The 71,505-nt window shown below is 46.1% G+C and overlaps 4 protein-coding genes across 4 annotated transcripts; 3 read left to right on the top strand and 1 right to left on the bottom strand.

Moving 5' to 3' along the window:
* The first annotated feature begins 37,859 nt into the window (after nt 1-37,859).
* On the top strand, nt 37,860-41,928 carry LOC109737923 (phosphoenolpyruvate/phosphate translocator 1, chloroplastic). The gene is made up of 9 exons (XM_020297042.4): nt 37,860-38,378; nt 39,595-39,717; nt 39,804-39,956; nt 40,064-40,149; nt 40,372-40,456; nt 40,879-40,998; nt 41,083-41,151; nt 41,415-41,544; nt 41,618-41,928. Exons 1-9 carry the CDS (start codon nt 38,016-38,018, stop codon nt 41,692-41,694), a joined length of 1,206 nt encoding a protein of 401 aa, XP_020152631.1. The 5' UTR covers nt 37,860-38,015; the 3' UTR covers nt 41,695-41,928.
* A 2,675-nt stretch (nt 41,929-44,603) lies between these two features.
* On the bottom strand, nt 44,604-45,358 carry LOC109737924 (uncharacterized). The gene has a single exon (XM_020297043.2). It carries the CDS (start codon nt 45,356-45,358, stop codon nt 44,720-44,722), a length of 639 nt encoding a protein of 212 aa, XP_020152632.1. The 3' UTR covers nt 44,604-44,719.
* A 3,807-nt stretch (nt 45,359-49,165) lies between these two features.
* LOC109737922 (ubiquitin-conjugating enzyme E2 variant 1C) lies at nt 49,166-52,616 on the top strand. The gene is made up of 4 exons (XM_020297041.4): nt 49,166-49,429; nt 51,710-51,849; nt 51,976-52,101; nt 52,208-52,616. The coding sequence occupies exons 1-4, from the start codon at nt 49,390-49,392 to the stop codon at nt 52,346-52,348; spliced, it is 447 nt and encodes a 148-aa protein (XP_020152630.1). The 5' UTR covers nt 49,166-49,389; the 3' UTR covers nt 52,349-52,616.
* A 1,600-nt stretch (nt 52,617-54,216) lies between these two features.
* LOC109737921 (uncharacterized) lies at nt 54,217-57,260 on the top strand. Its single transcript, XM_020297039.4, has 3 exons — nt 54,217-54,664; nt 54,794-54,831; nt 56,819-57,260. Exons 1-3 carry the CDS (start codon nt 54,489-54,491, stop codon nt 57,049-57,051), a joined length of 447 nt encoding a protein of 148 aa, XP_020152628.1. The 5' UTR covers nt 54,217-54,488; the 3' UTR covers nt 57,052-57,260.
* Nucleotides 57,261-71,505: the final 14,245 nt, after the last annotated feature.

Genomic DNA, 71,505 nt, shown 5'->3' with positions numbered 1-71,505 from the left:
CTGTTGTCGCACGCTCTTCCTCCCTCCTCCATTTGCCTTCACTCTTCCTTCTGCCATAGTTCGATCGTCTTCTCCATGGAGGGAACAAGCCGGAAACGACCCCGTTATTCTTGCCCCGATCAGAAAGATGACGTGGTGGGGGAACTCATTGATCGGTGCGACGTCATCAGCTCGGCTAGCATGGCAGGTTCGTTCAAGCCCATTCTCGACTCAACTAATAACATCATTACAAGGAACCCAAGTGTCCAGGAGCGGTTTGATCTCCCTTATCTTCTTCGCTATAAGCCTGTTCGCATGGGCGCGGACGACGGAGGCCTCGCCTTGTGCAAGTTGATGCCGCTTGATAATGATACGTGTGATGTCAAGATGCCATCGCTTAAGGGTAAGTCTTGGGCTGGCACAAATGGAGATTGGGTTGTTTATATTGGGTACAATTGCGACTGGGAACTTGTGAATGTGTACACTCGTCAGCGAATTCCACTTCCAAAAATCTCCGAGTGCCCTGAGGTTGAGCACACAGATGATCTACGTACGTCCAAATACGATCATGGTGACTGTCGTCTACTGAAGATAGCAATTTGTCGAGTTCCCAACCGCTCTTGGAATTACAAGAACTATCAAGTTGTTGCTATCTTCGACAAGCTTGTTGCCGTCCTTCGTGGTTCGACTGGATGGATATTGCTCAAAAATCAGTTTCTATACACGGATGTGTACTGTGATGCAATTGAATACGAGGATCTTGTGTTTGCTGCCACCACTTGTGGCACTGTTTTTGCATGGGATCCTCGTAGTTTCGGTACGTTTGTCTTCCACCGTAATTATAATTGTTTCATCCACATGCATGCGGGTTAGCAAGTTTCCCTTTACTAATTAACCTTCTTCTTGTGTTTCCAAGGTCCTGTGAACATTCCACCACCTATACTTGAAAAAAATTATAAGCAAGGGGGAGATGACGATGGTGATGATCACGAGCATGAGGAGGAGCAGAACTTATATACTCAGTGGCGCCTGGCAACTAATTTTGATGGATCACCTCTTCTTGTCTGTATACAGTGCACTGAGATTGTTACTACTGAGGGAGCACGTATTGTCTCCCATGGTCGCCCTCTCCGGACCTATTCCAACGCCCGTTGCAGGGTATTCGGGATGGATACTAGTGTGCATAGCGCCAACACCTTCTCCCTGGTACAGTATTGATAGTCTTGGAGAAAACTCGCTCTTCCTTGGACCAAACTATCCAATGATGGTTAAAGGCAATCCAGCTGCTGTTGACACAACGTTACTACCATTTATGAGAAGCAACTGTATCTATACCTCGGACATTTCGGTGGTTCCCTACCCTGGTCCTGATATATGCCGCTTCAGCCTGGATGATCAGTCCTGCGTTGCTCTCGATATTGACAATAGTTGGCCCTTCCCAGAGCATCTATGGTTCAAAGCAAGCGTTTCCAACGTCGAGGATTGGTTGAGTTGAAGTTCATTTCATTGCTTGTTATTTGTTGTGTGATGAAAACTTTAGTATTTGCTAGAATGTTTTGTTGGAAATAATCTATAATCCAACATGTATCCTCGTTGTCGTTGTGTGTTGATGACTTGTTGTATTTAATGAATGGTACATTTCAGTTGCGAATGCATGTCATAGACTCAGTTTATGAATGGTTTTCGAGTCACTTCTTGGAGTGTGAGTACCGTAGTAGTATAGCCAGCATCCGGTTAGTATATGAAGTTGCCACATCACATAGAGCCAACCTAATATTGGAGTATGCTAGCCCTACACCGGCGCGCCGCTTCAAATGGCGGAGGAAGTGAGAGGTCGCGTCACCTTGTGTCCAGATCTGAGATGCCACGTGTACCAGATGAATGACTCCAAGTTCGACCACCGTGATGTTAGGTGCGAGCCCAGGAACACTGTTGGAGAGACCCCCCCCCCCCTCATAATTTTCCTACATTGGTCGTTTGATTCATAGGATAGAATGCTATAGGATTTTTTTCCTATGTAATCATCTTTTAATTGGAAATCTAGCATCCACTCCAACTTTTGTTTCACTTCCTTTGTTCCTACGAAGAGAGTACTTGCTCTAAATGATGTGCCGCTGCAAGAGCCGCCTATATTTATTAACCATGCTCTAAAAAGGTGGATCAGCTTTGGCTATAGTAGTACTGTACTAGGTTAGTAGGTGACCTTGCGCTTGGCTCTTCTCTTCCGGAAGTCGAACAATAATGATGATACTACAGTAGTACTTCTGGCAATCTGACACCAAATGAACTGCTGCACGTCCACCGCTTGTAAGCAAAAGTTTCTCCTCGTGCTGCGAGCCACCGCGCACGCGTTGGCGAGGGAGAAGGCGTAGTAAGCAAGCTTCCCATCGTTCTGCGAGTTGACGGGACACATCAAAGTTATTTATTAGTACTCTCTTCAAAAAGGGCCGACCATGTCCATGGCTACCATCCCGTGCTCTGTCATTGAGTACGTGCACTATTCACATATCTTTTTTTCATCGTTGATTTTTTGGTACATGGAAATACATCACCAAAATTTTGACTAGAAAAGCAAGACCAAAGAAAACAAGAACCACAAGAATACATTTTAGAAGATATCCAACTTCCATAACTGCTCCTGTAAGTTGGATTAGTGCCTTCTCGATGCATTCATTGTTGATCTGCGGAGGCTCGATCTTGCGTGCTTCTTTCTTCTTCGAGTGTAAAGAAGTAGATGTGTCTAGCCTCTATTCTATCAACAAGTGCACTAGTCTCATCTCTAGCCTCTATGCTAGCTAAAAGTGCTAGAACATCTACTAAATTGTGCTCTATCAATATATCATTGTACTCTTCTTCCCAATACCAAAACTTGCATCCATTCTACACAATAAAATTTTAAGTTAGCACAACTAGTCTAATCCGAGAGCACAACCGAAGATTTGGTCTAGTTCTTCCTCCTTTTGCCGACACGTGGGACATCCAGCATCCAGGTCGTGTCATGTAAGAAAATAGAGTGGTAGGTGAAGCCACGTGATGTGCATCTTGGGTTAAACTGTAAATAGAATCTTACTACTCTTGAGTAACTCCAAAAGCGGCCATCGAAGATCTTTATTGGATTTGTTTTTCATCACCAGCACGTCGAGGTGAAAGATGTGCAGGTTCAGTGGGTCCTCTTGCATTTTCACTGACATGTGGGACCGCATATGAGCAAACAGACGATGGGCTCCGCGCGTCTGCTGGCTGGCTGAGAAGAGAGATAGAGGAGGGCCGAGCACGGACTCCAGGAAATTTGTTCTACGTACTCGATATAGTGGAGTAACCAGCACCTCGATATAGTGGGGTGGCATGGGCCATAACTAGCATTCATGTCTAGAAGTACAGCACACGCCACCCACACGAGTCCCATCCGACACCAATTTTCTTGGAGTCCGTGCTAGCTACAGCCATCTCTTCTCCCTCATGTTTTCTCAGCCATCGCGCGGTGGGCGGGGTGGGGGTTTACCGATAGTCGGTTTGCTCAACTGCGGTCCCACTTGTAAGTGAAAATGCAACACAGCACGCATTCCCCCTTGAGCGGCATGCTGGACAAACCGTGTGGGGGTGCGACGCGAACACGACAGGCTTTTCCTTTTGAACTTGTAACTTGTAAAATTTGGTTCTGCTCCATGGGGCGACCGATAGATAGAAATAACGATTTTCCCTAGAGTAATGAGAAGTTTGGTTCTGGCACGGTTCATGCATGGAGTACGTAGGAAAATTATGAAGTTGATGCGAAAGGTAAGATAATTACTAGTAGTACCATATACTACTACATGGATTTGATGGAAAGATAAAGATACATACGGATCCATCAACGACATCCTCACGCCCTAGTGCACCGGGTCACCAACCGACGTGTGAGGAGCAGCGGCGTTGGCGGCAAGCTCAACGTGCTTCTAAACAATGTCGTCCAAGGTTGCCCTGCAGTCCAAGAAGGCCAGTGTCCTATCGTCCTCCTCTTGCATGTAGTAGTCCTTGTGGACGATTTGCGCGTAGACGTGGGTGATTATGTCGATGGTGTGTTGCTGCGCCAGGCGCTGCGCGGCAAGCACGACCTCGAGGCGGACATTCTCCGGCGCGACGGCGGGCAGTCGCAGGGCCACCAGTGCGTCGAAGAGGTTGTCACCATAGAGGCTGTTGAGGGTGGCAGGCATCGCAGAGCCTGGGCGCGGGGGCTGGAGGCGTACGTCAAGGTCGTCCGCGAGCTTCTTGACGACGGTGAACTTGTCGAGGAAGCCGACGAGGACCTCGTCGAACAAGGAGGCAAAGCTGTCGTCCAAGCGGCCCCTCGCCTTGGCGGCCTCAAGCACTACCTGGAGACATTCCTCGGTGCCAGGATGCAGGCCGGCATCGTGGACCATCTGGCACAGCCGGCTGATTCTCGCGCTCATCGCCTCCATGGGTCTAGCTTCTAGTCAACTAATCTTGTGATTGGAGTGATCACTCTTGCCCTTAGGTGCATAGGTGCGTAGGATTTCGTAGATTGGACTGGCGGGAGCCTTTATATGAGAAGTGCAGACTGCGTTGAATTCACGTCCGTGTTGGCCATCTACTCCTCGCCCCTCTACTGCACCTGCCTTTGGCTGTATGACAGGTTGGCCAGCCACCCGTTGGACCCACGTGTCATACACCCAAAGGCAGGTGCAGTAAGAAGACGGCGAGTCCTTTTGTACAATTTCCGAAAGGACGTGTAGGCCAGGGCGCCTCTTCGTGTACCGTGGCAAACTGGCAACCGTCCACCAACTCTTCGCCTTTCCCTCTCGATTTGGAACTGCTGTTGCACGGTTGATCGTATTTGAACGTACGTAGATCATCTGTGTGCTCAACCTCAGGGCACTCTACACCGTCGAGGCGTAGACGTGGATGTGCAGGTCGACGGTTTCTTGCATGGCGAGGCGCTACACAGCGAGCGCGGCCTCGAGGTGCACATTCTTCGTCGCGACCTCCGGCACCTGCAGGGCCACCAGGGCTTGAAAGAGTTTGTCACCATGGAGGCCGATGAGGGTGGCAGGCAATGAGGAGCCTGGGCGCGCGGGCTGGAGCAGTACGGCAAGGTCGTCCGCGCGCTTCTTGATGGCGGTGAACTTGCGGATGGAGTTGACCATCATGTCGTCCATGCGAGAGGCGAAGCCGGCGTCGGTGAGGGCTTACGATGCCTGCGGTCGCCAGCACCGTCTGGAAATGCTGCGCGGTGCGGGGCCGCAGGCCGGCGCCTTGGATGATTTGGCACAGCCGACTGCCGCTCGCGTCCATCGCCTCCATAGGTGCTTGTGGCTTCTGGTCACTTGGTCTTGGATTGGAGTGAGCAGTGTTGCGCAGAGACTTGGGAGTAGATGGATTGGAGTGGTGGGGCGCCTTTATTATATGAGAGTCCAAACTCTGTTCCATTCACATCGTGTTCGCTTTATTCTGCTTCTCCAATTAATTCTCTCTGCATGTAATTGAGGATGCATCATTGACCGTTCAACGTCTCCGGAACCGCTACCCTCTCCCTCCTTGGCATTCAAGCACCTATGGACCCGTCGACGACGAGGTGCCTATGGTGACTTCGTAAATTTCAAGATGATAGTGCCGTGCGTGTGTGCGTTCATAGGGGTGAGTGTATGCGCGTGTATATGAGCGCTTGCGTCTGTACTGTGTAAAAAAACGTAAATGCATGTCAAAAAGAGACTAGTCAGTATACTCAATATTGTGCACCTCGGAGAGGAAAACGATAGAACTAGTGCGTATTTATTTACGGTGCAGATTCACTCATTTTGCTCCATATGTACTCCGTCTCGGTGTAGTCTAGTCACTTGTTGAAATCTCTAGAAGGGCAAATACTCCTTTCTGGTTTACATGGCTATACTAGCAAGTAGTTGTACGTACTAGTACAATAGTGGGCTCACATAGAAATTTTGTCTCATGCAAGAGCATGGCTATATGCGTGCTCCAATGTTCACAACTGCAACGTTCAGTTTGCGCTTGGCTCTTCGCCTCTTCGAGAAGACGAACAATGATGTTACTACTACTGCTTCTACAGTGTCGAATCCACTACTGCATGTCCGTCCACCGCGAGCGGGACGGATAGCTTGTTGTAGAAGTACTACTAAGCAAAAGCATGTCCTCGTTTGCGAGCAACCGCGCGCATGGGTGAGGGAGAAGGCGTGTAGTAAAATCAAGCTTCTCCTCGTTGTACGAGTTGACGCGACACATCATAGCACTGGCCCCACATGCTTGCCTCTAAACTTGGCTGAAAGACCCGCAGTGTACAATATATTTGCTGTAACCTCTAACATTTACCCACCACAAATTAAAATTTATGTGGCCGTATGCATCGTTCTGATGCAGAGGCCGGGGAGTCCCCTCTTTTCAGAAAAAAAAACAAATTAAAATATATATTCCTGTCTTGACCAGATGAGCGTGCAAACAACAATCACCAGGGTGTCAGGTAGGGCTAGAAGACTATTTTATTTTTTTAAAAAAACTTCGAGACGGCCACATAGCATGGAGCCGACCCCAACGATTTTAAGCTTACAGGCACGGTACACGCTATCCTAGACTACTCTACACATGAAACTTCCACACGAGCGTCCGGGCTGCGCTTGGCTCTTCGCCTCTTCGGGAAGTCGAACAATGATGGAGTACTACTGCACTGGAGGAGTACTACAGTACGCTTCTGGCCATCTGACACCGATTGAACTGTTGCATGTCCACCGCGTGCGGGAGGGAGAGCGTGTAGCGAAAGCTTCTCCTAGTCTTGCCAGCCACCACGCTCATGGGCGAGGGAGGGACGCTCCTGCCTTTGCGTGTATGACAGGTGGGCCCGACAGGTGTGTGGCCAACCTGTCATACAGCCAAAGGCAGGTGCAGTTAAGTCCACGAGGGAGAGGATAATCAAACTTCTCATTGATGTACGAGTTGACGCGACACATCAAAGCACTGCACTCGATATATTTCAATAATTTGCGTTTACCGATGCATTAATTACAACGCATGCATGCATGCCGTGACTCTCCTTTTGATACTTGCATGTGTTGATTTAATGCACCTTGAAGTAGTATAAAATATGTGACGGTAAAGCTTTGTAATACCCCGACCCAAGTCGAGAGATGGTTGTGCACGAGGAGGGCGAGATCATGCAGACCGAATAGGACCCGACGATGGAGCTCTCTAAGGTCTCGATGGACCTCACCGTGCTCCACTGCCCCTTGTGCCTCCGCCCCTTAACGCCTCCAGTGTATGAGGTTCGAATACACCTCGTCCGTTCGGCTGATTAAGCAAGGTGCAGGTTTCTTGATTGATGTGTTGTTCGATTGATTTCTGCAGTGCAAGGGAGGGCACCTGGCCTGCGGGGACTACCGCATCCTTATATATTCATCAGTCTTGCTATAAGTCGCAGTAGATGCTATATAGGTCTGTTGGATCTTACATCAAGATCCGTGCTTTCAGATTTTCTTTTTTCTCTCTTAAATCTCAGTCGAGTGAGACATAGCCACGCCATTAAACAGAGGCTCGGGCGCCATTAATGGATACCTTGGGAGAGAGGTGGACGGCAGATGGAGGTCAAAGGGCTCTCCTCCCGATAAGCACGCGTAGGGGTCTGATCGCACGCCTCTCGTACTCAAATAGCTACCCTGCACGGGGCCTCCTAGCTAATAAAAAATGGGGACGCGTGGCGGCACGTAAATGGTACTAGTAAGTAGAACGCCCATGGTTTCAATAATACTTGTGTTTCCGATTGTAACGTGACAACACTTGTTCCAAAATGACTTTATTGATTGTTAATGTGTGCGCCTTCCCAAATCGGACTGCAAATTTACCACAGCATGTTGGTGCCATGTCATGGCACCAAGCCAAGTTTCATTATTTTCATGCGTGTTTTGGATTTACAGGAATTAAAAAACTAAGTTTCTCAATGTTTCCAACCCAGCAACGACGCCCAGAATTTTGAATTTCATTCCCATTTCTTGCATGGAACCTAGAAATTTACCCGAGGACACACATGTGATTTTTCAACCAACTTTGGTGCACTGGAACATGTGCTTGTATTTCAAATTTGAATTATGCACACAAAGGTGACACGTTCCCTCCCAGAACCACGAGCCTTCTTGAGAGAAGCTCCGATTTGCAAGAAGCTTATACCAAAATTTGTTCCTATTCGGCCAATTTTTTTACCACGACATGGTACTACCATGACATGACACCATGCCAAGTTTCATGATTTTAAAACCAAGTTTCTCAATGTTCTCGACCGAGCCACGATGCCCAGATGTTTGAATTTTATTCCCATTTTTTGCATGGGACCTACTCCCTCCTTCCATCTATATAGGGCCTAATGTGTTTTTCAAGACAGCCTTTGACTATTGACAAGATTAATAGCACATGAGATGTATACTATGAAAATTATATTATTGGAAGCTCCTTTGACATACAAATTTGAAGGTATGATTTGTGTAAGTTGCATGTCATATATTATTGCTCTAACGTTTGGTCAAAGTTAGCCTCGAAAAACGCATTAGGACCTATATAGATGGAAGGAGGGAGTAGAAATTCACCCGAGGACGCAAATGTGATTTTTCAACCAACTTTGGTGCACGGGAGCATGTGCTTGTAGTTCAAATTTGAATTATGCACATTAAATGACCAAAAACTCAATTAATGTGTAAATAAGGCCAAACGAAGCCGGAATAATTCCAAAATTTAACAGGGCACTCATGTAGTTCTATGTTGCCTTTGTAAATAAACTCAAGGGGGACAACGTATATCGTTTCGCACTCAAAGGTGGCATGTTCCCTCTCAGAACCACGAGCCTTCTTGAGAGAAGCTTCGGTTTGCAAGAAGCTTATACCAAAATCTGTTCCTATTCGGCCAATTTTTTTACCACAACATGGTAGTACCATGACATGACATCCATGCCAAGTTTCATGATTTTCAGACGTGTTTTGGATTTACAAGAATTTTAAAACCAAGTTTCTCAATGTTCTCGGCCGAGCCACGATGCCCAGATGTTTTAATTTTATTCTCATTTCTTGCATGGTACCTAGAAATTCACCCGAGGACACAAATGTGATTTTTCAACCAACTTTGGTGCACGAGAGCATGCGCTTGTAGTTCAAATTTGACTTATGCACATTAAATGACCAGAAACTCAATTAATGTATAAAAACGACAAACGAACCCGGAATAATTCCAAAATTTAACAGGGCACTAATGTAGTTCTATGTTGCCTTTGTTAAGAAACTCAAGGGGGGGGCAGCGTATATCGTTTCACACTCAAAGGTGGCACGTTCCCTCTTAGAACCACGAGCTTCCAAATCGGCCCAATTTTTTACCACAACATGTTAGTGCCATGACATGACACCATGCCAAGTTTCATGATTTCCAGGCGAGTTTTGGATTTACATGAATTTAAAATCAAAGTTTCTCGATGTTCTCGGCCGAGTCATGATGCCCAGATGTTTGAGTTTCATTCTCATTTCTTCCATGGGACCTAGAAATTCAACCAAGGACACACATGTGATTTTTCAACCCACTTTCATGCACCGAAGCATGTGCATGCAATTCATATTTAGATTATGCACATTAAAAGTCCAGAAACTCAATTAATGTATTAAGGGAGATCGATCGGCATCCATGCATATGTGCAGGAGAGGAATAAGGTTGGGAGAGAGACAGAGCTAGAGTGTTGGAGGGGTGGTAGTGGAGTTGCTTCTAACAAATGGTGGGATAGGCTTGCTAGACAAACGGAGGGCACGCCCGCAATATCAATAAGAGAGGAGATGGCTGCTTGTTGTCTGTGCACGTGCGTGTGAGAGACGGGTCGGGAGGCATGCACGAATGACGAGGGGGGATGATGTGGCTGTGGTAAGCAGACGTAACTACATAGGAAGATCAATCGCCCTTTGTTAGAGAAAGGAGAGACATAACTTGTGAGGTACGTCGATCGATGGGGGGGTAGTTAAAGTCGATCTAGGTATATGTTGGGAGATCGATCGGTATACACGCATGTGTGTGTTAGAAGCAAATGAGGCACGAGGAGAAGGATAGAGAGAGAGGGATGCATGTAGGAGGTGGTACGAGAGGCACACTATATCGAGGGGGGAGGAGTGTGCGAGTACGAGAACGATGAAAAGAGTGGTGGGAGTGAAGCATGGACGGTGACAAGAGAAGAGGGGAAGCTTGTGTTTGTGCTAGGCACACCTGGCTAGAGAGGCATATCGATCGATGTGTGCCGTAAAGAAGGAGCTGGGGGGCCTACACACACCGTGGGTGAACGACCTAAAGTGAAAAGACGAATTTGCGCGATGGAGCTAGAGAATGTTGAGGGAGGGTGAGAGGGATGCGGGCATGTGCATGCACAAGAGAAAGTTAGCGCTAGCTACAAAGATAAGAGGGTTGTGTGGGTGTAAAAGACGAATAGAGATCATATATACTTCATTATAAAAAGCGAATTCGGACAGTTGAAGAATTTATCATAGTGTTTCAAACCGACGCATGTGTGAATATATATAATGGTGATACACATGGTGTGGTTATGAACATGCTATACTACATTTAATATATTTTATCTCTACTCTTATAAAAAACGGAGTTGTTGATGATGGTGTGCCTGCCATCCTGCATTATAGGCCGTCCGATTTATATCTGGCGGATAGCAAGGAAACTATGATGATTGAAGTTGGCAACAATCATGATTGTAGATTCTTATTGAAATAGAGAAACGAATTCAAATTTAGTTCGAATTGCAGCGGTAGTATAGACATTTGGAATGCACTAAAATGTTGGTATGAGTAGGTTACATGCATTATACAGCAAGCGAAAAAATTTAATCGGACATAACATGGACTCATACTCCCTCCTTCCATCTATATAGGGCGTAATGAGATTTTTAAGACCGCCATTGACTATTGACAAGATTAATAGTACATGACATGCACAATGTGAAAATTATATCATTGAAAGAACCTTTCATAGACGAATTTAACGGTGTGCTTTGTGTAAGTTGCATGTCATATATCATTGCTCTAATATTTGGTCAAAGTTAGCATCAAAAAACGCATTAGGCCCTATATAGATGGAAGGAGGGAGTAGCTTTGAATAGCATTTGTATAGTAAAACGGGTCAAGACTCTCTCTTTGTGTGGTGTGAATAGTTTTATTTTTTTCGTTTTCTTTTTGGTTGAGGGAAGTGCGAATTGATTTGGTACGTACAAGTACAATATTACTACACGTTAGGCTTGTCCCTAAAATTCAACCCGCATCTTGTTATATCCCGAAAATTCAGATATCGTGCTCCCAAAACTGGCGCCTTCACAACGCGCGCCTTGCTATCCCGAAATTACAACGCGCGCGAAAACTCCCTCCAGCTGCCAAATCCCGACACGTGAAATCCCCCTTCTAACCCTGAGCCGAAAGGGCCGCTAGTTCAAATCGGTGGGGGGTACTTTTGTAACACACCCTACATTTTGGACAAGCGCGTCCCTAAGTCATGCTTCACCCCCTCCCATCGCTCCCTTTTCGCCATTCGAAATCCCAGGCCGCCATAACCTCTCCGCTCCAGCTGTGAAACCCCACCCTCCTCCGTCCGCCACGTCACCGCTGCCCAGCCGGAGCCTCTTCCCCGACGACGTCGTCCACCGCAACAGCTCGACGTCCCTCGTCCACCTCCCCAGATGAGGATCTGTCGTCCATCTCGCCGTCCCGCCGGTTCAGCCGCCCCGTCCTCCACCTCCAAGGAGCTGCTCCGACGATCGCCTCGTCTATCGCGGCTGCTCCATCCCCACAGCGCCACCTTAACCTGCTCCACCGGAACCGCAGCATCCTCACCGACTCCTCGGACGAAGCCGAGGCCTACTCGGCGCCACCAAAGAGGTTGTACACTCATCGCATCGCACCTTCTCCTTAACTCGACCTCCCGGCGCCGACGGTGCTCCATCCCGCACCCCCATGGAGCGGCTACCTTGAAGCCGGCGCCACGGGCGACATCTCCACGGCGGCTCTCCCCCAGTGCGAGGCCCCTTCGGCGGCGGCGTCCATACCAGCCGGATCTGCTGCTGCTGCTCCGGCTCTCGCTCGATCGCTCGCTCGCCCAGCTGCTGCTAATGCTCTCCCCCTCGCTCGTGCTGCTGCTCTGCTCCGATTAAGCCACACTTCAGTCGACTGAATCGACTTTTGGGTCAGTCGATTTTCAGGGGTTGGGGGGCTCGCCGGAGTTAAGGAAGAACCACCCGCAGCGGGGACGGGGGCTCGCCGGAGAGGTACCCCACTATCTATCTTAGGGTTCAGGGTGGGGCGGGGGGCCTAGAGGGCTGGCCGAGGCGGCGGTGGCGTGTTGTTTCGGGGCGGCGAGGCGGCGCTCGGGCCGGCGGTTCGGCCGGTGGTGGCTGGCGGCTCAGGGGGGTGCAGGTTGAAGATGAACTGCAGGCCCTCCCTAAACTACATGTCAAGTGCCTCTCTGCTACCATTGCGTTCAGTTTCGACAGTAGCATTCAGATTCCACAGTAAATTTCAGTTTCGACAGTTAAGTTCAGAGTCAACAGTTTTTACCTCATCTGTTGTAGTCAGGTGGTTTTTGGTGATGTTAATTTTACATCCATTTTACATCATCTATTCGAGATGCTATTAGAATCCCACTTGAGATTGACGATGTCTGTCTTGTGCTGCTTCAGCCTTGACGTCTTACGGCTCACCGGAGCTGCTCCAACGACAGAACGATCCATCACAACAGAGCAGTGCCCTGGACGCCGTCTATAGATTCCTCAGATCTTCCTCCACACCTCCAACAGCCACCTCTGCCTCAACTGCTTCAGCGACCAACCCAATGATGTTGAGGTCGACACAGCTACGGCAAAGAGGTTGTACACTTGTTGCTTCACTTATTACTATACATTCACGTCGATCCATTAGGGCTATTTTGGTTCAACGGAAAAACGTCGATCCACTGGTTGTTACCATCACTCTAAATTTCTGCATGCTCTCCTTACATAATCTCACCATATTTTTTTCGTATGCATGTCAGATATTGTACACAATCAGTTGAACATGTAGAGAAAAAGAGAAGAGTTTTGCGTGGCAATACAATGTCATGCAGACATCACTCCATGGTGGGTTCAATGGCAAACCCTCCCCACCCCTCTCCACATTGTAATCCAGAGGAAGATATCTGTTCTGAGGCGGATTCAGATACCGCTGACCACTCCTATTTACCCCCCAAGGTGTTTGCTCTACCTTGGCATGATGATGTTAGTCATATCATGCATATGTTGCCTTGCAGTGCCTACTTTTGACATCATATATCATCTGCTTAGTTTAGACATGTTCTGTAATGCCACCTGTTTAGTTTCTATATCATATATGGGAATTATGCAGTCTCATGTCTTTTAGCCAGCCATAGTATATGTGAAATGTGCATGCCATCCTGTTTAACCAGGCATCATATATTTGAATGATATCTTGCCCATCCTTTTCTTCATTACATTTCCATTTGTCGACAATGTTTGTACATTAAACTACTCTTCCTATGAATCAGCCATTTGGGTGGGAGATGGAAAAATCTGGAGTGAAAACAAGGCCTTCAGAGCAGACAGTGCTACCTGTCGAAGCAGATCTCTTGTTGGGTCCCGATAGCTCCTCAGAGATGGATTCAAAGACAGATGACCAGTCCTATTCCCCCACTGAGGTGTATGCTCTAACTTGGCACGGTTATACTGCTCATATCATGCATACGGTGTCTTGCATTGCATAGTTTAGACATCATATACACAATATTCAACACCATTTTCTTAGTTCAGACATCATATCGAATGCCCTCTGTTTAGCATACAAATCACATATGTGAATTAAATGATGTGATCCTGATTACTGAGATAACATGTAGGTGAATTATGTCATGCGATCCTGTTTAGTTATTCATCATATCTTTGAATTATGTTATGCTATGCTATCCAGTTTAGATAGACATCATATATGTGAAATTATGTCATGCTATCCGTTTTAGTTAAACAATATACATGTCAACTATTTCATGCCCCCTTTTTTCCACACTATCTATTGCATCTGTCTCTCATACAATGCCTGTACATTCAACTATGTTTCCTGTTTATCAGCCATTTGAATTGGAGCGGGTGATGCCAGTATCTAGCGGACTAAAAACACAGTCTTCAAATAAAACAGTGCTACCTCTTGGTGGAGATAGCACCCCGGTTGTACATGCACAAGAACCAGCCCTACCACACATAACCCAAACTCTCGCAGATTGTACCCCTACTGCGATGGACAGAGAACCAGCTTCACCCAATCTAACCCCAACCCCAGCCGATAGTAACCCAGTTCCTGTTGACACATCACCATCTCCACCACAGAGCTCCCAAACAAGAGCAGTTAGTAAGGCAGCTCCAGTGCCCAAAGGGCCAGTACTATCACGGCGAACCCCAACTCCACCAGTTAGTACGCCTATTCCTGTGGAGGAAGCACAACCAGCTAGTCGTAGTTTAGCATCTATCGCATTTGATGTTGTTAAATCGTATGTGCGTATCTTCCCATCTTGGAAATATTATACTGAATATGAAGGAAAATGCCAGTTGCAGGTGTTTGTCCAGGAGTTATGTGTAAGTAATGTTATTCATGGCAATTACTTTGCTTCGTCCCATACATCCTACCTCCATGATGGTTATAATACAGCAAATTTTCCCATTTTTCTCTATAGAGAAGGACCGATTTAGAAACTCAGGATGAGGTAACCTGTGCTAATACCTCTGCTATCTTCAAGAATGCTTGGTGGCAGTATCGGAATTACCTGAAGAAAACGTACTTCACCGGCAAAGAAACTCATCAAATTCCCTTATGTTCTCCTGAGACACATTTACTGGACGATGACTGGGAACGCCTTGTTCTGTACTGGTCCCGAACCAAGAATGTGGTAAGGTCTATGAGCTCATTTTCTATTTTTAAGTATTATATTCTCGCGTCTTACTGTACTTTGTTCATGTAGAACAAGTGCCTAAACCTGAAGAACAATTGTTCTAATTTAAGATTCCATTGCTATCATAGTTCAAAAAAGCGCTAGGCGTTAATTGTGCGTTTTGCCACCGCCTTGCGCTTTACTGACCAAAGCGCATGCTTATGCGCAGTTATGCACAGATTATGCGTAGTCATGCGCAATGCGTTTTGCCAACGCCTAGAGCTTAGGCGCGCTTAAGCGCTCGCTTAGGCGCGCCTTTTTTAACTATGATTGCTTTGCTCTTGTATCACTGTATGTACTCATGCAAACTTATTTTTAAATTGAAGGATCCAATCGAAACTCCAATGGCACAGCAGGTATGTTCACGCATGTTTCTTTAACAGGTTTGCTCTTATCAATAGCTCTGTTGATTTCAATTTCAATTATGTATACAGTTGACTTTCATATCATGCACATTACTAGCATCACAACAAAGCCAATAGTGTTGTTGCACATGTAGACCCGTGGTACCCATCTGAAATCTTGTTGTGCCGTGTAGTTTCCCACGCTTTGTATTCTTTCACTGCTGCTTTGTCTTGAACTGATATGATTTGAACCGTGTCTCTATTGATTTGGCAAGACAATGCAGTGACCATAGGACATAGATATATGTTTGTTTGATGCTTTTATTATGTACTAGTACTTGGCAATAGAAGACTTGGTAGTTTAATCCTGTCCACCTTACTAATGAACTGGTTCACCGAAATGAGTTTCATATACTAGTACATGCTAAACTTGTTATGTGTCTGCTTGTTTCTTCTTTTAGAATGCTGGCAGAATATTGGGGAAGAGTGCCTTATTAAGCAATGGTAAAGGAAATAATGTAGATAAGGTTCAGGATAGTGACACATCCTTGTTGGTCTCCAACAAAGCTGATAAAACAGCTAAGGAAGACTATCTTGAAGACAGCGAGACAACCCCAAAGTCCTGTCTTGGTTTAGTGTTCGAGTTACTGGCCACTACCGCTTGCACAAGCTATTCAAACTCACTGTCTGAATCAGTTCGGTTTCTTGAGTCTCAACTACAAGCTGAAAGACATCGATCAGTTGTGCTGCGACAAGAAGCGGAAGGACTGCGGAAGTCCCTGGAGCATTCAGATGCATTGGTGCAACAGCAAGCGTTGGAGGATTTTAGCGCCAAACAGGACAAAGCTAATCAGCTTGCTAAGCTTATTTGCAGCATGGTGGATACCCAAGATAACGTTTCTTGAGCTCTTCTGAAGTTGTTTCAGTTATGCTCTTGTTTTGCTGTCGCGTTTATTTGCACTGGTGGCCAATTTTGACGGCTAGTGTATGTAATGTGCTGCTTTGTTCCCTATATTTGCACTGGTGGTGAACTTTGATGCCCAGTGGATGTAATATGTGTAATAGCGGTAATAGGCTAGCGTTAATTGCTTGCTTATTTATTTCCTTATTGTCTTGTTTAGTTGTTTGCTTGTAGTCACTGCAGTTCTTTTTCTGTTTTTTTCTAGTGGCCACAATAGCCTATTTTTGGTAACTAGGCCAAAATAATCATGGCAACACACGGACTGTTGTAACCATGGGCCTCCTGCAGGCCGTATGATCCATGGGCCTTTGTCCGGCCGTAGGATCCATCGGCCTTCTATACGGGCCTTAGGGTCCATGGGCCTTCTACGGGCCGTAGGGTCCATGGGCCTTCTTCGGGCCGTACGATCCATGGGCCTTCTACGGGCCGTACTATCCATCGGCCTCATACGGGCCGTAGGATCCATGGGCCTTCTACGGGGCGTATCATCATTTCGCCAATCATGGGTCGTACTATTCGTGGACCATAACGGGTCGTTAATAGGCCGTATTTGATAACTCTATGAAAACAGCCCAACGGGTTTTTTTTGACATGAAAACGGCCCAACGTATTAACGGTCCGCAAACGGGCCGACTGTAACGACGGGCTGAATTTGGCCCACAAGCAGAAAATGACAGTAACGGGCCATATGTAACCGAATGCTGCAAATGATCCCAAGAATCAATGGGCCCTGAGAAGGCCGAAAGATAACTTGGGCTGGAAACGGCCCAATGGAATAACGGGCCGTTAATGGGTATAAAGTGATACACTATTCATTACGGGCCAGTTTCACCACGGGCCGTTAATGGGCCAGGAGTTAGAAAGGTCCTCATATGGGCCGAAAGAAGTCATGGGCCACACATGGGCCGGAAGTTAAACGGGCTGAATCATATTGGAAGGCCCAGATGACGCTACTGGGCCTAATTCGGATAGGGCGTAACGGGCCCTGGGTTAGCGGGCTGTAAATGGGCTATATGCGAACAGGCCGTTAACAGGCTTTCTGTGGGCCGGCCCGCCACCTTTTGACCAAGTCAAACAGGCCGGCCTTTTCACAGGAATGGGCCTCTGTTGGGCCGTGCCACGTGTCGCCGTATCATAGGCGCCTTCGGTCCAATGAGCGGATGACATCTGTCCCAACGGTGAGCCGACACGTGTTTCCTCCAGCCAATGATGGTTTTACATGCGGAAAATCCCCATTGGTTGGGGCTGTTAACGGGTTATTGGATCCAAAACCCGACCCGATAGCTTAACGGCGTTCCGTTACGGTGGATGCCACGTGTCGGTCACCCTTGACGAAAGCACTTCTGTGACGCGCGATTTATCGTCATGGAAGTGGACACTTCCGTGATGATAATTTTGGTAATGTCATGGAACACTTCTACGACAGCACAGGTATGACTATCTTGATTCTGTCATAAATTTCTCATGGATGTACATGCATGACAAAAAACGCGACCTACTGTGACAAACACGTATCATCACGGAAGTGTATTTTTTTGTAGTGCTTGCCCACGTCTGGCTCAGGTTGAGGTTGCTGAAGGATCGTGGCGTGACCGCGCCGATGGTGGTGCAGGAATTCGTCAAGCGCCGGGTTGCTCCGCTTCAGCGCCATTCTCGCCCAATGTGGACCTTGCTCCACAGCCAGGACCACATGAGGTTTCAGGAGCTTGGGCTCCTTCTCGGGACGCGGCAGACAGTGCTCAAGGTCCTGACGGGTGTCCCTTTGCCGGCCGAACTGCCTGGGAAGAATTGCTTACTGTACCGCTGCAAGAACAAGGATAAATTTGCAAAGAACGTGCCTCCTTTTCACGAGTGGGGGCCGCGGCCGATCGGCCTGTAGGGGCCTCATGAGAACCCCGTCGTTGTGGTTCCCTTCCTTGCCCCTGGTGATGAGCTCGCCCCAAGCGACGGTGCAGGTGGGCGAGCTCCGGCGGAGGCCGGTGGCTTGAGTGCTGAGGACCACGTGCCGAGTGGGGATCCTGGGGCATCGTCCTCAGGAGCCTGCCACCCCCCTCCTGAGGCGTCGGTTGCTGAGGAGACGCGGCATGCGACTCCTGAGGCCAAGGCTCCAGGAGCCTCGGGAGGTCGTGGTGAAACGGTGCCCGGCTGTTTGCCGCAACCAGGCACCCCTGAAGATATCCTTCTGAGATCTTCTTCGGCCCCGCTGCGCACCAGCTGTCACGTCCAGCGTTTCGGTCGTCTTTGTGTGGACTTCGAGGAGCTCCGCAAGAGGAAAGGATCCCCCAGCGGCAGCAACATCTTTGGACCGCTGAAGCGGAGGAAGTACATCGCCGTTGACGTGTAAGTATCGTATCGTTGTGGCTCCTTGTGTGCTGTTTTTCATCTTCTGACGTCAGTTCTTCAGGGCTCCTTCCGTCGAGGCGGCTGCGCCTCCTGAGAAACGGCCTCCTCCTTCCTTGACTCCCCCATCGGCCTTGAGCGTTCCTGGTCTGCTTACCGCCCCTGGAGCAGGGTCGGTTGGGGGAGCATCTCCGCCTTCGTGGCGCGCTGAGCCCGCGGCTTTGTCACTCCTCCCCCACGGTCTGGCGTGGAGCCTGGTGGGCGTACCCAGGACCCCTCCTTTGCTCATAGACGGCAGCTGGTTGGCTTCGATCTTCAGCTCCTCTTCATGCAGCGTGCCCCGATCAGCTCGGGCTTCTCGCGAGGACGGGTTGACGTCGGGTGCGGCGTCAGCCCCCAGCCCCTTGCCGGGAGGTGATGCGCCACTTGGCGCCCCGCCCGCTGCCCCGAAGGTGGAGGACGAGGTGGGCCGAGTGTTCGAGCTCGAGCGCGGGTGGAGCGTAGTTCGTCACGAGCTTTTCCAGGAGGCGATGGGCGCGATGAGTCGACTGGGTGAAGAGCTCACTGGTGTTGACTCGTGCCTTGAGGCTGAAGGTCTCCGGCTGGTGGAGGAGCAGCGCAAGCTGAAGGGGGCCATCAACCTCGGCCGCTATCAGCGCGACCTTGAGAATGCGAAGGTCGAGGCGTCCCTCAAGATTGCCCATGAAGCCCGCTCGCGAGCCTTGGAAGAGGCTCGTGAGGCTGACTGTCGTCGCGAGGGTGCGGAGGAGCGCGCGTGGGAGCTCCAGGCCTGGAGCGCGTCCCTTGAGCAGCAGGTGGAGGCGCGCAGGGCTGCTCTTGCATCGCTGAGGGGGACGCCCGCGGAGGATGAGGAGGTCCGAAAGCGCGGCGAGGCGCTGGCCCTGGAAGCCGTGGAGCGCAGCCTCGAGCTCGAGCGACTGGAGACGAGGGAGCGTCAAGTTGCTCAAGCAGAAGATGCCGTTGGGGCTCGCGAGGCCAGAGTCGAGGAGGAGGTCAATCGCCGGGTGCCCGAGGTTCACGCAGACCTGGAGGGTAGGTACAACCTGAAGCTGAAGCTTGCGGGTACGGAGGATGCGGGCAGGGCCGCTGCCCTCAGGCCCAGGTTGGATGAGGCTGAGAGGCGCGCGGAAGCCACGTCCGCCGCCCTGGTTATGGCGCAGGCGGACTTGGCCTCCGCCCGCGCCGAGCTGCATTCCCTTCGAAGGCGGGTTGATGACGCTGAGGCCGTCGCACGACAAAACATGGAGGAAGTGCTCCAGCGATGAACGCCGGAGCGAGAGCATGCCCCTATGCTTCAGGATCTCCGGAACAGGGCCAATATCGCCCTGGGCCATGTTTGCGACGTGGAGGCGCCGGCCCCTCACTCGAATGATTATGCCAGCCACCTGACCTTCTTCACCGAGGTGGTGACGCGCCTGGAGGCTCGATCTACCAGAGCTCGCCAGCTTGTGGAGGAAAGGGGTCGTGGCCTGCTCGAGCGCGCTTTCTCCTGTGTCTTCAGCCACCTCCTGAATGCCGACCCCAACTTTGATTTCGACGCCGCCATCGCCCCCATACCCACGGCTGCCCGGGTCGACCTAGCGCATTGGGTTGAGGACAATGTGGACCCGTTGGTCAGGGCCTTCACTTCTGAGGATGACGCGGTGGTGGTCATTGCAGACGAAGGCGACGTGGTTGACGACGGCGATGGGGGCGTCGCCGACGGTGGCGTCGATGCCGATGAAGACGACGATGACGCGAGTGACGCATCCGCGGGTGACGCAGCGAGCGACATTTCTGGCTGATCCCTTGTTCTCCTGTCACTTCATCCTGCACACAAACTCGTGCGTGGCCCTTAGAAAACTTGTAAGAGCATTTTGAGATGGGGAGCCCCTCATGTAAGCAAACTGCAGTTTTTACTTTCCTATGCAACGCGAGTTTGTGTCCTCACGGACTCGTGAATCCAGGTGCGAGTTTTCTGTCATGGTTTACCGTAGTCAGTGTTGGCTTGAGCTGGGTCGCAAGACGTCGAGTTTCTGAGAATCCTGCGGAGCTTGTCGCCCCATCAGAAGGGGCCCCACGAGAGGTGAGCTCCAGTTGCAGTGCTAACGTGCGCTTGGCGTGCGCGTGCTTTGCGCAGTCCCGCTCGCGAGGAGCTCGTGAGGGGAAGGCGACGGACATGAGTCCCAGACAAAACGAGATCCAGAAGGCAAGAAATTGCTCGAACGAGAAAAGGCTCCCCCCACGCGCATTGATAAAAACTCGGTTTCAACTCAAATCCAGATCCAGAAGCAAAGCTACAGAAAGAGAGATCCAAAGCAAAAGGTCGCGTCCGGCACCTAGTCTAGTCTTCTGGTCTTCAAGTCTTCTCACCAGCACGGAGCTAAGTGCTGCCACTAGGCGTGGGAGGGAGCCCCAGGGCCTGAGGCCGGCACCCCTGAGACTCCGGGGCGTGTACAGCCCCAACTCATTATTACGTGAGAGTGTCACGGGCGACGAGCTTCACAGGCACTGGGCCTTCTTCACAGGTACCGGCCTTGCTTCATATCGCCAGACGAGGGCCCCGCCTTGCGCCACTCTTGACCTCCTTTGAGCCGACCGGTCACCGGAACGACTCAAAGGAGGGAAAGAGGACGCCAGCGGTGCCCCCGGCGACCACAGGTCCTCTGCCGGGGGAAGGGTTGTCGAGGCCTCCCCGGCAGAGGGCCTACCTCCGGGTGTCGCCAGGCGTCGCACGCCGAGGGGAGGGGCCTTGCTCCTGGCTCCCTCCCGGCGGCCCCCAGCGTGTCTCCCTTGTTGGAACGGGTGCCGCCGTGCCAGGGTCGTTGATCGACGCTGCAACCTGATTCATCTGCAGCCCATGGTTAGCATAAGCCTGTTCTGAGAGATTAGCGTACCCTGTAGTTGTCGTTGCCGGCGTGATCGTTGTGGTTCTCCATTGGTCCTTGGAAGGCTTCGGCTCCTAGCGCCCCCTCTCCCCAATCTTCTCCAATGAATGAGCCGAGGTCGTCCTCTGGTGCGTACCCTTGATCCATCATGCAGGGCACGTAGGCTTCCGGGGCCGTCACCCCGAACACCTCACCATGGTGCCCCACGCTCCATGTTGCTTGGCCCAGGGCGGCGTCCTAAGGATGGTAGCATGGCATCCGGCTGGGACCATGAAGGGCGACGCTTGCGCTCGTGCTTGTCGCGGGCGCCATGGGGGAGTCGGAGCCCCCTACGCCACCGGCCGTGCTGATGTTGATGAAGCCCCCGGGCGTAGTTAATGGCACACGGATGTGGTGAGGTTCACCGCGCGGCCCTGCAGTGGCCTGAGGAGGAAGTCGATAGCAGAAGGGTGGTGCTCCCGGCGCCGCTGCATCCAGCAGCTCGGCAACACGCTCCAGCAGCGTATCCCGGCCGCTCTCCATCAGCCTGCATCGCAGCAGCTCCCTTGCCACCGTGAGTGCCGCACGCATGTTTGCTTGCTCCCGCCGTGAGTGCGGCGCCGTTGCTGCGGCATGACTCGCCGCTCTTGCCGTGGCTAGTACTTGCTGCGGGGTGAGGGTGGATGACGCCGGTCCGCGCCCGGCGGAGTTTGGCGGCGCTCGCGCCGTCTGGAGTGCGGGGTCGAGATCTTCATGGGCAGGCGGCGCTGCCCGGGCTGGCCAGGCTGCCCAGCGATCGGAGCTGGCCCTTGAGTCGCCAGACATCGTGGCTGTGGAGCGTCGGCGAGCTGGTTGGTGGAGAAGAAGCTCCGGCGCACCCCTACCTGGCATGCCAAATGTCGGATGTGGGGTTCCGGCAAACCCTTAAGGTTCGAACACTGGGGTGCACGCGAAGTCTTTCCCTCCTACCGATCTACGCTCTAGCTCGCTAAGATCTCGCGGACGAACTCGCGACGCAGAAAGACACGAGGTTTATACTGGCTCAGGCCATCGTTGTGGTGTAATACCCTACTCCAGTGTGGTGGTGGTGGATTGCCTCTTGGGCTGATGATGAACAGTACAAGGGAAGAACGGCCTCCTGAGGTTGAGGTGTTCTTGTGCTTGTGTAGTTGAGGATGATCTGAATCAGCTCGAGATCAGTTGCCTCGTACTGTGGTGGCCAGACCTATTTATAGAGGCCCTGGTCCTCTTCCCAAATATCGAGCGGGAAGGGAGCCAACAACGGCGGGCAAATTTGAAGGGGGACAGCTAGTACAAGCTATCCTGACAAAAGCGGTCTTCGCCTGCGAAAAGCTCTGGTGGTGACACCGTCTTGGGCTCCACGATGACCTCCGTCTTGCCGTCCTCCTGGTCTTGGTCTCGTTGCACCAATGTAGCAACCTTTGCCTGATGCCTCGGTGCTCTTCGCCTGCGCTGGCCTCCTTAGCACCAAAGAGGAAATAAGGACGCTGCGCGCGCTGGCGCCCGCCTGGTGTCATTCATCATGGCTCACATCACGAGAGCCTCGTGAGGTTTTGCCCTGCCTTGATATCTCCGCTCCTCGTGAGCCTGCCTGGCTAGGCCACTCCAGAGGAGGTCTTGCGTCGTCCGCCTCGCGAGGGTCTTGGATGCCTTGTTGATGAAGATGGGCCGTACGGCCTGCTGGCTTAGCCACGCTATGGGCCGCAGGCAGGCAAGTCTGGGGACCCCCGTTCCCAGAACGCCGACAGGGGCGGCGCCCCCTTTCCTACTCCCTCTCCCTCTCCTTCCTTCCCCCTCTCTTCCTCTTGGTGGAATCCTACTAGGACTTGGAGTCCTAGTAGGACTCCCCTCCTTGGGCACGCCTCCTAGGGCCGGCCGGCCTCCTCCCTCCCTCCTTTATATATGTGGGGAGGGGGGCACCCTAGAATGCACAAGTTGATCTTTTACCCGTGTGCGGTGCCCCCCTCCACAGAAACACACCTCGGTCAAATCGCCGTAGTGCTTAGGCGAAGTCCTGTGCCGGTAACTTTATCATCACCGTCACCACGCTGTCGTGCTGACGAAACTCTCCCTCGGCCTCAACTGGATCAAGAGTTCGAGGGACGTCACCGAGCTGAACGTGTGTAGATCGCGGAGGTGCCGTGCGTTCGGTACTTGGATCGGTTGGATCGCGAAGACGTTCGACTACATAACCCGTGTTACTAAACGCTTCCGCTTTCGGTCTACGAGGGTACGTGGACACACTCTCCCCGCTCGTTGCTATGCTTCTCCTAGATAGATCTTGCGTGATTGTAGGATTTTTTTTGAAATACTACGTTCCCCAACAGCGAGAACAAGCGCAAGAACAAATGGAGCAAGAGCAAATACCTCCGCATGTGCCACGTCAAGAACCTCAAGATGATGACGCCATCCGTCAAGCACAAGCACTCGAAGCACAACGCGCCCTCCATGAGTCCACTAGAGTCGTTGAAGAGCGCAACCGCCAAGTGCGAGAACAAGAGGAAGCTCTTCACCGGGAGATACAAGAAGAAACCGCACATCGCGAAGAACAACAAGAAAGGCGCAACCAAGCGCATATTCGTCGTCCTCCTCCACGACAAGAACGACAACAAGCGGAACAAGTGCTTCAAGACCCTCCCCCACGCCAAGAGCGACATCTTGAGGGACGACCATTTGAAGACCTTCCTCCATGGCAAGAGCGACATCAAAACCGCTACTATGATGAAGAACTCCGCTACGGCAAGCTCAAGTTCACCATGCCCAAGTTTTCCGGAAGCAATGATCCCGAAGAATATCTCTCATGGGCCTTGAAGGTGGACAAGATATTCGGTCTCCACAACTACGACGAGGAAAAGAAGATCGCCATGGCCTCCCTCGAGTTTCAAGACTACGTCCTCATTTGGTAGGAACAAGTGATCGAGCAACGACAAACAAGAGGCAAACCACCAACCACAACTTGGACGGAAATGAAGGATGTCATGAGAGCTCGCTTCGTGCCTACACACTACACCCGGGATCTCTTCAAGAAGTTGCAACTCCCCAAGCAAGGCACGAAGACGGTGGAAGAATACTACCAAGAAATGGAGATTGCCATGATACGAGCTATTGTCAAGGAAGACGATGAGCATACAATGGCACACTTCTTAAACGGCCTCAACCACCCAATCAAGTGGATCGCTGACTTCCAACCATACTCAAACCTTCTCGAGCTAGTTCATCAAGCGACCAAGGCCGAGCGACAAGTGCAAGATGACTTCAAATACACCAAGTACTCGTCCAAGACCTACGGCTCCTACTCTCAAGCTCCCGCGACTTCGGCAACTCCTACCTCCACTAGAGCATCACCAAGTACCGGCGACAAGTCAAGTTCCAAGCAAGCTATGCCTTCCTCAACTCGTCCTCCGGCAAGCACCTACAAATCCAAGACTCCCTCATCTTCGGCGCCACCGCTTGACCCCGTCAAGACAAGTTCTTTCAAGTGCTTCATATGTGGTGGCCGAGGACACAAGTCCTTCGAATGCACCAACAAGCGAACCATGATCTTCAACGATGATGGCACATATGACTCGATGAGTGAAGAAGAAATGGAAGCCCTTGAGCACTGATACATCTCTAACGTATCTATAATTTTTTATTGTTCCATGCTATTATATTATATGTTTTGGATGTTTAATGGCCTTTACTATGCTCTTTTATATTATTTTTGGGACTAACCTATTAACTGGAGGCCTAGTGCCAGTTTTTGTTTTTTTGCCTATTTTAGATTTTGCAGAAAAGGAATACCAAACGGAGTCCAAATGGAATGAAACCTTCACGATGATCTTTCTTGGACCGAAAGCAATCCAGAAGACTTAGAGTCGAAGTCTGGAACTCCAAGAGGAAGCCACGAGGCAGGAGGGCGCGCCTGGGGGGTAGGCACACCCCCCACCTTTGTGGGCCCCTCGTAGCTCCACCGACGTACTTCTTTCGCCTATATATACTCTTATACCCTAGAAACATCAAGGGGAGCCACGAAACCACTTTTCAACCGCCGCAACCTTCTATACCCATGAGATCCCATCTTGGGGCCTTTTCCGGCGATCTGCTGGAGGGGGAATCGATCACGGAGGGCTTCTACATCAACACCATTGCCTCTCCGATGAAGTGTGAGTAGTTTACCACAGACCTTCGGGTCCATAGTTATTAGCTAGATGGCTTCTTCTCTCTCTTTGATTCTCAATACAAAGTTCTCCTTGATGTTCTTGGAGATCTATTCGATGTAATACTCTTTTGCGGTGTGTTTGCCGAGATCCGATGAATTGTGGATTTATGAACAAGATTATCTATGAATATTATTTGGTTCTTCTCTGAATTCTTATATGCATGATTTGATATCTTTGCAAGTCTCTTCGAATTATCGGTTTAGTTTAGCCTACTAGATTGATCTTTCTTGCAATGGGAGAAGTGCTTAGCTTTGGGTTCAATCTTGCGGTGTCCTTTCCCAGTGACAGTAGGGCAGCAAGGCACGTATTGTATTGTTGCCATCGAGGATAAAAAGATGGGGTTTATATCATATTGCTTGAGTTTATCCCTCTACATCATGTCATCTTGCTTAATGTGTTTCTCCGTTCTTATGAACTTAATACTCTAGGTGCATCCTGGATAGCGGTCGATGTGTGGAGTAATAGTAGTAGATGCAGAATCATTTCGGTCTACTTGACACGGACGTGATGCCTATATTCATGATCATTGCCTTAGATATCTTCATAACTATGCGCTTTTCTATCAATTGCTCGGCAGTAATTTGTTCACCCACCGTAATACATGCTATCTTGAGAGAAGCCACTAGTGAAACCTATGGCCCCCGGGTCTCTTTCCTATTATATTGCATCTCTTTTATTCACATCGCATCTCGTTTACTATTTTGCAATCTTTACTTTCCAATCTATACAACCAAAATACCAAAAATATTTATTTTTACTATCTCTATTAGATCTCACTTTTGCGAGTGACCGTGGAGGGATTGACAACCCCTTTATCGCGTTGGTTGCAAGGTTCTTGATTGTTTGTGCAGGTACTAGGTGACTTGTGTGTTGTCTCCTACTGGATTGATACCTTGGTTCTCAAAACTGAGGGAAATACTTACGCTACTTTGCTGCATCACCCTTTCTTGTTCAAGGGAAAACCAACGCATGCTCAAGAGGTAGCAAGAAGGATTTCTGGCATTGTTGCCGGGAAGATCTACGCCAAGTCAAGAATACCAAGTACCCATCATAAACTCTTCTCCCTCGCATTACATTATTTGCCATTCGCCTCTCGTTTTCCTCTCCCCCACTTCTAAAACGATTTTCGAAAACCTTTGCCTTTTCTTCGCCCCTCTTCTGTTTGTCTCTTTTCGCTTGCTTCTTGTGCGTCCGTGTGTTAGATCGTTTGTTTTGCCTTCATGGCTAGTCCTCCTATCATTGTTAATACTCCCGATAATGGAGTTCTCAATTTTAAACAAAGGAAGGGAGAAAAATCTAAAAGATGCTTGGTATAGAATTTGCAATGCTCAAAATAGATCTACTAGAAAGCAATCCACTTCCGTTCTTCTTTGCAATTTTTACGTAGGCATCACTCCTTGGAATAGATATGTTCTTGACACCATTACCGGAGGGAATTTCTTGGGAAGCCATACTTTTGATTCTTATAATGTTATGATAGATTTGTTAGGCCCACCACCTCTTTTGGTCAATGGAACTATTTTAACTTTGGAACATGTGATGCAAAGGCTTGATATGATTGAAAATAAAATTGCCACTGTAGAGTTAATCAAAAATTTGGATAAAACGATCCACAACCAAATTAACGAATATGGATCTAAGGTAGGAGTTACTCTGAAAAATCTTAGGGAAAAGGAACCCATAGTCAATAAGAAGATATATCAAGATTCCACTAGAATTGATAAACTCGAAGATATTATTACCAACTTGGGGTCCGCTTTTTCTGCCGTTAAAAATACCTCAAATCCTACTCCTACCAAAGTTGCCAAGTTTATCTATGTTACTAAAAATAAGGGTGAATCTTCTAGTAAAATGAAGACCTCAAATCAATAAGTGTTCACCCCAACTTTTTCGATATCATTAAGGAACCTTTTGCTACAAATGAATTTCTTGATTTCTTGCCTAGGAGTTTGATCATTAGCAAAACCAAAGAACCTCCTAAGGGTTATGTGTGTTCAATTGAAGGATTGCATACCAAAGATGGCAATACCTAGATCTATTCTTGTTTTTATGCCTAGCTAGGGGCGTTAAACGATAGCGCTTGTTGGGAGGCAACCCAATTTTATTTTTGTTCTTTGCTTTTTGCTCCTGTTTAGTAATAAATAATTAATCTAGCTTCTGTTTAGATGTGTTTTTATGTTATAATTAGTGTTTGTGCCAAGTAGAACCTTTGGTAAGACCTAGGTGAAGTCTTTGCGATCTTGCTGTAAAAAACAGAAACTTTTGCGCTCACGAGATTAGCTGTCTTTTTTTACTGGAGAGATATTTTAGGTTGATTCTTTTTGAATATGATTAATAGACAAATTCCTCATGTCCACCAATTTATTTCAGAATTTTTGGAGTTACAGAAGTATTCGTAAGTTACAGATTGCTATAGACTGTTCTGTTTTTGACAGATTCTGTTTTTCGTGTGTTGTTTGCTTATTTTGATGAATCTATGAGTAGTATTGGGGGGTATGAACCATAGAGAAGTTTTAATACAGTAGGTTTAACACCAATATAAATAAAAAATGAGTTCATTACAGTACCTTCAAGTGGTGGTTTATTTTCTTATACTAACGGAGCTCATGAGATTTTTTGTTGAAGTTTTGTGTTGTGAAGTTTTCAAGTCTTTGGGTAAAGATTTGATGGATTTTGGAATAAGGAGTGGCAAGAGACTAAGCTTGGGGATTCCCAAGGCACCCCAAGGTAAAATTCAAGGACAACCAAAAGCCTAAGCTTGGGGATGCACCGGAAGGCATCCCCTCTTCCGTCTTCGTCTATCGGTAATTTTACTTGAGGCTATATTTTAATTCACCACATGATATGTGTTTTGCTTGGAGCGTCTTGTATGATTTGAGTCTTTGCTTTTTAGTTTACCACAATAATCCTTGCTGTACATACCTTTTCGGAGAGACACGCATGAATCGGAATTTATTAGAATACTCTATGTGCTTCACTTATATCTTTTGAGCTAGATAATTTTGCTCTAGTGCTTCACTTATATCCTTTTAGAGCACGGTGGTGGTTTTGTTTTATAGAAATTACTGATCTCTCATGCTTCACTTATATTATTTTGAGAGTCTTTTAGAACAGCATGGTAATTTGCTTTGGCTATAAAACTAGTCCTAATATGATGGGCATCCAAGATGGGTATAATAAAAACTTTCATATAAAGTGCATTGAATACTATGATAAGTTTGATTCTTTATGATTGTTTTGAGATATGAAGATGGTGATATTAGAGTCATGCTAGTAGAGTAGTTGTGAATTTGAGAGATACTTGTGTTAAAGTTTGTGATTCCCGTAGCATGCACGTATGGTGAACCATTATGTGATGAAGTTGGAGCATGATTCATTTATTGATTGTCTTCCTTATGAGTGGCGGTCGGGGACGAGCGCTGGTCTTTTCCTACCAATCTATCCCCCTAGGAGCATGCACATAGTACTTCGTTTCGATAACTAGTAGATTTTTGCAATAAGTATGTGAGTTCTTTATGACTAATGTTAAGTCCATGGATTATACGCACTCTCACCCTTCCACCATTGCTAGCCTCTCTAGTACCGCACAACTTTCGCTGGCACCATACACCCACCATATACCTTCCTCAAAACAACCACCATACCTACCTATTATGGCATTTCCATAGCCATTTCGAGATATATTGCCATGCAACTTTCCACCGTTCCGTTTATTATGACACGCTCCATCATTGTCATATTGATTTGCATGATCATGTAGTTGACATCGTATTTGTGGTGAAGCCACCGTTCATAATTTTTCATACATGCCACTCTTGAATCATTGAACATCTCGGTACACCGCCGGAGGCATTCACATAGAGTCATATTGTGTTATAAGTATTGAGTTGTAATTCTTGAGTTGTAAGTAAATAAAAGTGTGATGATCTTCATTATTAGAGCATTGTCCCAGTGAGGAAAGGATGATGGAGACTATGATTCCCCCACAAGTCGGGATGAGACTCCGGACGAAAAATAAAAATAAAACAAAAAAGGAGGCCATAAAAAGAGAGAGAGAGAGAGAGAAAGGCCCAAATAAAAAATGAGAGAAAAAGAGAGAAGGGGCAATGCTACTATCCTTTTTCCACAGTTGTGCTTCAAAGTAGCACCATGATCTTCATGATAGAGAGTCTCCTATGTTGTCACTTTCATATACTAGTGGGAATTTTTCATTATAGAACTTGGCTTGTATATTCCAATGATGGGCTTTCTCAAAATGCCCTAGGTCTTCGTGAGCAAGCAAGTTGGATGCACACCCACTTAGTTTCTTTTGTTGAGCTTTTATACATTTATAGCTCTAGTGCATCCGTTGCATGGCAATCCCTACTCACTCACATTGATATCTATTGATGGGCATCTCCATAGCCCATTAATACGCCTAGTTGATGTGAGACCATCTTCCTCCTTTTTGTCTTCTCCACAACCATCACTCTATTCCACCTATAGTGCTATGTCCATGGCTCACGCTCATGTATTGTGTGAAAGTTGAAAAAGTTTGAGAATACTAAAATATGAAACAATTGCTTGGCTTGTCATCCGGGTTGTGCATGATTAAATACTTTTTGTGATGAAGATAGGGTATAACCAGGCTATATGATTTTGTAGGGATAGCTTTCTTTGGCCATGTTATTTTGAGAAGACATGATTACTTTGTTAATATGCTTGAAGTATTATTATTTTTATGTCAATATTAAACTTTTGTCTTGAATCTTTCGGATCTGAACATTCATGCCGCAATAAAGAAAATTACATTGATAATTAGTTAGGTAGCATTCCACATCAAAAATTCTATTATTATCATTTACCTACTCGAGGACGAGCAGGAATTAAGCTTGGGGATGCTTGATACGTATCCAATGTATCTATAATTTTTTATTGTTCCATGCTATTATATTATCTATTTTGGATGTTTAATGGGCTTTAATACGCTCTTTTATATTATTTTTGGGACTAACCTATTAACCGGAGGCCCAGTGACAGTTTATGTTTTTTTGCCTATTTTAGAGTTTTGCGGAAAAGGAATACCAAACGGAATGAAACCTTCGCGATGATCTTTCTTGGACCGAAAGCAATCCAGAAGACTTGGAGTCGAAGTCTGGAACTCCACGAGGAAGCCACAAGGCAGGAGAGCGCGCCCAAGGGGGTAGGCGCGCCTCCCACCCTCGTGGGCCCCTCGTAGCTCCACCGACGTACTTCTTTCGCCTATTTATACTCCTATACCTTAGAAACATCAAGGGGAGCCACGAAACCACTTTTCCACCGCCGCAACCTTCTGTACCCGTGAGATCCCATCTTGGGGCCTTTTCCGGTGATCTTCCGGAGGGGGAATCAATCACGGATGGCTTCTACATCAACACCATTGCCTCTTCGATGAAGCGTGAGTAGTTTACCACAGACCTTCGGGTCCATAGTTATTAGCTAGATGGCTTCTTCTCTCTGTTTGATTCTCAATACAAAGTTCTCCTCGATGTTCTTGGAGATCTATTTGATGCAACACTCTTTTGCGGTGTGTTTGCCGAGATCCGATGAATTGTGGATTTATGAACAAGATTATCTATGAATATTATTTGGTTCTTCTCTGAATTCTTATATGCATGATTTGATATCTTTGCAAGTCTCTTCGAGTTATCGGTTTAGTTTGGCCTACTAGATTGATCTTTCTTGCAATGGGAGAAGTGCTTAGCTTTGGGTTCAATCTTGCGGTGTCCTTTCCCAGTGACAGTAGGGGCAGCAAGGCACGTATTGTATTGTTGCCATCGAGGTTAAAAAGATGGGGTTTATATCATATTGCTTGAGTTTATCCCTCTACATCATGTCATCTTGCTTAATGCGTTACTCCGTTCTTATGAACTTAATACTCTAGATTCATGCTGGATAGCTATCGATGTGTGGAGTAATAGTAGTAGATGCAGAATCGTTTCGGTCTACTTGACATGGACGTGATGCCTATATTCATGATCATTGCCTTAGATATCTTCATAACTATGCGCTTTTCTATCAATTGCTCGGCAGTAATTTGTTCACCCACCATAATACATGCTATCTTGAGAGAAGCCACTAGTGAAACCTGTGGCCTCCGGGTCTCTTTCCTATTATATTGCATCTCTTTTATTTACATCGCATCTCATTTACTATTTTGTAATCTTTACTTTCCAATCTATACAACAAAAATACCAAAAATATTTATTTTACTATCTCTATTAGATCTCACTTTTGCGAGTGACCATGAAGGGATTGACAACCCCTTTATCGCGTTCGTTGCAAGGTTCTTGATTGTTTGTGCAGATACTAGGTGACTTGTGCGTTGTCTCCTACTGGATTGATACCTTGGTTCTCAAAACTGAGGGAAATACTTACGCTACTTTGTTGCATCACCCTTTCCTCTTCAAGGGAAAACCAACGCATGCTCAAGAGGTAGCAAGCACGTGGCCATGCACCGGCGCGTGAATGAAGATGAAGATGACCAGGTGTTTTGCGACAACGATTCAAGTCCCTCTCTCGTGGTCTCCAAGGTCTTGACGCTACAACACCACCAAGAAGAAAACCAACGATGCCACATCTTCCACACCAAGTCCGGCATCAACGGGCGTTTCGTGAAGGTCATCATTGACGGAGGAAGTTGTCACAACCTGGCAAGTGAAGAGCTATGTTCCAAGCTGCAATTGGTCAAGAAGAAGCACCCTCATCCCTACAAGGTGCAATGGCTAAGCAACTCCGGCACTATTCAAGTGGAGCATACGGTGCAAATTTCTTTCAAGATCGGCGCCTACGAGGACACCTTGGAGTGTGACATAGTTCCTATGTCCGTGTGCCATCTTCTCTTGGGACGGCCTTGGCAATTCGACCGCGGAGTCATCCACAACGGAAGAACCAACCACTATAGATTCAAGATGAAGGGCAAAGGGTATGTGCTTTGACCAATGTCACCAAGCCAAGTGATCGCCTACAAGCAAGCATCCACCCATCATGGAGATACTAATGAGAGAATGAACCACCAAAAAGAAAGTGAGCGCCACAAGCCAAAATTGAGCGACTCTTCGCCAAGAGAGAAAAACTTAGTCCTTCTAGCCATAAAAAGAGAGATGAGAGAAGTGTGTGAGAACCCATCAAGTGTCATCCACTTTGTCCTACTTTGCAAAGATGAGGTGGCAAAAACTAACACTCCTAATCCTCTTCCTCTAGTGTTCTCTAACTTGTTGCAGGAATTCGAGGATGTCTTCCCCGATGAGCTACCTCCCGGTCTTCCTTTTCTACGTGGCATTGAACATAGGATCGACCTCATCCCCGGAGCACCTCTTCCGAACAAGGCTCCCTACCGCGTCAACCCCGAAGAAACTAAGGATATCCAATGGCAAGTACAACAACTCATCGACAACGGCCATGTACGTGAAAGCTTAAGCCCTTGTGCCGTTCCGGTTATACTTGTGCCCAAGCAAGATGGTAGTTTTCGCATGTGCTCCGATTGTAGACCCATCAATGTTATCACCGTTTGTTATAGGCATCCCATTCCTCGCCTTGATGATATGCTAGATGAGCTTAGCGGTGCCACCATTTTCTCAAAAATTGATCTTAAAAGCGGCTATTATCAAATCCGCATACAAGAAGGTGACAAATGGAAAACAACTTTCAAAACTAAATTTGGCTTGTACGAGTGGTTGGTTATGCCTATGGGTTTATCGGAAGCTCCAGGTACTTTCATGCGACTTATGCATTTTGTGCTTCGTCCTTACATTGGAGTGTTTGTTGTGGTCTACTTCGATGACATACTTGTTTTTAGCAAATCCATCAAAGATCATGTGAATCATGTTAGGGCCGTGTTGCAAACTCTTCGCAAGGAACGTCTCTATGCCGACATGAAAAAGTGCACGTTTGGTGTTGACAAGCTTGTTTTCTTAGGTTTCGTTGTTTCTTCAAAGGGTGTCCATGTTGATGAGTCTAAAATTGAAGCAATTAAAACTTGCCACAACCCACTAATTTGCAACAAAGTGCGTATTTTTCTTGGCCTTGCGGGTTTCTGTCGTCGCTTTGTGAAAGACTTTAGCACTATTGCCGCACCGTTGCATGCCTTGAGTAAGAAAAATGCTCCGTTTGTTTGGGGACCTTTGCAATCTACCGCTTTTGATGAGCTCAAATCCTTGCTTAATCATGCTCCGATTCTTGCTTTGCCCAACTTTGACAAAACTTTCGAGGTTCATTGCGATGCTAGTGGTAATGGAATTGGTGGAGTTTTGATGCAAGAAAAACGAGCTATTGCATATTTTAATGAAAAACTCTCCAGTGCTCAACTCAATTATCCCATCTATGACAAAGAACTGTATGCTTTAGTGTGTGTGTTACATGTTTGGGAACATTATCGTAGACCGCATGAGTTTGTCATACATACCGATCATGAGACACTTAAGTACCTTAAAGGTCAAACCAAGTTGAATAAACGGCATGCTAAATGGAGTGAATTTATTGAATCTTTCCCCTATGTAATCAAGTACATTAAGGGCAAAGAGAATGTTGTGGCGGATGCCCTTTCCCGCAAATGCATGTTACTTACTCACCTTGAATTGAATGTTGTTGGATTTGATCATATCAAAGATTTGTATGAGCATGATGTGACTTTTGCTACTCCTTATGCTAAGTGTGTGACGCATACTTCTTGGGAACGATACTATATCAAAGATGGTTATCTTATGAGAGCTAACAAACTATGCATTCCCGAGTCTTCTCTTCGTTTGTTACTTTTGCAAGAGGCTCATGGAGGTGGACTCATGGGACACTTTGGACACGACAAGACTTTCGCCACGCTCTCCAAGAACTATTTTTGGCCCAAGATGTTTCGCGATGTCTCACGCTTCACCACCCGGTGCTCTACATGTTGCAAAGCTAAGTCACAATCTCAATCCCATGGTTTACATATGCCTTTACCTATTCCACATCAACCTTGGGAAGATATTAGCATGGATTTTGTGCTTGGGTTACCTAGGACTCAAAATGGCAAGGACTCTGTATTTGTTGTAGTGGACCGATTCTCTAAAATAGCTCATTTCATCCCATGCAATAAGATAGACGATGCTTCACATGTTGCAAATCTCTTTTGTAGGGAAATCTTGAGGTTGCACGGCGTGCAAAAGACAATTGTGTCGGACAGAGACGTCAAGTTATTAAGCTACTTTTGGAAGACGCTATGCGCCAAGCTCGGAATCAAGCTACTCTTCTCCACGGCGTATCATCCCCAAACCGATGGCCAAAGGAAGTCACCAACCAGACCCTCGCCACTCTCCTACGCGTGTTGATAAAGAAGAACATCAAGGAGTGGGAGGAGTGCTTACCCATCGCCAAGTATGCCTACAACCGAGCAAGACACTCTACCACCGGAAAGTCCCCCTTCGAGGTTGTCTACGGTTTCAACCCATTGTCGCCGTTGGACATCCTTCCTCTACGCTTCAAGAACGAGCAAACGTGGACGCTAGTGCAAGAGCCACCTACCTCAAGAAGATGCAAGAAGAAACACGTTCCACGATCGAGCGCCAAGTACAACGACTTGCCTCCAAGCTCAACATCCACAAGTCTCCAATGGTGTTCCAACCGGGTGATCAAGTATGGATACATCTACGCAAGGACCGCTTCCCCAAGGAGCGCAAGTCCAAGCTACTCCCGAGAGCCGAGGGACCATTCAAGGTGCTCGCACGCTACAACGACAACGCCTACAAGGTCAACATTCCACGTGACAAGTACAACGTAAGCGACATCTTCAACGTCAAAGACTTGGCCATGTACCATGGTGATGAAGATCACGATCCGTGGATGGATCTCTTCCAAGGGGGGAGATGATGCGGAGCATCCCTCGGACACTACATCACCACCGCAAGCACCGAAGGGACCAATGAAAAGAGCACGTGCACGCGCCATCGAGAACGAGGTTGATTCTCTCCTCTTCGAGTTTCGTTCGGATTCGCATGAGAATTGGGTTCTACCTCACAAAGATATGTTATGCATTCTAGGATACCAAGGAGATGATCGTGAGAAGGAGAAGGTGAAGACACGAGCATCCACGGAGCAAGAGAAGGAAGGAGAGGTTGAGAAGAACGAAGGAGAGAAGCTCCTGGACACCCCGGGTACCTGGACGGAAGGACCCCGGGTGCCCGGACTCGAAGACGTGGGGAGGGCCAAACCCCTTGGACACCCCGGGTGCCCGGCCGCAGCCTAGGCCTCGCCCCAGCCCCACCTGGGTGCCCGGCCCCTCACCTGGGTCGCGCCCAGCTCGCCCCTGGGTGCCCGAGCCCTCAACCCCGGGTGCTCGGCCTGCCCCGCCCAGCCACCTGCGGCCACCCCCGGGTGCCCGGGCCTTGGACCCTAGGGTGCCCGGTCCTCCTACAGCCGGCGCCCCTGACTGGTCCGGGTGCCCGGACCACTCTGAGGGTATGCGTGCCTCTTTGGGTTTTTACCCTTGTATCCCCCCTCCTCTTATTTGGTCTCTAAACTATATAAGGACCTCCCTTAGCTCATTAGAGGGATAACAAAGTATTTAGAACACAAAGAGAGAGCTTTGCTCCTTGTATCCCCTCCTCTTGGAGATCAAGCCCCCATCTAGGGAAGAATCTTTGGATTATCAAGCCCTCCTCTTGGAGAAGATCAACATCAAGACCTCACCTAGTGGGAAGAACTTACCTAGTGCTATTTTCCTTGAATTGTTCTTGTAATCTTGTGGATCTCATATATGCTACTCTAGTAGATGTGATATTTGGGTTTGTTTCAGTGATTTGTTCCTTGTGTTCTTGAGTGTTCTTCCTCTTTTCCCCCTCCAAGTGTGAAAAGATCCCCTCTAGGGTTTCACCCTACAACACCCCACCTCCCACCGCCGCCCGCCACCGCCGCCTTGCCGCCGGGGAACCGACTACTTCCCAACCCCGCTACCCCCCGACACAGCCGCGACCGCGACCAAGAAGCCGCCTCGCCGCCCCAGCCAGATCCTCACCGGCACGCTCGTCGGACGCTGAAAGGGCAGCTAGCTCGATGGGGCATCGTTCAGTACCCTGCTAATACTTGGAGCACGCAGAAACTGTGGGAGGTGATGACTGCTTGTGTGATCATGCACAATATGATCGTAGAAGACGAGCGTCCGGAACGTCTGTACGATCAAGGGTTTCAGTTTCAAGGTGAGAATGTTGTGCCTAAGCATGGAGCAGCGGCAATGTTTGAACAGTTCACCCAGTTTCATCATGACACGCGTGATTGGAAAACTCACGTGCAACTGCAAAATGATTTGATTGAGCATATGTGGGCTCATGTTGGCAACCAATAGATGTATCTTCTTTATTCGGTTTGCAAAACTATGTGAGACATTTTTACTTTTATTCGGATTGCAAAACTATGCTATTTTATTCGTTTGAAACTATGTTGATTATATATTGAATGCAAAAGTTGTGTGTCAAACAATGCAAAAAATAAACTATTTGTTGAAATAGGGCAGCCAGCCGGCCACGCCGTCATGTATGGGTCGTCGCATTGGGCGCACCGCCGACCAAATCTAAAACACGGCGGACGCCGGGCGGGCGGCCGACCCAAACGAATAAAAAACGGACAAAAGCACCGTATGTTTGGGTCGCCCCGTTAGAGTTGCTCTTACATTTTCTATTCCTTTGATTTGAGAATTCTGTGAACCGAATGAGCCAGGAAATGGCGTTTGTGTTTCACGAAGTTAAAAAATAAAACCTGTACTCCCCAAAGTTGAGGTCTGGAGCAACTGGCAGTCCGCCCCAAGACGCATGGTGAGCTGGCGCGGCGGTCTCGCTCTCGCAGATCCCGCCCCGCCTACTGTGGGCCCACCAGGCCAGGTTTTTCCCGCGCCGGGACCCACCCGCCCCTCGGCGCCCTCGCTGGGCAGGTTCCACCCAACAACCCCTCCACCGCATCGCGCGGCGACTCACCCGCGCCCGGGCCCCGCGCACCCTCGCCCCACGGCCGTCCGCCCCGGCACCGTGCACCGGCTCCACCCAGCAGCCGGCCAATGCCAGGTCAAGCGCCCGGGCCCACCTGTCACTCTTGCAGACGCTCCTCCCCGCCAGTGCCAGCTCAGCCGGCCTCGGGCCGCAGCTCCTTAAAAACCCTTCGCCCACCAACCCACTCTCTCTCATCTCACCAGACCGCACCACCCCGCCTCCCTCCTCGTGCCCTCCGCCGCCGCCGCCGCCGCAGCCGCAGCCTCGGCCTCGAGGCCTCCACCCGCCCCCCACGCGCGGCCGAGGCTCCAGAGGCGCCCCCCGTCTGCCCGGAACAGTCCGCTCCCGCCGCAATGCAGAGCGCGGCGGCCATCGGGCTCCTCCGGCCATGCGCCGCGCGGCCCATCCTCAAGAGCCCTAGCCCCGGGGCCGCCCGCCTCCCGGCCTCCCGCGCGGCCCTCCGCCTCTCCGCCGCGGCGCCCCGCGCGGGCCTCGTGGCTGCGGCCGGGCTCGGCCGCATCGGGCTCGTCCCGGCGTCGCCTGAGCAGGAGAAGAGGAGCGACTGCCTCGTGGCCGCCGCGGCCTCCGGGAAGGCGGCGGCGGGCGAGGAGGCCGGGGAGGAAAGCGGAGCGGCGCTCGCCAAGACGCTGCAGCTCGGCGTCTTCTTCGGGCTCTGGTACCTCTTCAACATCTACTTCAACATCTACAACAAGCAGGTCAGCTGCCACGCCTTTTGTTTGCACCAAAAGGTTGCCTTTTTCTGTTCTGTTGCGTCCAATGTTAGCTCTTGTAGTCCTTCGTGGTTTAGCGAGCGCGCCTTCTAGTTCGATCTGATCAATTGTCCTGGGAATCGGTTACTGGGTGCGAATCGACGTGTTGTTTCTGTTGTTTTGGTGCGTTCGTAGTCTTGTAGTGACAGATCTGTCCAAGTAATCTGCATCTCTCCACTTCGGATCATCCCGAGTGACATTGCATGGAAATTCCTCCTCCAGCTCTTTATTTCTGTTATTTTTATACGTATGACGGAGTGATCATTTGGTGAATCGTACTTAGATTCAGTGAAATCTAACTGAACTGAACTTGTCGAAAATACCATTTTCATATTTTGTGATTTGTTCTAGTGAACATCATTGATTTACATAGACCTACGTCAGACCGAAGAACATACTGAACTTGAATCGCCTTTTCTTATCGAACGTTTAGCATAAGTGCATAAATTTTCAAGACCCCATCCCAGAAACCAGGATCAGTAGAAGCAATTGATTCCTACCAAATCAGGGTGCTTCCTGTCTGCTTGTGTGAAGAGAAAGCTGACCTATATGGTTCATCTGTATGGCTAAGTGATCTTTGCTGGAGCTTTTTGACGAATGTCTTTAGATTCAGAAATGTCTAAGTTCACGATTTTTCACTGGGTTGTTGAAATACTGTACCATTTTGCCTCATATTTTTTTTATTCCAAAAACTTAGTTTAGACAATTGTTGAACCTGTAGCATTTTCCTGAGCTATTAGCTTAAGTGTATAAAAGTTGCAACGCTGCATGCCAGAGCCTAGGGTTATTGTTAGTAATAATTCCAATCAAGTAAGGGTTTTTCTGTCTGCTGCATGTCAGAATAAGCTTTTGCTGTCGACTTCACTCAGGGTCTTTCATAATACACTGTACCAATATGATGTGCACTATGGCTTTAATCCTACGGACATATATGTTCATTTCTTTGTCCAGTATTTGTGCCTCTGTGATTACAAATTTGAATCGGTACCATGCCCTTCTGTTTTCTGGTGAGTGTGTAAATGGAGAATTCTGCGGCACATGTTTTGTTAATGATCAAGCTACAGAGATCGCCTTTTGATTTATTTTCCTAAGAAATTTCTAGACAATTGCATCATTTACCTGTGGATAATGCAACTTTCTCCGCTGTTCCTATATTTGACAGGTCCTGAAGGTTTTTCCTTTTCCCATAAACATCACAACAGTTCAGTTTGCTGTTGGAACTACGATTTCCTTGTTTATGTGGGCCACAGGTATCCTTAAAAGACCAAAGATTTCCGGTGCACAGGTAATTATCTAGTTTCCTGTGACAAACTTTCAGTACACATATATTGCACCATTAGAAGATGTATTCTAATGGCTTTTATTTCCCAGCTTCTTGCTATCCTCCCTCTGGCTATTGTCCATACCATGGGCAATCTTTTCACTAACATGAGCCTTGGGAAGGTTGCAGTGTCATTTACACATACAATCAAGGCCATGGAGCCTTTCTTCTCAGTTCTACTTTCTGCAATGTTCCTTGGCGAGGTAATGTCTGTTTCTCTGTCCTCTGTTAGATCTTCCATGAAACATTGCAAATGTGCATAATCTTAGAATTTTCTTTGTCCTGTTCTGACACATGAATGGCCATGCAGCTGCCTACTCCCTGGGTTGTTTTGTCTCTTCTTCCTATTGTTGGTGGTGTGGCATTGGCATCTATTTCTGAAGCTTCTTTTAACTGGTGAGCAATAACACCTTCATTTGAATAAAGGAACTGTATTGTTACTTGTTAGGATGCACATTACAGTTGCGGCATGTCTCTTGAGTTTCATATGTGATCGCCTAATGGCTGACGTGTGTATTCATTTTTGCATTGATATTTTCCTCCATAGACTCCAAATCATTTGTTGCTCATAAATTATTTGCATTATTGGTGATTAATTTGCAATTTAAATGACAACAGGGCTGGATTTTTGAGTGCAATGGCTTCAAATGTGACCTTCCAGTCAAGGAATGTCCTCAGCAAGAAGCTTATGCTGAAGAAAGAGGTAACTAAGTTAGCAATTTACAGTTCTCTTGGATAGTTGTAACTGAATATCAATGTTCAGTTCTCTCGAATTATGAATCAGTCCATCAATTTACAGTTCTCTTGGATTATGTACGGCCAACTATGGTTATCTTTATGAACTTTTACATTGGACACATGAAAATTATATGCACATATTAATATCAAAAAGTATCTTCATAATGTTGTTTTAGTCGGTATTGTTGAAGTATTGCAGTAGAGATAATTTGTCAAAGTCATGTTTTGGGGGTGTCTGCAATTCTTTTCTTTTCTTTTTTGTGAATGGAGGGGTTAGTAATTTATATGCTACTCTCATATTTTAACATGCATAGGGCCTCTCAGTCTTTACCCATGACTGTATAAAAATCTATGACTAACCTTCATATTTTCCCCAACTCTGACCAGGCATCTCTGGACAACATCAATCTCTTCTCGATTATTACAGTCATGTCATTCTTCCTCTTAGCCCCTGTAACCTTGTTGACAGAAGGTGTCAAGGTCACTCCTACTTTTCTGCAGTCTTCTGTGAGTATCCACTGTTTATTTGTCTTCCCAACCTTATAATTACAGTGTCTTGTTTGAATTCTTACTATGTTCTTTCTTGTGCAGGGTCTGAACTTGCAACAAGTGTACACAAGGTCTTTGATTGCCGCATTCTGTTTCCATGCATACCAACAGGTCAGCCATCTATTCAGTTTTATGTTGTGTGATGGTTCGTCTTGTTAGAATCACTCCTTGTTTGAAAGTTTTATGTTTTTTGTTGGATGTCTTTGTTACTTTGATCAATCGTTTTTTTTTCTGGTTTCGAATAGTTGGAAACTGATGCCAAGTCATGTATCAGTATATGCATATGTGTAGCACATGCCCAGCACATGTGTAGAAAGCCTAGGCACTTCTGTACTTGCTCGAATTTTTCTTACTTGTCTTCTGATTTATCGTAGGTGTCATACATGATCCTCGCAAGGGTGTCACCAGTTACCCATTCGGTAGGTAACTGTGTCAAGCGTGTGGTGGTCATTGTTACATCCGTTCTGTTCTTCAAGACCCCTGTGTCTCCAATCAACTCTATCGGTAAGCACCTGTTTTCATGTGCGTTCTATCGATCATATCACATCCTCTTTACATATTCGAAATGTCTCTGTAGGAACCGCGATCGCTCTTGCGGGAGTTTTCCTGTACTCACAACTGAAAAGACTTCAGCCCAAGCCCAAGGCTGCCTGATTGCATTCCGTTCGTCAGGATCAGTAGGGAGGGAGCGTTGCCACACTCTTGGAATCGGTGCTTTAGTTTAGCCGGACATATTGGGATGCCTTGTTGAGTAACTAGTACCGTGCAGGATCATTTGTAATTCAGTAATGAGCATTTTGACCAGGAAAGTTTTGAAATCTTTTTCACCGTTCTTTACTTGGACGTTCTAGTTGCCACTTTAATAAAACCTCTGCAGTTTGATCGTGCCGTGATGAAGTCACCGATGAGCTACGTCCGTAAGGGTTAATTTCTGTCCCTTTTAGCCATTTTTATAGATAATTCAGAAAGCTTTACTTGCTAACACCACATGAAGTTCATGAACAAGATATTGCAACTTACTACCTCCGTCCCGTAATATAAGAACGATTTTGATACTACACTAGTGTCAAAAGCCTCGTAATATAAGAACGTTTTTGATACTACACTAGTGTCAAAAGCGTTCTTATATTATGAGACGGAGGGAGTACTACATTCATTGTATTTAACCGGACAGTACTACATTCATGTGTGCCCTGATGCCCTCTATATGTCTGGTGCCAGGGCATCGTGCATGGTTGTGAACTTGCATTGTTGTAACCTTGTTTCTATAACAAACAGTGCTGACTTTTCGATGAAATGAACACTGCCAAGCCTTTTCCTACGTGCATCTGTTGTTGCTGACATGCTTTATTTTGAACTTTCGTATTAATATCTCTACTACTTAAAAAGAACATGCTTTATTTTGAAGTTTCGTATTAATATCTCTACTACTTAAAAAGAACGTAAGGTTCTCATTTTACCTTTCTTCCCACCATCCCTATGTCCAACCTTCCATGTAGTGTATAATAATCAATCACCTTAATTTACATACCTTCTGTACTGATTCCATTTTAATGTACTTACCAAACTTTTAATCAAAATATAAGGTAGTTCACGGTTAGAATTTGATGAACATTTATTTACACAATCACATTATTATTGACAGGTAAATTACAAGTTAACGTACTAGAAAATTTATATCCCGTTGCAACGCACGGGCATTGTTCTAATTATTGACTAAATTCTATAGATCCATTTTATGAATTTGCACTCTTATTTTAGAGTATTTTGTGTCCCTGTGCGGAGCTAACGACCTGCACGCTCAGGCCTTCCAGAGTTACGCGATTTGGGACGTGCGATTTTGGCTGAGTTTTTTTTTTTTGAATAGTTTGGATTGCTCACCATATGTGTCACATCATAACTGATGCTGGTTTGAGTACCTATATTATGTTAGTCTTATGAACCGTTGCAACTATATTCAGCACATGATGTTCCATTGAGGGCGGTCGAAATCTTGGACCGAGGAGGTGAAGATAGTGTGTGGAAGAGGAAGAAGAACTAGAAAAACATATGTTAACATGATTAGTGTTGAACCACCAGAATTTCTATCCCCCCGTTGCAACGCACAGGCTATTGCCTACGTTTTGTCTTGGAACATGCTGAGATACCTCAGTAGAATCATCTGTATCAGTACTCTTTATATCAGACTCAGGCTTCCTCTTTAATCTTGAGTGTCATCTATTCAACAGGTTATATAAATGGTTATATATGTTTAAATTCAGAGAGATGAGAGAGAAAGAGAGAGATGGATCTAATTATTACCCCTAAGTATATAATGTTTTGTCAGTAGTACCTCAAATTTGATGTGAATGTTTGGATTATTATTGTTGGTCCTAAACTACATCAAAGACTTCAACAGGGGATGTTGCCTCTTCACCTGATTGTTATGCTTTCTTAACTCTCTATCGTGAGTAAATCATAGTGCAGTTGCGTCTTATATTCTGTTTAGGCATGTAGGTGTGTGCTTCCTTACGTTTCCATTTCTTATAAGTTGTCGTCATTTTGTTGCTTATGTTTAAGTTTGGATTTTTTTTTCTTCAACCCACAGGCCCAGTTAAGTGTGAGCAAGAACACAACAGGTGCAAAGGTTTCCTTCGATTTTCAACTCCCAACCTCTCTAATGTTTCCATGCGGAATTTTCAGCAAAATGCTAAGAGAAGAAAACAACTCCCGCCTTCAGTGAATACCCTTGAGAAATTGATGATGTTGTGTTTTGAATGATTCCTCTAACTGTGGTAGAAATGTATTAAGAATACATGGAAGTGTAAATGCATGTCATGGTCATGCTATGGGAGGAGAAATCAGGCAAATATCCCATATGAGCTTTATCTTGTACAATTTTTTTTGTTTTTCCTGCGCTCTTGATAGTGGGTTGTGGTTGTTTCATAAATGGGTCCAGTTTGGCTATTTCCGATCTTATGAAGATATTTTGCATCATATAGATTAGTTATCAAAACTTTTAGTAAATTGTGCCTGATATTTATCTCAGTGTTTATTTATCCTTAAAGTGACATGCAAGTACAAGGATAAATTGGGTTTTGGACGTCCCTTTTTTGGTCAATTGACATTTAAATTTTGCACTTCTCATATATTAGAATTGCAACAATAAGCTTAAATCACCATGCGAGCCTCACGGAAATTGGTTCACTGAGCATGCGCTTTAAACTTTCGCTTTGTTCATTATATTTTCTTGATTGTTGTATCCATGCAATATTTCAGCTAGATTTTTGTTTATTATCTTTTAGATGGTTTTAGGACATCAGATCAACCTTCTTGGTTCGGGGGCATCACTGGCGGCGCACACCTCCTTGATGTGGCGGATCGACACAAACATGGGGGGAGGGGGTCAGGGCAAGGAGCAGGGCGGTTGGTTTGAGAATCCTTGCCGGTCCGTGGGGAAGTACTATGTGAAGGAGAGATGGCGTCGTCCGGTTTTAAAGGAGAGAGAGCTCCAGCAAGAAATCGTTTAAACGGCAGGGTCCGATCGTTTAAACGAAGGCGGCGAATCGAGCTGTTCATAGTGGAGAGAGGAATGCCACGTGGTATGTTCCATGCATGTTTGGAGAAAAAATAGGTTTCTTTCACCTACAGCCCATTACGTACATTCAATCGAAGATGCCCTAATGAATTACCTAACCGGTCACACGCCAAAGTATTCGAAGGCGTTGCTGAGGCGGCGGCCGGCGTAGGGGTGGGGATGGTCCGGGTACGTGCACTCCGTGCTGAACAGAAGCCAGTGCCGCCGGCAACGTTTCACCGGCAGGTCGCCGAGAACCCGCTGTCCCCCGCCGGGCGTCTCGAGGCGCACCATGTCGCTCTCGAACACGACGCGGCACAGGCCGCCGCCGGCGACGTCCTGGCACCGCTTGGCCTCCGGCCACCGCGAGTCGAAGAGCGGCATGGCGCCGACGTAGTTGCCCTGGTAGGCCCAGCTGCAGGTGACCCACCCGTACGTCTTGGCGTCCACCAGGAGCTCCAAGACGCGCCGGCCGTCGCGGGGCACGCGGCCACGCGGCACAACGCTCCACTGGGTAAAGATGTCGCCGCCGCCCAGCGCGCGGCAGACGAGCACCATGCCGCCCCCCGCCGACAGCCGGTTCTCCACGGCCGCGTAGTAGGACGACGACCACGGCTGCGACGACGGCGACAACGGCGGGGAGCCGGTGGTGGTGGCGTGGGCCATCGCCGCGAGGGTCGCCACGGCGAAAGCCGCGGCGAGGCCTGCCATTGCCGCACGTTGGCGGCTCCCGATCTGGACGCGCGCCGTACGTGGCTGCATGTATCGGGCGCTTTCCTTGATATATCGTGGCTGGGGACAGGCACATGCACTTCATGACTAACCATGGACGGAAAGACCACCTGAGGAGGATTTGAATCACAGTTATCCCATAAAGCCATATATAGCGCCGCGGTAATGCTATTTTTATCCGACTAGCACAGTGACCCGCACATCTGCAAGTGTTCTAGTGTGCGGCGTTTATTTTTAGGCATGTAAAATTTGAAACCTTTAGGGTACCTTTGGATCCTACTTAGTTCAACCAGATGAATTATAATTTTAAAAATAATATGAATTCTGAAAATTTAGTTCATTTACTGGAACTAAATAGGTACCCTCAAAGTTCCAGGTCCGCATCCTTATTTTTTGACGAGAAAGAAGCTTTCATTCCTTAACCATTGGGCATACAATCATTCTGGTACACGACGTTAATCTCATCAGGTCAAGACCTTAACCACACGACAGTGCGTATACTATGTGCCCTATTTGAGCGAGGCAGTGAGCCACACAGTTCCTCAAGCAGCGGATCATAGTGATGAGATGTTGTCAATCTTGAAGTAGGTGTTTAATCTCCTCAGTAATCGTTGCATTAGCCGAAACGGTCAAGCTCTTGTCACATGATTGCCTTGGACGCCATTTCCGAGTCGGTCTTAATGATGATCGGCTTCAGGCTCCATTCTTGAGCAAGGCGATTCCCTCCATGCATGCCAAAAGCTCAACTTATAAGGGGGGGGGGGGGGGGGGGGGGGGGTACCATGTAAATGTATGCAGGAGGAGAGCAGGGCATCTCATCCCGGAGGATCATGCCAGCTCACCTCATCCTAGCTTCGGTGTTGAAAGCACCATTGACGTTCAGCTTATTCCAGCCCATCGGAGGCTTAACCCAGCGATCAGGAGGGCCTACAAGGCCTTTGCCAGGTGTGTCTTGCTTCTTCTTCTTTCCTATTTCACTTTCACATGTGATGATCATCTTCCTAGGATGAATATCTCCATTGGGTCTTGGTGCAAGGCTAGAAGGAGTTGATGTAACCACATAGAGATCACTTGGAAGCTTCCACAGGGGCGGTTTGTTGTGGTGAGTGATTTCATTTCGCACATGCCATCTTCGCCACATCATCATCAAGAGCAATAGGTGCCCTCTCTCCTCGTTCATGTGTAGAAGTTGGACCGTTGGAGCAGCCAATCATCGCATGTATTCAACGTTGTGTGTGGTGTTGTTGTGTGTTTGTTGGTCTCATCTTCTCTCTATGAGAAGTTGGGGGCTAGTGTTCTACTTCATCATCAATTAAATGTAGCATTGTTGCTTTTCGTAAAAAAATCTAATATTGTGTCTTTTTGAGTGAACATAATTTATGGAAGATATCAAAAATATTGTGTTCCTCGAGTTAACTCTTGACAATAAAAAATACATCATTTTTTTCTTGTATATGTGAACTATATAAGCTGGCAATATACATGAATGACACTCGTAGATGTAAAGTATATAAGTTGACAATGAAATTTGTTGCTTGGGATGAAGGAAGCATACAATTAAATTTACTTGCAATGTTGGTCCCTTTTCAAATTTTGGGAGATTCTAGTGATGTAAAAAGATTGAGTGTTGAACTGAGCGCTTAGGTGGTTAGGTTTCTTGTGGTGGAACCAACCACTTCGGTTCAGGTCCTAAACTTGCCACAGGTGCTTGCATATTTCTCGGATTCATTTCGGTCTGTCTGACGTTACTCTCAAATGTATGACATGCCCGTCGACCGTTAGGTGCATATGGCGACTTCACCAATCTTAAAATTTATCGGCACAATCTCTTGAAAGTGCTCATATGAATAGGGTCCATGTTCGTACTATGTTTCCAAAAAAAGATAAGAGTAATTCATGATGGAGGCTAGTTGAGGAGAGAGTGAAAATATCCTATCTACTAGAGGAGTATTTCAGTTGGTTAATATTTGCTTGAGCAGTATTCATTTGTACATGCTTTCGTTTCTAGAAGCTTCAAGAGAAATCTGGTTATTTGGCCCTTTGAGTATGTGGCTTTACAAAATTGCCACATTCAAGATTGGCTTCGTAAAAATACCACCCAACTTGTGTGCGCTTTGATTACCGTGACATTTTCTCTTTTACATTGCTTTTATTTTAATTTTTCCATTTCCTAACACCTCAAAGTACCAAACTACTGTTAACCTACACATGAGAGATCAACTTACATTTAGTTGAAATGTACCATGGAAATTTCAGAATATGTAAACTATATTCTACATGATTCCGTTACCATGATGTCCTATTTTATCTTTTTCTACAAATAATGTTTTTATTGACTCGTAATGAAGCATCAAGAGAATGCAAAATACAATGAGTATACACCCGATCGTTGCATGACTATGTTGCACACAACCAACACTAGCACATGCGCATAAAGAAACACACCTGCAACTGCAGGAGCAAAGTAAAAAAAAACCGAAGTTATGTATAGGCCATGGAGAAAGAAAACAACAAAATTATCAAACTCTGATGGACGAAGTACGTCAAAGACCATCAGCAGTAATCATCTCTTGACAACACAAGGACTACAAGAAGGGTTCTTCAAAAACAACGTCTTCAGGAAGGTAACGACATGTACACGTCGTCATTGTCGGATCCAATCTCCGAAGGTCATATCGTGAGTTTTCACTCTGAAAATCATGTCTGAGCAAATTCAGAGTGATGGTGCAAAAACATCGCCATTGCCAAGGAGTATAACCAACTTGAGTCAAACAGAGGGTTTACCCCCAGAGCTCGAGGCCAGTACCTGTGAAGCACCACCAAATGGAACTCCTCTTGCATTGTCACCTCCACTTTTTTTGACAAGTTGATGATTTGTTCTCCCTTATTTTTGGCAAAGTGTACTAGTGAATTTTCCGGTCTCTTAATTTCCAGATGCTATAGTACTAGTTAAGTCTGGTGTGTGTTTTTGCGGGGAAGTTAAGTTTGGTGTCTAACAGGGATTTACAATCACCATGTTAAATGTTTGGTTTGTTTTTATGAAAGTCAAGAATTAGATGCCTAAAGCTTATGTACTACTTCTCGATGCCGGCGCTGCCGATTGTTATGGACGATTGGTTGACGGCGAACCAGCAGGTGGTTCCGGCGAAGCCCTTCTCATCACCGACCCACCGGATGTCGGGGCCTGCGTCGGGGAAGATGTTGATGGAGCCTTGCAGTTGCCTCACAGTGTGGAACCACTCTTGAAAATCATCAAAGGACTGGCTACTTTTTGTGTGTAGTAGTGTTAAAATAGGTAGTAGCGTTGTCTGAACTTTCTTATATGTTTGCTCATACTCATTTACTAGGGGGTTGGATCTTTTGCCCCACTTTACGTGGGGTTTGATGATTTGCCCCATACTTGTCTCAATGGCAAGTGGCTCCAGCCCCACCCGTCATTCTCAGGGAGGTAAATGAACAAAGTTAGAAGTAAAGTGGGACAAAAGATTCAATTTCTCCATTTACTGTCAGGTAGCGGCGTGTATGGGTGTTCGTTTAAGTGGATACACGACAATCGCGAATAAGATTTACTTTTAAGTGAACGGTCCGCATAATCTCACATAATTATATGGACATATACGGCGTTATGCGGGAGGGCCACAGGTTGTCCCACTTGCAGCAATCATTATGTATACCCGAATGCGAGGCAGGAGTGTAATTGCGTCAACAAAAGCTTTTGCACGGAAAATAAGTCCAAACTACTGCCATTAAAAATCATCGGTGAATCTTGAGAAAAGGTCTCAATTCTCACAGGCAACCGCACAAAGTTTTCTAAATACTTACCTAATTAATGTCACGTCTCTCGTCCACCTGATCCCCCGATTCCCGATCCAACGGCGGATAGCCACCACCGGAGCATTCCACCCCCCACAAGAGGACAGGGAAGAATCTTGTTCGCGTTGAGCCGCCGCAGACCTTCCCTTTCCCCACGCGCAGGCGATCCCCTCAAATCCCCCGCACCGTCCCCCTCTCCTTCGATCGGATCCGCCCGCCCGCCCGCCTGCCGCACCGGTCGATCGACGATGACGCTGGGCAGCTCCGGTGCCGGATCGAGCGTCGTCGGTGAGCGATCCCCGTCCTCCTTCGCGCGCTACCTTCCGTTTTCTGTTTGTTCCTTCTTCCCTCGACCGCGCGCGATTTGGTCCTGTCCGTGTCGCCTTGCGCTGCGGTCCGATCCGGCTGGTTGTTCACGATCTGATGCGGTTTGAGGCGGAACATGCATCTCATGAAAGGCATGCGAGGAATTTGGTTGGTTCCAAGTGACCAGGCGACGCCGACGCGTGGATTAACTAGGGGGTGGTAGTTGCTTGGCGCATGATTGGATGCCATATAAGATCTTCCTGTTCAAGCGATCACCTGATATCTTTGTTAGGCATTGTGATTGATTGCATGCCACACTTTTATGATTGGCTGCCGTCCTGCTGATAGATATGGTTGATGAAGCCATGGTATGAGGTGACTGTGATGTAGTGTTGGATTTTCTCTTTTCTGTTTCACCAACTAATTCTAGAGAAAGGCGTAACAGCGTATGTGCTAGCAAGTGATTCTTACGGCCATTATGCTGGTCTTACTCACAACTCAATTGGACTTGTGTAGCAGTAGGTACGGGAGTGGGGGCTTATTACCTCAAGTGGTCAATTGTAAGCAGATCACAATCCTCACTTGGCCATGGCTTGCCTAGTTACCTGTAGACAGAGATCATGGAGCTGGATGTGTTCCTGTACACTGGCGTGTGTCTTCACTACAGGCATTCTCTATAGTCACGGGGTGTGGGGGGAATGAGCAGCAAATTGTATGTGTCCAGCGTACTGCATTTCCTTTACTTAAGCAGAGGGATTTTGGTATTGGTAGACCATTCAGAATGCTGTGTAAATTGTAGATAGGTGGTATTTCACTAATTGAGCAATTTGCACTTCTTTCTTTCTCTTAATCAGATGTTGGAAATACTGAGAATGAGGTTCGCACTATATGACATCTTACCGAAAGGAGATTATGGCAAGAAAATTTCACTTAGAATATTATTCTAGACACGTGGCACATGTTTTGTTGGGCAAGCCATGTTCTTAGAATATTTTCTTTGTGTCTTGGATATTACATATATCAAGATTTGGCCATGCTACATGCATGGTGAAATCAAGACTGCTACTACAGTGTTCAGTGTGTGTGCTTCGAGGGAAAATTTTCCTATGATGTCTGCCTTGGGTCCATGGTGTCTCAGCTGTCCATGTTTGCTGGTGGCAGTGCTGTTATGGGGAGAAACCCTAAGGCCCTACTGCTCTCCCTGGGAGGCACGAGGACATAAATGGGCCTGATGGGCTAAGCAAGTTCTTTTCCAATCCCTCTTCTTTCCTTGTTCCTTTTCTGCCTGCTGGTTGGCTGGCCCAATAGTTCATAGCCATTTTCTTTATTCTTTTACCAATTCTTCATGATGGATATAGGTATCTTCCCTTTTTATTTTATGTTTTGGTTGTAAGATAATGTATGTATGGTAACCAACCATACGGGCACAGGTTACCTTACCGTGCTGTAGATGGTGAGGTCGCCTACCGCACTAATAACCATGTTGTACGTATTGTATGTGTCATGCCTCTACAGGTAATTGAATATGTAGTGTAAAGTGTTGACACTTGTATGATCTCTTTGGTACCAACAGAAAATGCCAATTGATATGTGTGTTCTCCACTTATCTTTAAAAGCATGCAGAAAATCCATACCCTGGTTTTCATTAAAAAAAAAATCCACTCCCTGGTACCAAAACCATATTGCTCTAGATTTGCAGTTTTTTTTATCTTGAACATATAAAATCTCTTGATGTTCTGATGATAAATTGGGGTTGTGTAACCACAGATGGACTGAGTTTGCTTTGTTTCAATTGTGTGATTTATGCTTGCCGAAGTTCATTTAATATTTTTGTTCTTATTTAATTTTTTACCAACTGAACTTTGTCAATGGAAACTAATTTGATGAAAAGTGGAAGCATGACTGTCGGTGGGAACTCGAAAGGTACAGTACAGAAGACGCAGCAGGGTTTACTAGTCCCAGACTGTGTATGAAGGATCACAGAGTGTATTAACAATGGTATCATGCTTGTGATTAATTACTGCATAGAAAATCTGAAAGGTTAATTATGCAATCGTAGAGCTACTGTTGCATATCTCGAGGTTAAATTTGTAACCGTCTTGCCTAAACTTTTTTTTCTCTGAATTTTTACTGCTCAAGGATTGCTGCTGATTCTTTGATATTTTTATGTTCCATCTTGGGAAAATGAACTGACCTTGCATATTTACTTTAGTCATTTTAGTTTCTTATATGGAGGTAACTAATGTTTCAACCTGCTTGCAGTTCCTCGGAACTTCAGGCTGCTAGAAGAGCTTGAACGCGGGGAGAAGGGCATTGGAGATGGAACGGTCAGCTATGGAATGGATGATGCTGATGACATATACATGCGGTCATGGACTGGCACCATTATTGGTCCTCACAATGTGAGTTTATGACATGACTATAGTTCCTTCCTGTTCTATTGGTGGAAATGTGTAGTGACATTATTCTTCCTTCAGTCGTTGCCATTTATATTATTTGAAGTCTTTTATCTTACTCAACCTTTGCAGACTGTCCATGAGGGTCGCATCTACCAGCTGAAGCTGTTCTGTGACAAGGACTACCCCGAGAAGGCACCATCTGTTAGATTCCATTCAAGAATCAACATGGCTTGTGTTAATCACGAGACTGGGGCGGTACTCTCTCTCTCTCTCTCTCTCTCTCCCTCCATGTCAATCCATGCATAGAAGATACGCTTTGTTGACGTGTGGCATAGATTCATTGGTTGCCGTGGTGATGCAGGTTGACCCGAAGAAGTTCAGTGTGCTAGCGAACTGGCAGCGAGAGTACACTATGGAACATGTCTTGACCCAGCTGAAGAAAGATATGGCGGCGACGCAGAACCGCAAGCTAGTGCAGCCTCCAGAAGGGACATTCTTCTAGCGGGGTGTTTGCTGGCCCATCTCCAGTTCCAACAGCAGCGATCTATGTCACTCCCATGGGATTCGAAATGTAGATTCGGCGTCTGCTGCCTGCAGATCTTTTCCCAGTTTTATGTGAAACCGTGTTCCTCGCGATCTGCCTGATTGCCGTTAAGGAGATGGAATGAAACATGTACCGGTTTGGCGATTTGGTGGTACTAATTAAGGTCTGTAATTGAAGAAACAACCTGTGTCAAGGAAATATAATATGTGTTTGTGTGTGTCCACAAGTATGTTTTCTTGTTTCTTTCTTTCAAAGTGCGTGTGTTGCAGCAACTGTTTTACTCTTTGATGGTCTCGCACCTTTGTGGCTCCAGCCGCCTATAGGTTTCAGATGAACATCACTCCATTGTTAGTTGAGCATATGCTGATGCTACTAGCTGACTGCAATCCCGTTTCTTGTTCTTTTTCCTGGCACCAAAAATGTCACAATCGTTCCACAGCTACGAGTAAACTTCTATAAATATGGCATTTGCGAACACTGAATGATTCCAAACCCTGTGTATTCCAGAGATGCGTATATATACGTTCAGTTTTGCTCCATAAGTATTGTTTGGCAAAAAAAAAGTGCCATAAGTATTGCTATATCATTAATTTTGCTATATCATTGATTGTACACGAAGATTTGCGTGGGTATTTTCTTTTCTATTTTTCTTTTTATGCTTGCTTAAATCACTTAGATGTGTAATAACTATGACGAGATGTGCCCTAAACACACATAAGTTTTTTCTTCTTTTTTCAAACGAAGCTAACCCTAGAGCTCCGCTTTCCTTCAGGAAAACACAATGCACGGCCCTTATAAGAAGCAAAGTTTGATCAAATCTACATAAAAAAATATCAACATCTCAATACTAAAATTATATGATACTCCCTTCATCCTATAATATAAAAGCGTTTCTGACACTATTATATTATGTGATGGAGGGAGTATGAAAATTTCATGATGCATCTAAGAATATTGATTTCGTGTTGATACTTTTTCACAAAAGTTGTTTAAATTTTATAAAGTTTGACTTCAGACAAATTTAATATGCAGACTAATAAAAGAGAATATCACTTAATTTCCTTTTTTTTATTACGGGAGCATCCATGAATGCATGGCATGATCACCGAACAAATAAAGGAGACAGCCTCCTGACCTATTGTGCGACCACCAGTTAAGCTAGGCGTTCCATCCCTCGCATGCATCGGCTGGCTGCGTACAGTATAAAACTCGTCTGCTGGCGCTACGCGCTCCACCATCCTCCCCTATCTGCTACGTGCGTTCCGTCCAAACTCCAAGTCAATCGACATGTCTCGCGCGCTGGCCCTCGCGATCCTGCTGCTGGCCGCCACCGTCGCGGTGGCGCCGCTCGCCGGCGCGATCCCTATCACGGGGGAAGCCGCCGGTGGCGCCGGGACGCTTGCAGGCGCTGGGTCCGCGATGGAGTCAGCCGCCGAAAAGGCGGTCAACCCCTCCTCCTTCACCTTTAGCATGCCCAGCACCGCCGCGGAAGAATAATCCACTGTCCGTCCATCGCCGCGAGTGCGCGTGCGCATGCACCGCATGCGTTCGTCTTTTTTAGAAAAGACCATCATGGCTAGCTTTATTGAACTAAAGAATTGCATCATTCATCAGTTTCGAGACTAACCAGCCAGGAGGCTCGTTCATCCAACTACTAGTCTTTCCATAATCATAAAGCGCTTGTTGCTTCTGGTTGTATGTCGTCAGTGTTTTTGCAGAAAAGTCCCTTACGTTTTGAAGAATCAACCCACAGTCCTTTTTTAACTGGCTATCTAAGGTAACGTTTCATTTTTGCAAAAACATCCATGTAGTTTAGTATATTCAACCCAAAGCCCTTTAAACAAACACATCACGCCAGATCCCCTTCCTCTTCCCCACACACGAGCGGGCGCGCCGCCGCTGTCGCCTTCCTCGCGGAGTCCGTGGCCGTAGGATCCCCTTCCTCTTCCCCATGCACGAGCGGGCGCACCGCCGCCACTGCCTGCCTCCTTCCTCGCGGAGTCTGCGACTAAGGGATCGGTTGGGGCGCATCAGATCGAGGCCGGCCTTCGGTGGGGTGCAGTGAGCTCGGGGCAGGAGGCAACTCGATGAAGAGGAGATGGGGCGTGGCGCTCCCCTCCTGGTGCGACGCACGACGGAAGGAGGAGGGGTTCGTCCCAAGACGGGAGCTGAGGCCGACGGCGCCCTCTACACAAGCCTCACCAGCGGTGCGGCGGGAGAGCTCCGACCCGTCCATAGGTGCGCCGATGCAGGGGTCACCGCCATCTTCGTCAGGTAAGCGCGGGCGTTCTTCTCTCTGTTGTCGTTGCGGTGCTTGGGTCGCGAGGAGGGCATGCGTGTTTGCTTTGTTGTTGGTGCTTTGGCACTGTAGATAACACTTCTGGTTCTCCTCCATGCTTGCAGGCCACAAGAGTACTCTAGTAACAACCACTGGACGGCAGGTAAGCATGCGTTGTATGACCTTGGCTAATTGCGCACATACAAGTTTCAAGTTTGTATGAATTCCAAGAGATGGAGCACTCTATGCAAATAGGAGAAGTGAAGGTTTAAGGGTATAATTTTACAATGGTTTTCATGAGGATCAAAGTAATTACCAGCAGTAAATTTAGGCTCTAGAATTGACATATATTCAGTTCCTTTTTTATAAAGAGAGTGAAAATGCAACTAATCCCCAGGTGGTTTTGATAGTTCATAACAACATATAGCTCATTGAACTAATATCCATTCAAGACAAATATTTCAAGATGTTCAATGATTAGCATGGCATGGACTAGAGATGTGGACTCCTCAAAATGCTAAAGACAAAGATTGGCAAAAGCTCAAGATTCTTATTTGTATTTAAGTGATCCGAGATCACATTGAGTCAATAGGAAAGCCAATACTATTAAAAGGGGATAAGGTGTTGCTTAATAGTCTACTTGATCAAAGTGCTTAATGATATTGCTCCAAAACCCTCAGCCACTTTCTTTATCCAAATATGTCCAAACCCTAATTCCAAACTCGGCCCCACCGATTCTTTCTATCCGGAGCCACCGAGTTCATTTGACATAGCCACTGCCAGAACCCCTAATAGCTCGGTCACACCGATACGGATCTCGGTCCCACCGAGATGGCCTTGCCAGCGCTCTGTGATCTATTGCACTCACTTCGGTCCCACCGAGTTTATGCAATCGGTCTCACCAAGTTTTCTTGACAGATTCTCTGTTGCTTATTGCTTCACTTCGGTCCCACTGAGTTGATGCAATCGGCGCCACCGAGATGATGTTTGCCCTAAGCCCTAGCACATTGGTCCCACCGAGTTGTTCTAGTCGGTCCCACCGAGATTCCTAACGTTCATATTTTTGAACAGATCGGTGCCACCAAGATGAGTCAAAAGTGTGTAACGGTTGGATTTTGTGTGGAGGCTATATATACCCCACCACCTCTTCTTCCTCACTGAGGAGAGCCATCAGAACGTGCCTACACTTCCACCATTCATTTTCTGAGAGAGAACCACCTACTCATGTGTTGAGATCAAGAGATTCCATTCCAACCATTTGAACCTTGATTTCTAACCTTCTCCAAGTTGTTTTCCACTCAAATTACTCTTCCACCATAGCGAAATCTGTGAGACAGAGCTGAGTGTTGGGAAGACTATCATTTGAAGCACAAGAGCAAAGAGTTCATCATCTACACACCATCTATTACCTTTTGGAGAATGGTGTCTCCTAGATTGGTTAGGTGTCGCTTGGGAGCCTCCCTCGTGATGTGGAGTTGAACCAAGAAGTTTGTAAGGGCAAGGAGATCGCCTACTTTGTGAAGATCCACCCGAGTGAGGCAAGTCCTTCGTGGATGATGGCCATGGTGGGATAGACAATGTTGCTTCTTCGTGGACCCTTCGTGGGTGGATCCCACCGTGGACTCGCGCAGTCGTTACCCTTCGTGGGTTGAAGTCTCCATCAATGTGGACGTATGATAGCACCACCTATCGGAACCACGCCAAATATCTCTGTGTCTCCATTGCGTTTGCTTTCTCCAAACCCTTCCCCTTACCTTCATATGCAATGTTTTACATTTCGCTGTTATACTATTAGAATTGCATGTGTAGGTTGATTGCCTGACTTATGCTAACTGCTAAAATCTGCCAACAACTAAAATTGGAAAATGATATATTTTTATTTGGTCAAGTAGTCTAATCACCCCCTCTAGACATACTTTCGATCCTATAAGTGGTATCAGAGCTTTGGTCTCCATTAGCCTTGATTTCCATAACTTCGGTGATCATAGCCTTGGTTTTACAACCTAGGAGAGTAGGGCGTCTAGCAAGGAATCACCGTAGAGGTTCTTATTTTGATGGTACAAATTTTGCTAGTTGGAAGCATAAGATGAAACTGCATATTCTTGGTCTTAACCACGCCGTTTGGGATGTTGTGCGTGTTGGCTTGCAAGGTGAATTCTTTGAAGATGGTAGAGAACTGGATCGTGAAGCAACCGCGGAAGAAATGAAGATGTTGCAATACAATGCTCAAGCTTGCGATATTCTCTTCAATGGATTGTGTCCCGAAGAATTCAACAAAATCAGCCGTCTTGAGAATGCAAAGGAAATTTGGGATACTTTGGTTGATATGCACGGAGGTACCGAGTCCGTCAAGGAATCCAAGTTGGATGTGCTTCAAAGTTAACTTGACAAGTTCAAGATGAAGGATGCTGAAGGAGTCACCAAAATGTACTCTAGGTTTGCTCTCATCACAAATGAGATTGCCGGCTTAGGAAGTGAAGAGATGACCGACCAATTCATCATCAAGAAGATCCTTAGGGCCTTGGATGAAAAATATGATACCGTTGAAGGAAATATGCCCTAGAGGCAATAATAAAGTTGTTATTTTATATTTCCTTATTCATGATAAAGGTTTATTATTCATGCTAGAATTGTATTGATCAGAAACTTAAATACATGTGTGAATACATAAACAAATACCGTGTCCCTAGTATGCCTCTACTAGACTAGCTCGTTGATCAAAGATGGTTAAGGTTTCCTAACCATAGACATGTATTGTCATTTGATAACGGGATCACATCATTAGGAGAATGATGTGATGTACAAGACCCATTCGTTAGCTCAGCATAATGATCGTTCAGTTTTATTGCTATTGCTTCTTCATGTCAAATGCATATTCCTTCGAATATGAGATTATGCCACTCCCGGATATCGTAGGAATGGCTTGTGAGCTATCAAACGTCACAACGTAACTGGGTGATTATAAAGATGCTCTACAGGTATCTTCGAAGGTGTTTGTTGAGTTGGCATAGATCGAGATTAGGATTTGTCACCCCGAGTATCGGAGAGGTATCTCTGGGCCCTTTCGGTAATACACATCATAAGCTTGCAAGCAAACGGCTAAGGAGTTAGTCACGAGGTGATGTATTACGGAACGAGTAAAGAGACTTGCCGGTAATGAGATTGAACTAGGTATAGAGATACCTACGATCGAATCTCGGGCAAGTAACATACCGATGGACAAAGGGAATTACGTATGTTTTCATAACGGTTCGACCGGTAAAGATCTTCGTAGAATATGTAGGAGCCAATATGGGCATCCAGGTTCCGCTATTGGTTATTGACCGGAGAAGTGTTGTCAAGTCTACATAGTTCTTGAACCTGTAGGGTCCGCACGCTTAACGTTCGTTGACGATATAGTGTTATATGAGTTATATGATTTGGTGACTGAATGTTGTTCGAAGTCCCGAATGAGATCACGGACATGACGAGGAGTCTCTAAATGGTCGAGAGGTAAATATTGATATATAGGACGATGGTATTCGGACACCGGAAGTGTTTCGGAGGATACCGGGTACTTATCGGGGCACCGGAAAGGAGTTTCAGGCACCCCTAGCAAAGATACGGGCCTTATGGGCCAAGTGAGGGAACACACCAGCCCACAAGGGGCTGGTTCGCCCCTATAGAGGCCAGCCCTATGAGGAGGAGAAGGAAAGAGGGGAGGGAAAGGAAAGTGTGGAGTAGGACTCCCCCTTCCTTCCCTCTCGCCCCCTCTTTCCTTCCCCCTTGTTTATATATGGCAGGGGGGCGCGGCTTGGGAGGGACCCCAAGTAGGATTCCTCCTACTTGTGTGCCTACTTTGGCTGCTCCTCCCTCCCTCCCACCTATATATATGTGGGAGGGGGCGCCTAGCACAACACAGACAATTGCATAGCCGTGTGCGGCGCCCCCTCCACCATTTACACCCCCGTCATATTTTCGTAGTGCTTAGGCAAAGCCCTGCGGAGATCACTTCACCATCACCGTCACCACGCCGTCGTCCTGTCAGAACTCATCTACTACCTCGCTGTCTTGCTGGATCAAGAAGGCGGAGGACGTCACTGAGCTGAACGTGTGCAGAACGCGGAGGTGTCGTACGTTCGGTACTTGATCGGTTGGAGCGCGAAGAAGTTCGACTACATCAACCGCGTTGTTAAAACGCTTCTGCTTACGGTCTACGAGGGTATGTAGACACAGTCTCCCCCTCATTGCTATGCATATCCATGGATAGATCATTGCATGTGTGTAGATTTTTTTGTTTTCCATGCAACGTTTCCCAATGATACGTCTCCAACGTATCTATAATTTTTTATTGTTCCATGCTATATTATATTCTGTTTTGGATGTTTAATGGGCTTTATTATACACTTTTATATTATTTTTGGGACTAACCTATTAACTGGAAGCCCAGCCCAAATTGCTGTTTTTTTGCCTATTTCAGTGTTTCGCAGAAAAAGAATATCAAACGGAGTCCAAACGGAATGAAACCTTCGGGAACGTGATTTTCGGAACAAACGTGATCCAGAGGACTTGGAGTCCACGTCAAGAAAACAATGAGGAGATCACGAGGCAGGGGGGCGCGCCTACCCCCCAGGCGCGCCCTCCACCCTCATGGTGCCCACGTTGCTCCACCGACGTACTTCTTCCTCCTATATATACCTACGTACCCCCAAACCAACAGAGGCATCCACGAAAACCTAATTCCACCGCCGCAACCTTCTGTACCCGTGAGATCCCATCTTGGGGCCTTTTCCGGCGTCCTGTCCTGCCGGAGGGGGCATTGATCACGGAGGGCTTCTACATCAACACCATAGCCTCTCCGATGATGTGTGAGTAGTTTAACTCAGACCTTCGGGTCCATAGTTATTAGCTAGATGGCTTCTTCTCTCTCTTTGGATCTCAATACAAAGTTCTCCACGATTCTCGTGGAGATCTATTCGATGTAATCTTCTTTTGCGGTGTGTTTGTCGGGACCGATGAATTGTGGGTTTATGATCAAGTTTATCTATGAACAATATTTGAATCTTCTCTGAATTCTTTTATGTATGATTGGTTATCTTTGCAAGTCTCTTCGAATTATCAGTTTGGTTTGGCCTACTAGATTGATCTTTCTTGCAATGGGAGAAGTGCTTAGTTTTGGGTTCAATCTTGCGGTGTCCTTTCTCAGTGACAGCAGGGGCAGCAAGGCACGTATTGTATCGTTGCCATCGAGGATAACAAGATGGGGTTTATATCATATTGCATGAGTTTATCCCTCTACATCATGTCATCTTGCTTAAAGCGTTACTCCGTTCTTATGAACTTAATACTCTAGATGCATGCTGGATAGCGGTCGATGTGTGGAGTAATAGTAGTAGATGCAGGCAGGAGTCGGTCTACTTGTCACGGACGTGATGCCTATATACATGATCATACCTAGATATTCTCATAACTATGCTCAGTTCTATCAATTGCTCGACAGTAATTTGTTCACCCACCGTAATACTTATGCTCTTGAGAGAAGCCACTAGTGAAACCTATGGCCCCCGGGTCTATTTATCATCATATTAATCTTCCAACACTTAGCTATTTCTATTGCCTTTTATTTTACTTTGCATATTTATCATAAAAATACCAAAAATATTATCTTATCATATCTATCAGATCTCACTCTCGTAAGTGACCGTGAAGGGATTGGCAACCCCTTTATTGCGTTGGTTGCGAGGTTCTTATTTGTTTGTGTAGGTGCGAGGGACTTGAGCGTGGTCTCCTACTGGATTGATACCTTGGTTCTCAAAAACTGAGGGAAATACTTACGCTACTTTACTGCATCACCCTTTCCTCTTCAAGGGAAAAACCAACGCAGTGCTCAAGAGGTAGCACCCAACAACTGTGTGCACATTGATCCAAATGATGCCCAATTACAAAGATCTCAAGCCCACAGAAGTCATTGGTAGAATTGTTGCTCATGAGATGTCACTCAAGGATAAGGAAGAGCTTCACAATAAGTCAAGTGGTGCTTACAAAGCTTCAAGTGATGCCCCTACAACATCAAGTGAGAAGCAAGTCTCCAATGAAGAATTGAGCTTAATGGTGAAGAACTTCAACAAATTCTACAAGAGTAGAAGCAAAGACAGAAGCTCCAAGTCAAAGTCCTACAATGACAAAAGATCTTATAGTCATGATCATAATTTCTACAATTGTGGAAGACCCGGACACTATTCCAATGAGTGTATGGCTCCCTACAAGAAAAGAGAAGACTCACCAAAAAGGAGAAGTAAAAGAGATGAATCACCTCCAAGAGAGAGGAGTAGAGATGATTGTTATGAACGAAGACCCTCTCGTAGAAGCAAGGATTCAGAAAGAAAGGACAAGTCATCAAAGAGCTACACAAGACAAAGACATCAAGCTCACATTGGTGAATGGGTGTCCAATTCCGGCTCCGACAACTTCTTTGAGAGAAGCTATCACTCCAACTCCGAATATACTCAAGATGAAGGTGTTGCCGGTCTTGCATTAGTGTCATCCAACTCCTACGACATATTTGACTCACCAAATGAAGGAATTGGAAGATGCTTCATGGCTAAAGGCCCCAAGGTATCACACCCCGAGTATCTTGATTTTGATAGTTATGAAGATGATTTGCTAGGTGATGATGATTTACTCATTGACAAAGCTAGTGATAAAAACTATGATGAACTTGCTAGTAATCATGCTAATCAAGATGAAACGAATGACAATGGTAATAAGGAGATTGAGCATCTAACTAAAGAACTAAACACTCTTAAGTTAGCTCACGAAACAACTCTAGAGGATCATAGACAGCTCCTAAGGACTCATGAGAAGCTACGCTTCGAGAAGCTAAATTTAGAGCAAGAGCATGAGTTCCTAAAAGCAATCAATGATGATCTTCGAAAGAAGAGTTCTTATTACATTTCCAAACGTCTCCTCTTGTCTATTTATATGCCACAAATAAAATCTAGCAACAAGAGCAAGAAAGATTCTTCTTCTAGTAGTAACAATAACCATGCCAAATCCAATATCGTTGCTTCTAGTTGTTCTCTTGATTCCACTAATGATTCTCTTAGCCAAGTTACACTTGAGCAAGAAAATAGCTTATTGAAGGGAATTATGGAGAAAAGTGTTTACAAGAGCCTTGCTGGGAGTAAGCAATTCGAGCAAATTGTACGCAAGCAAGGAAGGCACCGGAGGAATCAAGGTGTTGGTTTTGAACAAAAGTTCAATGCCAATGAAGTTGAATGGGAGGAAGATCAATGCCCCAAGATGAAGTTTGTTCCTTAACAAGAGAAGTATGTGTTGGTAAACGTAGCATGCAATTTAAAAAATTTCCTACGCTCACGCAAGATCTATCTAGGAGATGCATAGCAACGAGAGGGGGAGAGTGTGTCCACGTACCCTCGTAGCCCGAAAGCGGAAGCGTTTGACAACGCGGTTTATGTAGTCAAACTTCTTCTCGTTCCGATCGATCAAGTACCAAACATACGGCACCTCCGAGTTCTGCACACGTTCAGCTCGATGACGTCCCTCGAACTCTTGTTTCAGCAAAGTATCGAGGGAGAGTTCTGTCAGCACGATGGCGTGGTGACGGTGATGGTGAAGTGATCTGCGCGGGGCTTCGCCTAAGCGCTATGTGAATATGACCGGAGGCGTAAACTGTGGAGGGAGGCGCCGCACACGGCTAACAGATGTTGTTGTGTGTTCTAGGTGCCTCCTCCCCTTCACATATATAAGTGGGAGGGAGAGGGGGCAGCCAAGGGGGCGCCCAAGTAGGAGGAATCCTACTTGGGGCCCTAATCCTATCCTCCCCCCTTTACCATACCTTCCAGAGGGGGAAGGAAGGAGGAGGGTGGAGAGAAGGAAGGGGGAGGCTGAATCCCTCCCCTTCCTTTCTCTCTTCTCCTCTTTCCTTCCCCTCCTATTTTAGCCTACATGGGGTGCACCAGCCCCTTAGGGGCTGGTCTGTCCCCTTCTTGGCCCATTAGGCCCATGTAGTTGCGGGGGGGGGGGGGGGGGATACCGGGAACCCCTTCTGGTGACCCGATATGTACCCGGTACCCCCGGAACACTTCCGGTGTCCGAATACCATCGTCCTATATATCAATCTTTACCTCTCAACCATTTCGAGACTCCTCGTCATGTCCGTGGTCTCATCCGGGACTCCGAACAACATTCAGTCACCAAATCACATAACTCATATAATACAAAATCGTCATCGAACGTTAAGCGTGCGGACCCTACGGGTTCGAGAACTATGTAGACATGACCGAGACACCTCTCCGGTCAATAACCAACAACAGAACCTGGATGCTCATATTGGTTCCCACATATTCTACGAAGATCTTTATCGGTCGTACCGTAATGACAACATACGTTATTCCGTTTGTCATCGGTATGTTACTTGCCCGAGATTCGATCGTCGGTATCTTCATACCTAGTTCAATCTCGTTACCGGCAAGTCTCTTTACTCATTCCGTAATGCATCATCCCGCAACTCACTCATTAGTCACATTGCTTGCAAGGCTTATTATGATGTGCATTACCGAGAGGGCCCAGAGATACCTCCCCGATACTCGGAGTGACAAATCCTAATCTCGATCTATGCCAACCCAACAAACACTTCGGAGATACCTGTAGAGCATCTTTATAATCACCCAGTTACATTGTGACGTTTGATAGCACACAAGGCATTCCTCCGGTATCTGGGAGTTGCATAATCTCATAGTCAAAGGAATATGTATATGACATGAAGAAAGCTATAGCAAGAAAACTGAACGATCAATATGCTAAGCTAACGGATGGGTCATGTCCATCACATCATTCTCCTAATGATGTGATCTCGTTCATCAATGACAACACATGTCTATGGTTAGGAAACTTAACCATCTTTGATTAACGAGCTAGTCTAGTAGAGGCTTACTAGGGGCACAGTGTTTTGTCAATGTACCCACACATGTATCAAGTTTTCGGTCAATACAATTCTAGCATGGATAATAAACTTTTATCATGATATAAGGAAATATAAAATAACAACTTTATTATTGCCTCTAGGGCATATTTCCTTCAGTATGCCCCCACTTCTTTTGAGGGAACACAAGCTCAAGATGATCTTCCACCACAAGACCACAAGCTAAAAGGCAAGGACAAGCTTCAAGAAGAGATTGACTCATTTGAAGAAGCTCCTAAGGCCATGTTCAAGTGGGTTCCCAAGACTACGTCAAGCTCTACTTCATCAAGTACAACTACAACTCCAAGAATTTCCATCAAGTTGATGTGGGTCCCAAAGAAGAACTAGAGTGTTCTTGAGGGTGACTCCTCCAACATACTTCACTCATATTCATTATGGCAAGGAGTTGTGCAATCAACTTCCATATCTTGCACTAGTTCATGGAGTCATAAACCCTCTTGTTGGTAAGACAAGGGACAAGGTAACCTAATGCTTTCATGGGCATCATCATATGTGCAATTCACTCTATGTCTATGGATATCCTTGTATGTTCCTTGTGGGACTAACCCATGTAGGTATTGAAAGTGCAACACTAAATGATTGCTCCAAATGATCTACATCAACATTGAGCATCCATAGCTTCACTATCTACATGAAGTCATCATCGACAAAACCCAAGGTTAGTTCATCCCTCTTAGGGGGGATATCATATCTAGGGGGAGCTTTGCTCTAAAAATTGAGCTAAAGCAACTCTAATGGTGTGAACAAATTAATGCTTTATGTAAAAGTGGTAACCCCACTTGTGCTTAAACAATGTGTATGACCTATAATCAAATGTTCACATTTGACTCCTAAGTCAATAAACTCATATATAGATGACCTAGTCATCGCCAATTGCTTGAGAGATGCTAGAATTGATTGTGCATGCTTTGACACATATTTCATTTGCTATCTTATTGTGTGAGCATGTTGGTTGCATATTTTCTCCATTCGAGGATGATAACCCACACGTATAGGGGATCAATTGTAGCCTCTTTCGATAAGTAAGATTGTCGAACCCAACGAGGAGCTCAAGGTAGAACAGATATTCCCTCAAGTTCTATCGACCACCGATCCAACTCTACGCACACTTAATGTTCGCTTTACCTAGAACAAGTATGAAACTAGAAGTACTTTGTAGGTGTTATAGAATAGGTTTGCAAGATAATAAAGAGCACGCAAATAAACAATAGCGGCTACTTAGATAAAGAAACAACTAAGTTAGTTTTAGTAGAGAGCTTTTTGTCACAAGAAAGTTATTTGTCCCTAGGCAATCGATAACTAGACCGGTAATCACTATTGCAATTTATATGAGGGAGAGGCATAAGCTAACACATTTTCTCTTCTTGGATCATATGCACTTATGATTGGAACTCTAGCAAGCATCCTCAACTACTAAAGATCATTAAGGTAAAACCCAACCATAGCATTAAAGTATCAAGTCCTCTTTATTCCCATACACCATGACCCACTTATCCGTGTTTGTGTTTCAGCCACTCACATAATGCAGAAAATAAGCAAACCATGAACATATTGCAAACCCTACAACAGGGATCCCTGACGCTTGCGTGACACAGAGAGCACCATAGGACAACACCAATAATAAAACATACAACTCAAACCAATCACGATCATCAGTCAACCCATAGGAAAAAACGGATCTACTCAAACATCATAGGATAGCCATACATCATTGGGAAATAATATATAAGATTACCCTTTGATTTACCAGAAGCGGAGGAAGAATTAGTCCAAGGACTTGACATGGTAAGAGGGAGAAGGGGGAAGAAGCACACTTGAAGAGCGCAGTACAACGGGGAGTTGTATGCTGCGTTCGGGAAGGATGAATCGCTCCCGAAAAGGAGTCTATTGATTCTCTCCCAATTGGTTGGATCGTAGGGGCGCGTTGCAAATGCACGAGATCAAAGAAATCTAGCGAAGCGTTGAGCACCATGTTTAAGTAGAGATTACAGCGGGGAGAAGGGGTGTTACACCGCTGCATAGAGGGGGAGAGAGTTGGTGATGACGGTGGTGAAGTTGTTGGTGTAGATCGCCATCACGATGATGGCCCCGGCGGTGTTCCGGTGCCACCGGGAGAGAGGGGAGAGAGGGGAGAGAGCCCCTCCTTCTTCTTCTTCCTTGACCTCCCCCCTAGATGGGAGAAGGGTTTCCCCTCTGGTCCATGGCCTCCATGGCGGCGGAGGGGCGAGAGCCCCTCTGAGATTGGATCTCTCTCTCTCTCTCTCTCTCTCTCTCTCTCTCTCTCTCTCTCTCTCTCTCTCTCTCTCTCTCTGTTTCCTTCTGTTTCTGCGCTCCCAGATTCTGCCCTTTCACCGTTTCTTAAATTCTCGGAGATTCATAACTCCGATTGGGCTGAAATTTTAACATAATTTTTATCCGGATATTAGCTTTCTTCCAGCCGAAGAAGGGCACCAACTGCCTTACGGGGTGGCCACAAGGGCCTAGGGCGCGCCCCCTGCCTTGTGGCCCCCTCGGGCATAGTCTCGTGTTAGTTCTTTTTCCCAAAAATCACATATATTCCAAACAAATCTCTGCAAGTTTTTATCGCATTTGGACTTTGTTTGATATGGATTTTATGTGAAACAAAAAACATGCAACAAACAGGCACTGGCACTGGGCATTGGATCAATATGTAGTCCCAAAAATAGTATAAAAAGTTGCCAAAAGTATGTAAAAGTTGTAGAATATTGGCATGAAACAATAAAAAAATACAGATACGACGGAGACATATCAGCATCCCCAAGATTAATTCCTCCTCGTCCTCGAGTAGGTAAATGATAAAAAAGATAATTTTTGATGTGGAATGCTACCTAGCATAATCTTGATCATATAATCTAATCATGGCATGAATATTAAGATACGAGTGATTCAAAGCAATAGTCTATCATTTGACATTAAGACAATAATACTTCAAGCATACTAATAAAGCAATCATGTCTTCTCAAAATACAATGGCCAAAGAAAGTTATCCCTACAAAATCATATAGTCTAGCTATGCTCCATCTTCACCACACAAAGTATTTCATCATGCACAACCTCGATGACAAGCCAAGCAATTGTTTCATACTTTTAATGTTCTCAAGCCTTTTCAACTTTCACGGAATACATGAGCGTGAGCCATGGATATAGCACTATAGGTGGAATAGAATATAATGGTGGTGGTTGTGTGGAGAAGACAAAAAGGAAGAAAGTCTCACATCGACACGGCTAATCAACGGGCTATGGAGATGCCCATCAATAGATATCAATGTGAGCGAGTAGGGATTGCCATGCAACGGATGCACTAGAGCTATAAGTGTATGAAAGCTCAAAAGGAAGCTAAGTGGGTGTGCATCCAAATTGCTTGCTCATGAAGACCTAGGGCATTTGAGGAAGTCCATCATTGGAATATACAAGCCAAGTTCTATAATCAAAAATTCCCACTAGTATATGAAAGTGATAACTCAAGAGACTCTATATCAAGAACATGGTGCTACTCTGAAGCACAAGTGTGGTAAAGGGATATTAGCATTGCCCCTTCTTTCTTTTTCTCTCATTTTTTTTCCTTTTTTGGCTCTCCCCTTTTTTGCCTCTTTTTTTTCGTCCGGAGTCTCATCCCGACTTGTGGGGGAATCATAGTCTCCATCATCCTTTCCTCACTGGGGCAATGCTCAAATAATGATGATCATTACACTTTTATTTACTTACAACTCGATATTACAACTCGATACTGGAACAAAATATGACTCTATATGAATGCCTCTGGCAGTGTACCAGGATGTGCAATGATCTAGCGTAGCAAAGATATAAAAAACGGACAAGCCATGAAAATATCATGCTAGCTATCTTACGATTATGCAAAGCAATATGAGAATGAACGCTCAAGTCGTGTATATGATGATGATGGAAGTTGCATGGCAATATATCTCGAAATGGCTATGGAAATGCCATGATAGGTAGGTATGGTGGCTGTTTTGAGGAAGATATAAGGAGGCTTATGTGTGATAGAGCGTATCGTATCACGGGGTTTGGATGCACCGGCGAAGTTTGCGTCAACTCTCGAGGTGAGAAAGGGCAATGCACGATCCCGAAGAGGCTAGCAATGATGGAAGGGTGAGAGTGCGTATAATCCATGGACTCAACATTAGTCATAAAGAACTCACATACTTATTGCAAAAGTCTATCGAAACAAAGTACTACGCGCATGCTCCTAGGGGGATAGATTGGTAGGAAAAGACCATCGCTCGTCCCCGGCCGCCACTCATAAGGAAGACAATCAAAAATAAATCATGCTCCGACTTCGTTACATAACAGTTCACCATATGTGCATGCTACGGGAATCACAGACCTTAACACAAGTATTTCTACCAATCCACAATTACTCACTAGCACGGCTCTAATATCACCGTTTTTATATCGCAAAACTATTGCAAGGAATCAAACATATCATATTAAGGGATCTACAAGTTTATGTAGGATTTTATGACTAACCATGTGAATGACCAATTCCTGATGACTCTCTAAATAGATATAAGTGAAGCAAGAGAGTTTAATTCTTTCTACAAAATATATGCCCACGCTCTAACAAATATAAGTGAAGCAAAAGAGCATTCTACAAATGGCGGTTTTCTATGGGTAGGGAAATAGGCAATCCAAGCTTCAAATGATATAAGTGAAGCACATGAAGCATTCTATAAAGCCATACTCAAAATATATAAGTGAAGTGCAAAGAGCATTCTATAAATCAACCAAGGACTATCTCATGCCAGCATAGTGCATTTATTAAAAGAAAAATAAAAGGCACACGGCTCTCCAAGATTTACGCATATCATGTGACGAATAAAAATATAGCTCCAAGTAAAATTACCGATGATAGTTGGAACAAAGAGGCGATGCCTTCCGGGGCATCCCCAAGCTTAGTTGCTTGGGAGTCCTTGAATATTACCTTGGGGTGCCTCGAGAATCCCCAAGCTTAGGCTCTTGCCACTCCTTCTTCCTTCATCCATCGTGATCTCACCCAAAACTTGAAAACTTCAATCACACAAAACTTAACAAAACCTCGTGAGATCTGTTAGTATAATAAAACAAATCACCACTTTAAGTACTGTTGTAAACCCATTCATATTTTGTTTTTGCATTGTAGCTACTGTATTTTAACTTCTCCATGGCTTATACCACCGATAAAATCGATAGTTTCATCAAAACTAGCAAAACAATGCATCAAAACATAATCTGTCTTCAACAGGACAGTCTGTAGTAATCTGAACATCTACCATACTTCTGTAACTCCAAAAATTCCAAAAAATTAGGACAAAATAAACAATTTGTAGTACTGTGCAAAAAGTTTCAGAAGTGTTTGACTTTCCGGTAAAAAATGTAAAATCACGCACTATAGCCAAAGTTTCTGTTTTTGCACCACACAAACCAAACAAGCAATCTAATCATCCTAAAGGCAAGTCTTGGCACATTATTTTTATAATACAATGGATTTATACAAGGGGCTAATTATTTTTGTAGAAAAGTTTCTCTAATTAAGATTCACAAAGTTTCCATGGGCATGAACAAAGTTCAAGGCATGCTCCCACTTTAACAATGCTCGTCTCTCTCACTTTCACATTTCTTTTTGAAAAAGTTTTAGGTTACCCTCTTTATTTTTTTGTTTTTAAACTTTATAAAAGCACTCAAAAGAAATAAACGACTCTCTAAAACTTCTGGGTTGTCTCCCTGGCGGCGCTTTCTTTAAAGCTATTAAGCTAGGCATATAGTGCTCAAGTAATGGATCCACCCGGATCCCAAGGTATATCAAAGCCAATTTTAATTAACAATGATTTGTAATTTAGTAGTGAGCACAAAGTAACATATATCATGTAATGATGAAGTCTAACTCTCTTCCTATGCATCATCATGTCATAAAAGAACAATTCATACACACAAAGTAAAGGCCAATGCATAGTATAAACAATTTGTTGCAATTTTATCGTATTGGAAACATAGAGAGGCGGAGATGTAGTTCCTCTCTCATAATAATTGCAAGTAGGAGCAGCAAGCACATGCATATTATATTTATCAAAATCATCATGTGTAGTAGTAAAAGGCAACCCATCAATATAATCCTTAATAAGCGCAAACTTCTCCGATATAGTGTAGTTGGGAGAATTCAAAAAGATAATAGGACTATCATGCATGGGTGCAATAGCAACAATTTCATTCTTAACATAAGGAACTATAGCAAGTTCATCTCCATATGCATAATTCATATTGGCATCATGGCCACAAGCATAGTGATACGTCTCCAAAGTATCTATAATTTTTGATTGTTCCATGCTGTTATATTATCAATCTTGGGCGTTTTATAATCATTTTATATCATTTTTTGGTACTAACCTATTGACATAGTGCCAAGTGCTAGTTGCTTCTGCATGTTTTTACATCGCAGGAAATCAATATCAGACGGAGTCTAGACACAACGAAACTTTACAGAGTTTTTTTTGGACCAGAAGGAACATAATGGGCCCTGGCTACGCCTGGGGGTGCCCCGAGGGGGGCACAACCCACCAGGGCGCGCCCTGGTGGGTTGTGCCCACCTCGGGTGCCCCCCGGACCGCCTCTTTGCTCTATCAATACCCCAATATTTCCAAAATCCTAGGGGAGTCCACGAAATATTGATCCAGCCGCCGCAGAGTCCCGAACCACCAGATCCAATCTAGACACCATCTCGGATGGGGCTCACCACCTCCATTGGTGCCTCTCCGATGATGCGTGAGTAGTTCTTTGTAGACCTTTGGGTCTGTAGTTAGTAGCTAGATGGCTTTCTCTCTCTCGCTGAATTCTCAATACAATGGTCTCTTGGAGATCCATATGATGTAACTCTTTTTGTGGTGTGTTTGTTGGGATTTGATGAACTTTGAGTTCATGATCAGTTATATCTTTTTATATCCATGAAAGTATTTGAGTTTCTTTGATCTCTTATATGCATGATTGCTCATAGCCTCGTATTTCTTCTTCGATATTTGGGTTTTGTTTGGCCAACTTGATCTATTTATCTTGCAATGGGAAGAGGTGCTTTGTAGTGGGTTCGATCTTACGGTGCTTGATCCCAGTGATAGAAGGGGAGCCGACACGTATGTATCGTTGCTACTAAGGATAAAATGATGGGGTCTATCTCTACATAGATAGATCTTGTCTACATCATGTCATCGTTCTTATTGCATTACTCAGTTTTTCCATGAACTTAATACACTAGATGCATGCTGGATAGCGGTCGATGTGTGGAGTAATAGTAGTACACTACTGCAGGATGCTGCTAACACGACACTACGATCAGAGACCCTTTGAGAAACTGTGTGCGATGCAATAATCAGAAACGGCGATGTATGAAAACCGTCAGAAATGTATAAAACGTTTGCGATGACTTATGCATCAAACACGATTCAGGTTTTAGTTGCGTGTGCGATAAAGGGCATACAGTTCAGTTCAATTAACTATTTGCGATGAGGAGGAACAAAAGAAACGGGTAGCCAGATGAAGGCGTGTGCGATACACAGCATACGGTTCACTCGGATGAACCGTTTGTGATTAAGCAACACAAAAGAAACGGTCAGCCGGATGAATGTGTGTGCGATATACAGCATACAGTTCACTCGGATGAACTGTTTGTGATTAGGCAACACAAAAGAAACGGTCAACCAGATCAAGGTGTGTGCAATATACGCATGCGGTTCACTCGGCCCTTGTCGCCAGTGTGTGACCTCTGTGGCAACCGTTCACTCCCCAGGCGCCTCTTCGTGTACCGTGGCAACCGTCCACCGCCTCTTCGCCTTTCCCTCTCGATTTGGA

This window comes from Aegilops tauschii, chromosome 5 (assembly GCF_002575655.3).
Source record: "Aegilops tauschii subsp. strangulata cultivar AL8/78 chromosome 5, Aet v6.0, whole genome shotgun sequence".
NCBI classification, from domain to species: Eukaryota; Viridiplantae; Streptophyta; class Magnoliopsida; order Poales; family Poaceae; genus Aegilops; species Aegilops tauschii.
The sequence above is the reverse complement of the archived record's forward strand: the minus strand, read 5'-3'. Positions and strand labels throughout refer to the sequence as shown.

Coding starts and splice junctions, on each gene's coding strand:
- LOC109737923 (XM_020297042.4), top strand. CDS start 38,016: ATGCAGAGCGCGGCGGCCATCGGGCTCCTCCGGCCATGCGCCGCGCGG. Junction 38,379..39,594: donor TCAACATCTACAACAAGCAG/GTCAGCTGCCAC, acceptor TATATTTGACAG/GTCCTGAAGGTTTTTCCTTT. Junction 41,545..41,617: donor GTCTCCAATCAACTCTATCG/GTAAGCACCTGT, acceptor ATGTCTCTGTAG/GAACCGCGATCGCTCTTGCG.
- LOC109737924 (XM_020297043.2), bottom strand. CDS start 45,358: ATGCAGCCACGTACGGCGCGCGTCCAGATCGGGAGCCGCCAACGTGCG.
- LOC109737922 (XM_020297041.4), top strand. CDS start 49,390: ATGACGCTGGGCAGCTCCGGTGCCGGATCGAGCGTCGTCG. Junction 51,850..51,975: donor CCATTATTGGTCCTCACAAT/GTGAGTTTATGA, acceptor CAACCTTTGCAG/ACTGTCCATGAGGGTCGCAT. Junction 52,102..52,207: donor TTAATCACGAGACTGGGGCG/GTACTCTCTCTC, acceptor GTGGTGATGCAG/GTTGACCCGAAGAAGTTCAG.
- LOC109737921 (XM_020297039.4), top strand. CDS start 54,489: ATGGGGCGTGGCGCTCCCCTCCTGGTGCGACGCACGACGGAAGGAGGA. Junction 54,665..54,793: donor GTCACCGCCATCTTCGTCAG/GTAAGCGCGGGC, acceptor CCATGCTTGCAG/GCCACAAGAGTACTCTAGTA. Junction 54,832..56,818: donor TAACAACCACTGGACGGCAG/GTAAGCATGCGT, acceptor TTGGCTTGCAAG/GTGAATTCTTTGAAGATGGT.